We start from the raw sequence: 71,569 nt of genomic DNA, 5'->3' as shown, positions 1-71,569 counted from the left end.
GAAATACAAAGGATCATAAGAGACTACTACCAGCAGCTCTATGCCAATAAAATGGACAACTTGGATGAAATGGACAAATTCTTAGAAAAGTATAACTTTCCAAAACTGAACCAGGAAGAAATAGATCTTAACAGACCCATCACAAGCAAGGAAATCGAAACTGTAATCAAAAATCTTCCAGCAAACAAAAGCCCAGGACGAGATGGCTTCACAGCTGAATTCTACCAAAAATTTAGAGAAGAGCTAACACCCATCTTACTCAAACTCTTCCAGAAAATTGCAGAAGAAGGTAAACTTCCAAACTCATTCTATGAGGCCACCATCACCCTAATTCCAAAACCAGACAAAGATGCCACAAAAAAAGAAAACTACAGGCCAATATCACTGATGAACATAGATGCAAAAATCCTTAACAAAATTCTAGCAAACAGAATCCAACAACATATTAAAAAAATCATACACCACGACCAAGTGGGCTTTATCCCAGGAATGCAAGGATTCTTTAATATCCGCAAATCAATCAATGTAATACACCACATTAACAAATTGAAAGATAAAAACCATATGATTATCTCAATAGATGCAGAGAAAGCCTTTGACAAAATTCAACACCCATTTATGATTAAAACTCTCCAGAACGCAGGAATAGAAGGAACATACCTCAACATAATAAAAGCTATATATGACAAACCCACAGCAAGCATCACCCTCAATGGTGAAAAATTGAAAGCATTTCCCCTGAAATCAGGAACAAGACAAGGGTGCCCACTCTCACCACTACCATTCAACATAGTGTTGGAAGTTTTGACCACAGCAATCAGAGCAGAAAAAGAAGTAAAAGGAATCCAGATAGGAAAAGAAGAAGTGAAACTCTCGCTGTTTGCAGATGACATGATCCTCTACATAGAAAGCCCTAAAGACTCTACCAGAAAATTACTAGAGCTAATCAATGAATATAGTAAAGTTGCAGGATATAAAATTAACACACAGAAATCCCTTGCATTCCTATATACTAACAATGAAAAAACAGAAAGAGAAATTAAGGAAACAATACCATTCACCATTGCAACAAAAAGAATAAAATACTTAGGAGTATATCTACCTAAAGAAACAAAAGACCTATACATAGAAAACTATAAAACACTGATGAAAGAAATCAAAGAGGACACAAACAGATGGAGAAACATACCGTGTTCATGGATTGGAAGAATCAATATTGTCAAAATGACTATTCTACCCAAAGCAATCTATAGATTCAATGCAATCCCTATCAAGCTACCAAAGGTATTTTTCACAGAACTAGACCAAAGAATTTCACAATTTGTATGGAAATACAAAAAACCTCGAATAGCCAAAGTAATCTTGAGAAAGAAGAATGGAACTGGAGGAATCAACCTGCCTGACTTCAGACTCTACTACAAAGCCACAGTCATGAAGACAGTATGGTACTGGCACAAAGACAGAAATATAGATCAATGGAACAGAATAGAAAGCCCAGAGATAAATCCACGAACCTATGGACACCTTATCTTTGACAAAGGAGGCAAGGATATACAATGGAAAAAAGACAACCTCTTTAACAAGTGGTGCTGGGAAAACTGGTCAACCGCTTGTAGAGGAATGAAACTGGAACACTTTCTAACACCATACACAAAAATAAACTCAAAATGGATTAAAGATCTAAATGTAAGACCAGAAACTATAAAACTCCTAGAGGAGAACATAGGCAAAACACTCTCCGACATAAATCACAGCAAGATCCTCTATGACCCACCTCCCAGAATATTGGAAATAAAAGCAAAACTAAACAAATAGGACCTAATGAAACTTAAAAGCTTTTGCACTACAAAGGAAACTATAAGTAAGGTGAAAAGACAGCCCTCAGATTGGGAGAAAATAATAGCAAATGAAGAAACAAAGGATTAATCTCAAAAATATACAAGCAACTCCTGCAGCTCAATTCCAGAAAGATAAATGACCCAATCAAGGAATGGGCCAAGGAACTAAACAGACATTTCTCCAAAGAAGACATACAGATGGCTAACAAACACATGAAAAGATGCTCAACATCACTCATTATCAGAGAAATGCAGATCAAAACCACAATGAGGTACCATTACACGCCAGTCAGGATGGCTGCTATCCAAAAGTCTACAAGCAATAAATGCTGGAGAGGGTGTGGAGAAAAGGGAACCCTCTTACACTGTTGGTGGGAATGCAAAGTAGTACAGCCACTATGGAAAACAGTGTGGAGATTTCTTAAAAAACTGGAAATAGAACTGCCATATGACCCAGCAATACCACTTCTGGGCATACACACTAAGGAAACCAGATCTGAAAGAGACACGTGCACCCCAATGTTCATCGCAGCACTGTTTATAATAGCCAGGACATGGAAGCAACCTAGATGCCTATCAGCAGATGAATGGATAAGGAAGCTGTGGTACATATACACCATGGAATATTACTCAGCCGTTAAAAAGAATTCATTTGAATCAGTCCTAATGAGATGGATGAAACTGGAGCCCATTATACAGAGTGAAGTAAGCCAGAAAGATAAAGAACATTACAGCATACTAACACATATATATGGAATTTAGAAAGATGGTAACGATAACCCTATATGCAAAACGGAAAAAGAGACACAGAAATACAGAACAGACTTTTGAACTCTGTGGGAGAAGGTGAGGGTGGGATGTTTCGAAAGAACAGCATGTATATTACCTATGGTGAAACAGATCACCAGCCCAGGTGGGATGCATGAGACAAGTGCTCGGGCCTGGTGCAATGGGAAGACCCAGAGGAATCGGGTGGAGAGGGGGGTGGGAGGGGGGATCGGGATGGGGAATACGTGTAAATCTATGGCTGATTCATATCAATGTATGACAAAACCCACTGAAATGTTGTGAAGTAATTAGCCTCCAACTAAAAAAAAAAAAAAGTACGTTGTCATATAGAACATATACAGAAGAGCAGTCAAAGCAAATGTGAAGCTTTGAAACACATTTTCACAAGGCAAACATGCCATAGGGCCACCCCCAAACCAAGAGCTGGAGCAGATGAGGGCCCCAGAAGCCCCTTCCTCTCCTCTGTTACTACCCACCCTCCCCTACCCCCTCACCTAACTTCAAACCCTGCAGATAAACAGGTAAGTGGAATTTTCTTTGATTGCCTGGATGGTCTTTTCAAGGATGAATGCCCTCTGCCAGCTCTCAGCTAATCAGTTTACCCCAAAGTGTGCAAACACAATTCACTGTTCCCCGACCCATAAAGCTTATTGTCGCCTTTGTTCCCTGACTCGGCCCATCACCTGTCTGCTTAGATGTAAGCAAAGGATATGCAAAGTCACTGAACAGTAAGCCAAGGGATGAGGGACTCTGAGTGTGGGGTTTTTGTTTTTGTTTTTTTGTTTTGACAGATAACTGCTCCCAGATGGCTTAAGAAATGAGATCACATATTCAATGTAATAGTAAAGGCTCTAAAACATGATTACTCTTTATTTTTTTTATAGTAACTGTTTTTTATTTTATTTTATTTTTTTTCTTATTTTTTTATTAGTTGGAGGCTAATTACTTCACAACATTTCAGTGGGTTTTGTCATACATTGACATGAATCAGCCATGGAGTTACATGTATTCCCCATCCCGATCCCCCCTCCCACCTCCCTCTCCACCTGATATGATTACTTTTTAAATCATAATGATGAATAATTCTTAATGAATCTAGTGATCTAGAGTTTCTGATGTTTCTTTAAAATTCCCAAGCATTTCAGGAAATTTAATTCATTTCTTATGTAATAGGAGATCAATAAAACATTCCCTTATTTCCACTGCTCCCAGACATTGTGTTAAGCAGGAATTGCTAAATTCCTTTCAAATATCATAATCGGTTACATTAAAAATGGTCTGGTTTAGCAGGGATCTATGCTTAGTTTCAGGATGTTTTTAGGATTTTGCTAGAGAGGAACAGAGCATCAGCGGGACATCCACATTTGTGGCAGACATTGTTGGATTCATAGTTCCGTATCACTTTAAGAGCCATGTGAATGAAGCCAAGGTGGGCTCCTTAGCAGGGGTTCCCAAACTTTATGGCACCAGGGACTGGTTTCTTGGAAGACAATTTTTTCATGCACTGGGGGGCTGGGGGATGATTTAAGTGCATTACATCCCTTGTGCATTTTATTTCCATTATTATTGCATCAGCTCCACCTCAGATCATTAGGCATTAGATCCCAGGGGTTGGGGATCCCTGCTATATTGGAGCAGTGAGTAAGTCTAACAGTACTACCAAATAATTGAGTTTCCCCCCTCTTCCTCAAGGCCTGAGGGGATCTTTCTACAAACTCTATGTTGATTAGGGTACTACTAAGGGGAAGAAAACTATTATGTGGAGCCTTTGCTTGTATTAGTTGCTATTCTACAAGCTTTATCTTTCACTGGAGAATGATCCATGGTTTTTTTTTGGTTTGTTTTTATTTTTTATTTATTTATTTTTTCTTTTTTAATTTTTTTATTAGTTGGAGGCTAATTACTTCACAACATTTCAGTGGGTTTTGTCATACATTGATATGAATCAGCCATAGATTTACACGTATTCCCCATCCCGATCCCCCCTCCCACCTCCCTCTCCACCCGATTCCTCTGGGTCTTCCCATTGCACCAGGCCCGAGCACTTGTCTCATGCATCCCACCTGGGCTGGTGATCTGTTTCACCATAGATAGTATACATGCTGTTCTTTTGAAATATCCCACCCTCACCTTCTCCCACAGAGTTCAATAGTCTGGTCTGTATTTCTGTGTCTCTTTTTCTGTTTTGCATATAGGGTTATCGTTACCATCTTTCTAAATTCCATATATATGTGTTAGTATGCTGTAATGTTCTTTATCTTTCTGGCTTACTTCACTCTGTATAAGGGGCTCCAGTTTCATCCATCTCATTAGGACTGGTTCAAATGAATTCTTTTTGACGGCTGAGTAATATTCCATGGTGTATATGTACCACAGCTTCCTAATCTATTCATCTGCTGATGGGCATCTAGGTTGCTTCCATGTCCTGGCTATTATAAACAGTGCTGCGATGAACATTGGGGTGCACGTGTCTCTTTCAGATCTGGTTTCCTCAGTGTGTATGCCCAGAAGTGGTATTGCTGGGTCATATGGCAGTTCTATTTCCAGTTTTTTAAGGAATCTCCACACTGTTTTCCATAGTGGCTGTACTACTTTGCATTTCCACCAACAGTGTAAGAGGGTTCCCTTTTCTCCACACCCTCTCCAGCATTTATTGCTTGTAGACTTTTGGATAGCAGCCATCCTGACTGGTGTGTAATGGTACCTCATTGTGGTTTTGATTTGCATTTCTCTGATAATGAGTGATGTTGAGCACCTTTTCATGTGTTTGTTAGCCATCTGTATGTCTTCTTTGGAGAAATGTCTGTTTAGTTCTCTGGCCCATTTTTTGATTGAGTCATTTATTTTTCTGGAATTGAGCTGCAGGAGTTGCTTGTATATTTTTGAGATTAATCCTTTGTCTGTTTCTTCATTTGCTATTATTTTCTCCCAATCTGAGGGCTGTCTTTTCACCTTACTTATAGTTTCCTTTGTAGTGCAAAAGCTTTTAAGTTTCATTAGATCCCATTTGTTTACTTTTGCTTTTATTTCCAATATTCTGGGAGGTGGGTCATAGAGGATCTTGCTGTGATTTATGTCAGAGAGTGTTTTGCCTATGTTCTCCTCTAGGAGTTTTATAGTTTCTGGTCTTACATTTAGATCTTTAATCCATTTTGAGTTTATTTTTGTGTATGGTGTTAGAAAGTGTTCTAGTTTCATTCTTTTGCAAGTGGTTGACCAGCTTTCCCAGCACCACTTGTTAAAGAGGTTGTCTTTTTTCCATTGTATATCCTTGCCTCCTTTGTCAAAGATAAGGTGTCCATAGGTTTGTGGATTTATCTCTGGGCTTTCTATTCTGTTCCATTGGTCTATATTTCTGTCTTTGTGCCAGTACCATACTGTCTTCATGACTGTGGCTTTGTAGTAGAGTCTGAAGTCAGGCAGGTTGATTCCTCCAGTTCCATTCTTCTTTTTCAAGATTACTTTGGCTATTCGAGGTTTTTTGTATTTCCATACAAATTGTGAAATTCTTTGGTCTAGTTCTGTGAAAAATACCGTTGGTAGCTTGATAGGGATTGCATTGAATCTATAGATTGCTTTGGGTAGAATAGTCATTTTGACAATATTGATTCTTCCAATCCATGAACACGGTATGTTTCTCCATCTGTTTGTGTCCTCTTTGATTTCTTTCATCAGTGTTTTATAGTTTTCTATGTATAGGTCTTTTGTTTCTTTAGGTAGATATACTCCTAAGTATTTTATTCTTTTTGTTGCAATGGTGAATGGTATTGCTTCCTTAATTTCTCTTTCTGTTTTTTCATTGTTAGTATATAGGAATGCAAGGGATTTCTGTGTGTTAATTTTATATCCTGCAACTTTACTATATTCATTGATTAGCTCTAGTAATTTTCTGGTAGAGTCTCTAGGGTTTTCTATGTAGAGGATCATGTCATCTGCAAACAGCGAGAGTTTCACTTCTTCTTTTCCTATCTGGATTCCTTTTACTTCTTTTTCTGCTCTGATTGCTGTGGTCAAAACTTCCAACACTATGTTGAATAGTAGTGGTGAGAGTGGGCACCCTTGTCTTGTTCCTGATTTCAGGGGAAATGCTTTCAATTTTTCACCATTGAGGGTGATGCTTGCTGTGGGTTTGTCATATATAGCTTTTATTATGTTGAGGTATGTTCCTTCTATTCCTGCTTTTTGGAGAGTTTTAATCATAAATGGGTGTTGAATTTTGTCAAAGGCTTTCTCTGCATCTATTGAGATAATCATATGGTTTTTATCTTTCAATTTGTTAATGTGGTGTATTACATTGATTGATTTGCGGATATTAAAGAATCCTTGCATTCCTGGGATAAAGCCCACTTGGTCGTGGTGTATGATTTTTTTAATATGTTGTTGGATTCTGTTTGCTAGAATTTTGTTAAGGATTTTTGCATCTATGTTCATCAGTGATATTGGCCTGTAGTTTTCTTTTTTTGTGGCATCTTTGTCTGGTTTTGGAATTAGGGTGATGGTGGCCTCATAGAATGAGTTTGGAAGTTTACCTTCTTCTGCAATTTTCTGGAAGAGTTTGAGTAAGATGGGTGTTAGCTCTTCTCTAAATTTTTGGTAGAATTCAGCTGTGAAGCCATCTCGTCCTGGGCTTTTGTTTGCTGGAAGATTTTTGATTACAGTTTCGATTTCCTTGCTTGTGATGGGTCTGTTAAGATCTATTTCTTCCTGGTTCAGTTTTGGAAAGTTATACTTTTCTAAGAATTTGTCCATTTCATCCAAGTTGTCCATTTTATTGGCATAGAGCTGCTGGTAGTAGTCTCTTATGATCCTTTGTATTTCAGTGTTGTCTGTTGTGATCTCTCCATTTTCATTTCTAATTTTGTTAATTTGGTTCTTCTCTCTCTGTTTCTTAATGAGTCTTGCTAATGGTTTGTCTATTTTGTTTATTTTTTCAAAAAACCAGCTTTTAGCTTTGTTGATTTTTGCTATGGTCTCTTTACTTTCTATTGCATTTATTTCTGCCTTAATTTTTAAGATTTCTTTCCTTCTGCTAACCCTGGGGTTCTTCATTTCTTCCTTCTCTAATTGCTTTAGGTGTAGAGTTAGGTTATTTATTTGGCTTTTTTCTTGTTTCTTGATGTAAGCCTGTAATGCTATGAACCTTCCCCTTAGCACTGCTTTTACAGTGTCCCATAGGTTTTGGGTTGTTGTGTTTTCATTTTCATTCATTTCTATACATATTTTGATTTCTTTTTTGATTTCTTCTATGATTTGTTGGTTATTCAGAAGCGTGTTATTTAGCCTCCAGGTGTTTGAATTTTTAACAATTTTTTTCCTGTAATTGAGATCTAATCTTACTGCACTGTGGTCAGAAAAGATGACTGGAATGATTTCAATTTTTTTGAATTTTCCAAGACTAGATTTATGGCCCAGGATGTGATCTATTCTGGAGAAGGTTCCGTGTGCACTTGAGAAAAAGGTGAAGTTGATTGTTTTGGGGTGAAATGTCCTATAGATATTGATTAGGTCTAGCTGGTCCATTGTGTCATTTAAAGTTTGTGCTTCCTTGTTAATTTTCTGTTTAGTTGATCTATCCATAGTCGTGAGTGGGGTATTAAAGTCTCCCACTATTATTGTGTTACTATTAATTTCCTCTTTCATACTCGTTAGTGTTTGCCGTACATATTGCGGTGCTCCTATGTTGGGTGCATATATATTTATAATTGTTATATCTTCTTCTTGCATTGATCCTTTGATCATTATGTAGTGTCCTTCTTTGTCTCTTTTCACAGCTTTTATTTGAAAGTCTATTTTATCTGATATGAGTATTGCGACTCCTGCTTTCTTTTGGTCTCCGTTTGCATGAAATATTTTTTTCCAGCCCTTCACTTTTAGTCTGTATGTGTCTCTTGTTTTGAGGTGGGTCTCTTGTAGACAGCATATATGGGGGTCTTGTTTTTGTATCCATTCAGCCAATCTTTGTCTTTTGGTTGGGGCATTCAACCCATTTACATTTAAGGTAATTATTGATAGGTGTGGTCCCGTTGCCGTTTACTTTGTTGTTTTGGGTTCACGTTTATACAACCTTTCTGCATTTCCTGTCTAGAGAAGATCCTTTAGCATTTGTTGAAGAGCTGGTTTGGTGGTGCTGAATTCTCTCAGCTTTTGCTTATCTGTAAAGCTTTTGAGTTCTCCTTCATATCTGAATGAGATCCTTGCTGGATACAGTAATCTAGGTGGTAGGTTATTCTCTTTCATTACTTTCAGTACGTCCTGCCATTCCCTTCTGGCCTGGAGGGTTTCTATTGATAGGTCAGCTGTTATCCTTATGGGAATCCCTTTGTGTGTTATTTGTTGTTTCTCCCTTGCTGCTTTTAATATTTGTTCTTTGTGTTTGATCTTTGTTAGTTTGATTAATATGTGTCTTGGGGTGTTTCTCCTTGGGTTTATCCTGTTTGGGACTCTCTGGGTTTCTTGGACTTCGGTGGCTATTTCCTTCCCCATTTTAGGGAAGTTTTCAGCTATTATCTCCTCGAGTATTTTCTCATGGCCTTTCTTTTTGTCTTCTTCTTCTGGAACTCCTATGATTCGAATGTTGGGGCGTTTCACATTGTCCCAGAGGTCCCTGAGGTTGTCCTCATTTCTTTTGATCCTTTTTTCTTTTTTCCTCTCTGCTTCATTTATTTCCACCATTTTATCTTCTACCTCACTTATCCTATCTTCTGCCTCCGTTATTCTACTCTTGGTTCCCTCCAAAGTGTTTTTGATCTCATTCATTGCATTGTTCATTTTTAATTGACTCTTTTTTATTTCTTCTAGGTCTTTATTAAACAATTCTTGTATCTTTTCAATCTTTGTCTCCAGGCTATTTATCTGTAACTCCATTTTGTTTTCAAGATTTTGGATCATTTTTATTATCATTATTCTAAATTCCTTTTCAGGTAGCTTCCCTATCTCCTCCTCTTTTGTTTGACTTGGTGGGCATTTTTCATGTTCCTTTACCTGTTGGGTATTTCTTTGCCTTTTCATCTTGTTTAGATTGCTGTGTCTGGAGTGGGCTTTCTGTATTCTGGAGGTCTGTGGTTCCTTTTTATCGTGGAGGATTTACCCAGTTGGTGGGGTTAGACGATTGGCTTGTCAAGGTTTCCCGGTTAGGGAAGCTTGCGTCAGTGTACTGGTGCGTGGAACTTGATTTCTTCTTTTTGGAGAGCAATGGAGTGCCCAGTAATGAGTTTTGAGATGGGTCTATGTGTTAGGTGTGATCTTGGGCAGCCTGTATGTTGACATTCGGGGCTATGTTCCTGTGTTGCTGGAGAATTTGCGTGGTATGTCTTGCTCTAAAACTTATTGGCTCTTGGGTGGTGGTTGGTTTCAGTGTAGGTATGGAGGCTTTTGGACGGTCACTTATTGCTTAAAGTTCAATGTAGTCAGGAATTTTCTGGTGTTCTCAGGTTTTGGGCTTAAGTTTCCTGCCTCTGGATTTCAGTTTTATTCTTCCTGTAGTCTCGGGACTTCTCCAACTATACAGCACTGATAATAAAACTTCTAGGTTAATGGCGAAAAGATTCTCCCCCGTTAGGGACACCCAGAGAGGTTCACAGAGTTACATGAACAGGAGAAAAGGGAGGAGGGAGATAGAGATGAGCAGGAGGAGAAAAAGGGGGACTCAAGAGGAGAGAGACAGATCTACGCAGCTGTCTGTTCCCAGAGTGTTCTCCGTATCTCAGACACCTACAAGGATTCACAGAATTGGATTGGGAAGAGAAGGGGAAAGGAGGAAATAGAGGTGTTCTGAGGTAGAAAACAGAGAGTCAAGATTGGGAGAGAATAATCTTCGGTTTAAAGATAGGGCTTCTCTCTTTTTTTTTTTTGTAAGGTTATAGTGTAGTGAAAATGAAAATGAAGAGTAGTAGAGGAGTACTAGAGGACTTTAAAAGAAATAAGAGAAAAAGAAAAATAGAAAATAAAAGAGAAAACGGAAAGGAAAAAAAAAGAAGAAAAAAGAAAAAAAAAGAAAAAAGAAAAAAAAAACAAAAAAAAAAAAAAAGAAAGAAAGAAAAAAAAAATTTTTTCTTTTTCCCCTAATTAAAAAAATCGTAAAAATCTATGAAAATGAAAGTTAAGGAGTAATGGGGGAGTAATAGGGAATTTTAAAGGAAAATAAAAGAGAAAAAATAAAAAAGAAAAAATATAAAAAGAAAAAAAAATTTTTTTTTTCTCCTTACTTAGAAAAAAAAAAGTAAAAATATATCTAGGAGTTTCTCTGGAGCTGTTGCGGTCAGTGTGGGTTCGGCTCAGTTTCAGATAGCTCCTCGTTCCAGCTTACACTTCTCGATATCTACAGGGCCCTTCCGGTGAAGTCGGTGTTTCCTACAGGGATTTTAATCTGTTGCACCAGTCCCTTCTGAAGCGGTTCCCTTTGTTTATTTGGCTTCTGTTTGCCGGTCTCTTCAGAGCCTCATTTCCGCCCTGACACAGGCGGGCGGAGGTGGACTCTTATTCAGTTAGCTAGTTCCGTTGCGCTGCTGGGAGGGCTGACGCTGCGGGGATGGGCTGGCGCTGCGGGGCGGGGCTGACGCTGCGGGGAGGGGCTGGCCCTGCGGGGGCGGGCTGGCGCTGCCGGGAGGGGCTGACGCTGCTTTCTCCGTCTGCCGCTGCTCAGGCTCCCGGCTGTTCTATATGGAGCGCGCCCCGCGCTGCGCTAGGTTCCAGCCCTCGGGTGTTACACAAAAGCGCGGAAGGAAAAGCTGCGCCTGCTCTCTGTGCCTTCCCCGTCAGAGCGGTCCAGGCAGCGAGGGGCTTGGTGGGCGCGCTATCCCCAGGTGTGGCGCACTCACTCCCTTCCGCGGACCCAGTCTCAGTTTCCGCTGGCGCCAGTCAGCTGCGCGCGCCTTCCGCCCTCTGCGTCTCCAGCCCCAGTCCCCGCCCGCGGCGGTCGGGTGCCTGCGCCCTGTGTCTCGCCGCGACCTTCCCCTCCCCCCCGCCTCCTGCCTCCGGCGGGGCTGGGCGGGTCCGCAGCCTGCGACCTCTTCTCGGGACTTTCTCTGTCCCTTTGTTCTGCGAATGGCCGGCAGTGTGTTCCGGCCGGTTAATTTTCTCTCTCTCTTTCGGTCTCCCACAGTTCAAGTTGGCACCTCACAGAAGCTCCCTCCGATTGTCCTCAGGGCACTCAGGCCCGGACCCCAGCCCAAGCAAGGCCGCCTAAGACTCCCTTCCCGGGACGGGTCTCCGTCCTTAGCTCTTTTGTCTCACTTTTTATCTTTTATATTTTGTCCTACCTCCTTTCGAAGACAATGGTCTGCTTTTCTGGGCACCTGATGACCTCAGCTAGCGATCAGAAGTTGTTTTGTGAGGTTTGCTCTGCATTCAGTTATTCTTTTGATGAATTTGTAGGAGAGAAAGTGGTCTCCCCGTCCTACTCCTCCGCCATCTTGGCTCCTCCCCCCTGATCCATGTTTTTATTACCAACAAGATTTCTCAAATTTCTCTCAAGTCCCCACAGAAATACCGGGAAAGCCCCGAAGAAAGGCAACAGAGGCAAAAATTATTCTCCAAATCAGTTTATATGATTGATCAAAACCAATTCCTTGAAATACATGTAAACAGGAAACAGTGCTACCTCTACTATTTACACAAAATCTTTCTCACCAATAAAAAAGTATTATCATTTACTCTATTCTTAAGAACGAAAATAATGTATGTTTTCTCAGTCCAATAAATAGTCTCCCGTGTCAGCATTACTTTCCCTAAGATAAATATCCTCAGAGCTTTGGGATACATCTGATATGTGGATCACAAATTTTTGTCCGTCTGTCAGGGTTATGAGGGTCTCTTGTCCCAGAGGAAGGCTGAGTTTGATGGTGTTTTCTGTGGCTCTATCTTCCAACAACACCTGGATGAGCTGTGTGGGGTGGGTGGGGCGGGGAGGCGGTGTTTAGAAGAAAAATTGAAAAGAGACAGTTACACTTTTCCATTTCAGGACCCACCATTTGAATTCTTCTTCCACACGCTCATCTCACCCTGGACCTAGTGCAGGGGACCCCGACTTCCCAGGGGAGCACTCGGGCTGCTGAAGATTTGTGGGAGGAATCTCAAACCCAGGATGGCACAAGAGAGGGTGTTGAGTGTTGGTGCAAGAGTGGGAGCAGGTGGCTCCCTTGAGGAGAAGGATGTGGGCACTGCAGGTGTTTGTGAGGCCTGAGAGGGAAGCAACACTGCCATGAAAGGCATGGGGAGGGACTTCCCTGGCAGCCCAGGGGTTAAGATCCCATGCGGCCATGCAGGAGGCGGGGTGCGATCCCTGGTTGGGGAACTAGGATCCTTCATGCCACGAAGCTCAGCCAAAAAATTAAAAATTAAAACAGACTCAGAGAGCCTGGGTTGGTTGTGAAAGTCAGGAGGGAGCCTGTGAAGTGCCCACGGGTCTCCTTGCAGCTGTAATTCTCAGCACCTTGTCTGCTTTCCAGATGGATACTGGCCCTCTGAGCCGACACCGTTGGCTCAAGTTCCCACATAGACCCTCCCTCCACCACTGGTCAAATAGACCAGTATATAAAGGAGGAAGCCTGTGAAGACTCTCATGGGTTACATTAACACTCCATAGGGTAGTAATTGACATGAGACATTCACAGACTCTGATGTTGGCTCTCAGATAGTCATCAAGTTGCCTGAGCAAACCTTCCTATCGGAGAAACAAGAATAATACGCCACCCTCAGCTCCAAGGGTATTCGAAAGATGGGCAAATCCTCAGATATGATTACTTTCACACTGACAGAGATGTATTTTCTTGGTCTGATTTCTTCAACAGTGCCCCCCCACCTTCATCCCCATAAGCTAGCATATTTTGACCAAGATGTGCAAAAGATAACTTTGAATGCAAGGTTAATGAAAGTACATATCTCACTCATTCTCCATAAATTTAATGATAACCATCACCAACCAATGAAAAGATGTTTTTCTTCTGTCTCTCAAAACAAAAAACAAACAAAAAAACAAATACCACCTGTCTTCATCTTTACCTTGTGGCTGAAGTCACTTATTTTAAAATATTTTTGCCACGCTTTAATGCTTGAGTATATGACCCAAACTGAAAACTGTGTGTGTGTGTGTGTGTGTGTGTGTGTGTGTGTGTGTGTGTGTGTGTGTGTGTGTGTGTGTGTGTGTGTGTGTGTGTGTGTGTGTGTGTGCGTGTGCATGCTCAGTCGTGTCCGACTCTTTGCAGTTCCACGGATTATAGCCCACCAGACTCCTCTGTCCGTGGGATTTCCCAGGTAAGAATACTGGAACTGGTTGCCAGGTTAAGGAGAATGGCCTTTATTTAATATCAGTATAATTTTCCCTTTATTCTTAAGACATGCCTTGGCATCTTACTATTTTGAGCACGGGTACAATAGAGAGGAGCAACAGATGGAAGTGGTGGTGGGGCTTCTGACTTGAGTTGGGCGCAGGGACTGAGCTGAACTGTTCGGGTCGGGCAGCCCCAGAGGTGCCGCTGAGCAGGTGTTAACTTGTGGTAGATGAGAGCAGATGGGACCCTGAGCATGTGCTTTTTTGCTGAAGACAAGTGCACATGCTGACTAGTGAGTGCAGTGGAAATTAGATGAGCCTAACTTTTCAGTGTTAGAGTGTTTAAGTCATTATAGCTAATTTGGCAGGCTCACCCGAGCAGAAGCAGGTTTAATTAATCTCTAATGCATATTACCTTGGATTATCTGACATTTATCTGCTTGTATTGCTTTATTATGTTGTTCAATTATTTAATGTCCTCTCTACTGTTGCCACCAATTAAATATAGGTGGAATGCACCCATTGCAATAAACTTCAGAGTGGCTGGGGATTGGGTAGAGAATGTTCTGGAAAGGTGTTCAGATTAGGAGGTTTTGTTGGAGAAATAATAACAATAACTAGGGTTATGGGTACTTTTTATGCTTCTAAGAATTTTACAAATAAATAACTTATTTATACCTCATTATAGCCTATGGAATTAGATGTCTTTATCTCCATTTTGTAGAAGAGAAAGCTGAGGAGCAGAAAAATAAAGCAACTTGCCCAAGGTTCTCAGCTCCTCTGTCCATGGGATTTCCCAGACAAGGATACTGGAGTGGGTTGCCATTTCCTTCTCCAGGGCATCTTCCCGACCCAGGGATCGAGCCCACGTCTCCTGCACGGGCGGGGGGCGGGGGGGCGGTTACCACTGAGCCACCCAGGAAACCCGCTTAAGTGGAAGACGTGGAATTTGAACCCAGAAAGTTATGTACCAGAACTGCTCACAGTGGGCTACAGATATTTTCCCAAATCATCAGACTTGAACGTCCAGCTCAGACACGCGTCCTGTTAGCGCTCCCAAGCGACTGGGGTAAGCCCCCTGACGGGTCCTGTCACCAGGACAGGGTGTGTTCTCCAGAGGGTCAGGGGCCAGGAGAGGGCTCTCTAGGGCACAGTCTGGCCAACCCGTCCCTCCTCCAGACCGAGCTGGGCCTTCTCTCTGCCCACGGCCCTGGACCACCAGCTCAGTGAGAGGAGCCTGAACCGCCTCCATCGGCTCCTTCTCTTGGTGGCCCAGCACCCCTCACTGCCACCCCCCCAGTCCCTGATCGGGGCCACTGTTTTCCCGGCCCCAGTCTCTTCTGTCTTGTTGGCTTCATATACACACGCCCAGGGGAGATGAGTTTCCTATTTACAGACACACATTAGTGTCTCTAGCACCGAGAGTACGGAAGCATTGGGTGTTGAATTTACTATCTCAAGGTCAGCAAATGAACGCCTGATGGAGACAGAGGACTGCTGACTGTGAGAAGTGGCTCTTTTGCTCCTGTTTCATTTGTCCAGACCAGTGGGTGTCTCGTCCAGTCCGCTTAGTAACAGTCTGCCGAGGTTCTGTGGGCTTGGGATGGGGAAGGGCTGCAGGGCATGGACGGGCGTCCCAGGTGGTGCTAGTAGTAAGGAACCCAGCTGCCATGCAGGAGACACAGGTTTGATCCCTGGGTTGGGAAGATCCCCTGGAGAAGGAAATGGCAACCCACTCCAGTATTCTTGCCTGGAGAATCCCACGGACAGAGGAGCCTGGCGGGCTACAGTCTATGGGGTCACAAAGAGCTGGACACAACTGAAGTGACTTAGCATGCACGCAGGGCACAGACAGTTCCAGCTGTGACTCAGCCATGTGGTTCTGACCACGTTTCATCCAGGTTGAGGTCACGCCCCTGCCTTCAGTGGTCTCCTAAGCAGACTCATCTACTCAGAAGGGGAACTTGTGGATGTGAAAAGAATGCCACGTAAAGAGGCCAAGCTTCCAAACATGTGTGCAGGAGTTTTAGAAATTACTACTGACAGTTGTCAAGGTTTTTTTTCTCAACCAGCCCACTCCCCTGCCTCAAATCCAGCTGAACTTCCTGCTGAATGTGCCTCCCCTCCCTGGCATTCGAAACCCCATCTCAGATCTCTGCATCCTGCGTCCTACTCTTCTGGGGGCCTGGGCCATCCTCCTCCCATCTAGCATTGTAGAAGAATGATGAGATCAGGCAGGCCAGGGTGTCAGCCTCCGTTCTGCAGTTCACTTCCTATGGGCCTCTGGGCCTCACTTAGCTTTTCTGAGCATCTGTTTCCTCATCCATGGCATGAAAATGATAAGAACAGATACTGTGCAGGGTTGTATGGCTTTGAGACAACATATATCAAGTGTGCACAGTACATTCTTACTTTTATTATTTTTTTAATATATGTTTTTTAATTTACTTGGCTGCCCCAGGTCTGAGCTGCAGCCCGTGGGATCTAGTTCCCTGACCAGGGATCGAACCCAGCCCCCCTGCATTGGGAGTGTGGAGTCTTAGCTATTGGACCACCAGAGAAATCACCTTACTTTTCATTATTTTAATTTTTGGGGCCATGCTGCAAGGCTTTCAGAATCCTAATTTCCCAACCAGGGATCAAACCTCAGGCCCTGAAACTGAAAGTGAAGAGTCCTACCTACTGGACTACCAGGGAATTCCTGCAATCCTTATTTTTTAATCTTTCAAGATGGGCCCCAATTCCATCCTTTCAAAAATCCTTTGTACTCAGACTACTCAGCGTTTCCTTTCTTTAAACGCCCCCAGAGGCATTTTCAGTACATGTCACTCCCCTTGGGTGTAGTGATCTGCCGCTCAGCAAGCCTGTTCACACCTGGCAGGCTCTGGGAGGGCCAGGTGAGAGCTGTCCCCGTGTTCCTCGGCTCTCGTCAAGCCAGGCACGTTTCGGAGCTGAGCAGTGGTCAACAGACACACTGGCAAAATCGCTTAAAGCAGAGATGAATCTAGAATCCTGTGTCCTTGTTTGGACAATGTATAACCCCCTCGATTCTTAGGGCTTCCCTGGTGGCTCAGAGGGTAAAGAGTCTGCGTGCAATGCGAGAGACCTGGGTTCAGTCCCTAGGTTGGGAAGACCCCCTGGAGAAGGGAATGACAGCCCACTCCAGTACTCCTGCCTGAAGAATTCCATGGACAGAGGAGCCTGGCGGGCTAGAGTCCATGGGATTGCAGAGAGTCAGACACCACCGAGTGACTAAGCACAGCGCCTGGGTTTCCTAACCCCCGGGTTCTCACTCCCCTGAGGACTCTGCTGGACGGAAGGCGGGCCACGGTGTGCCTACCTTGCTGCCCGTGACGGTGTCCACCAGGAAGCCGGGCACCCTGACCACCACACTGCTCCCCGCCGTGGCACTGGGGCTCTGGCCCCTGCATCTGAGCACCACCCGGGGGGGATCCGCACTCAGGCTTTCACGCTCCTGAGCTGGGGGGCAGTCTGGAGGGTGGTGGGGCTCACGGTCTGGCTGGACAGGACACTGGCCATCTGGCAGTGTCTCCTTGAGACTTCCCACGTCGTCCTCCTCCTCTTCCTCCTCAATGCATGACTGAAGTATGTGAATCACATATTCCAAAAGCAGCAAATGAAACAGGTGCCAGGAGCCTACATTGAAATAACAACCCCCCAGTGAATAAGCAGACAGACAGATGGACAGATAAACAGATCCCAGTGGAACGAACAGCTTTTCCAGGGCGCTCAGCTCCTGTGCACTAGAGCCTCACTCCTCTTGGCAAAGTCCAAGAGCCCCTGCAGGATCCATCACCCTCGCAGCATCCCACACCCAGAGGACCCCAGAAGGTGACTTTAGCACCAGGCGCTCAGTGAGCTGAGTCATGACGGGGAACATCAACACAGCTGCTGTGAGATGGGGGGAGAGCCGCCCTGCAGAGAAACGGGCGCCCTTCCCAGAGGTGGAGAGCGAGCCCCTCAACCGCCCACTACCTGGCTGCATCTCCTGGGGGGTACCGGTGAGGGGCTCAGGGGCTGTCCTTAGGGAGTTAGCGGGCAGGGGCCAGCTGAGCGCTCTGAATCCCAAGGCTTCTGGCTCCAGAAAACAAAAGGATAATTAACATTCAGTTGAGAAATGGGGTAGGGGGAGATCTGGCCTAGAACACTTCTTAAAAGATAATTTTTAAAATTAGTCTTTAAAAATCTTTATTTTAAATTTACTTATTTTTTAATTGAGGGATAATTGTCTTACAGAATTGTGTTGGTTTCTGCCAAACATCAAAAGGTAATTTTTTAATGAAGATAAAACTGTGATTCTCTCACAGATGTAAAATGAATGCATTTCAAAGATTTTATAGGACTCAATTAATGAGAGAAATAGCAAGCTGCTGCAACTGATTATAGCACTGGGAACTCAGCCAGGTGCTCTGTGATGACTGACGGGGGAGGGATGGGGCAGTGGGAGGGAGGCCCAGGAGGAGGGAACATAAGTATACATGTAGCCAATTCATGTTGTTGTACGGCAGAAACCAACAGTATAATTGTAAAGCGATTATACTCCAATAAAAATTAAATTTAAAAAAGAGAGAATTCAAAGGACTAAACATACACAGACGTAAAGAATGCCGCTGACGTTAATGGCTGTCCTCAGCTGCACCCACCTGACATACTATAGTTTGCATTTCTGGGCAGGAGAATCATATTACCTGTTTGATACAATTTACAAGATTTGTAAAATAACTCAGACCATGAACATGGCACCAACCCCAAAAGGGTGTGTTGACTCTTTCTGTCCAAGTCAAAGCTTTGCACAAGGGCCACTTGTCTCTGCTAGGTCTTGGGTGAGAGAACCTGGTTCTGTGGCATGACATGGCCTGGTCTGGAATAAGTCTGACCCCGAAACAACTCTTTGCTTGTTTGACTTTGTGAAACCACGGTCCATGTGCAGAGGAAGGATGGGTGGTAGTGAGTACTCTGACTTCATATGAAGGTCCAAGAAGGTGCAGGGTGAGACCACAGTAGACCAAGAACGGCACCCACTCTATGAGTAAACAAAGGATGCTGCAGCCATCAAGCCATCACATTACAGCCCCCGACAGTGAGCCCTGGGGGAACTCAGGATAGAGGCAGGGTGTCCACCCCTCATCTAGTAATCAGCTGTTGCAGCCGCCCCAACAGCACCCCCTGAGGAGACTCAGGATGAGAAAACACAGGATACTGGTCCTGGAGAGCTGAGAAGCATATTGAAGGAAAGATTTCAGCGAGCCTAGACTCTTGCATCCTCCCATAGATAGAAGAGTACTAAATTCCTTAGGACTTCCCTGGTGGCTCAGATGGTAAAGAATCTGCCTGCAATGCAGGAGACCCAGGTTCGATCCCTAGGTCGGGAAGATACCCTGGAAGAGGGCATGGCAACCCACTCCTGTATTCTTGCCTGGAAAATCCCATGGACAGCGGAGCCTGGCAGGGTGCAGTCCACAGGGTCGCAAAGAATCGGGCATGATTGAGAGACTAATACACACACACACACAAATTCCTTAACTTGAGATGTCAGGTTTTCTTTAATCAACAGCAAACTTTTGATGTTCCCACTACTTGGTCTTTGTTGCAAAAACCTCATATACAGCCTGGCTCCGCCCCTCACCTCTTCAGTCCCTTAGAGCTACCTGAGATGCTGTGTCCTAGGCTTAAGTCCTCAGTTTTGTCCACTGAATAAAACGTTACTCTTAACTTTCAGGTTGTGCATTTTTTTCAGTCGGCAGTACCAACGACTGAAAGGGCTGGTTTTCCTTTTGTGGTTGTACCTGAACTCTGCCCTGGAAGAGCGTCAACGTTAAGCCTGTCATCCTGACCTTTGTAGGCAGAGCCTCACGAATGGGTGTCACCTGTGTGGCTGCTTACAGCCGAAACCCTCCACGGAGACCTGGAGTTTGCAGAATGGTCTAGAATAGGGTGTGTCTGCTCTCTGTCCGCTCTTCCTGACCCCCGTACCCGCTGCAGGGGCCTCTGGCTGCCCTGGGGCAGGGGTTCCTCCCCCTGACTGGTGTGCTAGCTCGTGCGGTGGAGGCTCTGTCTGTCTGTCCATGGCTGTGTGTCCAGTGTCCAGGAAGGTGCCTGGGACTTTGCAGGGATGCACAGGTGTCTGCTGAAACGAGTGATCCCCTCCATGGGGCCGCGGGCCTCAGGGGTGACGGTCCCTCCCCACGGCTCTCCTGTGCTGTGCGTCAGCCCCACAGCTGTGACAGGTGAGACCTCCCCTGGCATAGGAAGACCATCCACTTGACAAGAAAGTTTGCAAGACACGCTCTGCTTTATCCTTCTCCACACAGCGGCGTCAGTCACTCAATCGTGTCCAGCTCTTTGTGATGCCAGGCTCCTCTGTCTATGGAGTTCTCCAGGCAAGGATACTGGAGTGGGTAGCCATTCCCTTCTCCAGGGCATTGTCCCCATCCAGGCATTCAACCCAGGTCTCCTGCATGGGCAGGTGGATTCCTTACTGTCTGAGTCAGCAGGGAAGCCCACAGAGGCAGCTTTATCAATTGTTATTCCTGGAAGTTAAATCCAGGTGCCCCAAAGAACCCATTTTTCCCCTCCATTTCGGTTGGGAGTAAAAGAGGGTGCCTGGTTCTTTTCTCAGAATGTCCCAAAGCAGATAATTCAAAAGTCAGGGGAGGTTTCCTGCGTATCTGACAATGATGGCAGGGGAATGATAAAAGAAACTTCTACATATTGAACTCTAGAGGAGGCATCTGGCTTTATACATGAGTGAACTTGACTCTGATGCTAACGAAAATAGTATCAAACTTATGGCCTATCAACCCTACACAGGTCCTCTGCTTTGAATGTTAGAGAAAAGGACATATTGACCAGAAGTAAAGAACGTCCATGTTGAAAACAAAGATTAAATGCCTCCCTTCTGGGGACACCAGCACTGGTCCTCCTTCAATGATAAGACTCCCTTTCCAGGTGCCAAGGCCATGCTGACTTGCTGTGTGCGTGCTGGTCTCTTTTTTTTTTTTTTAAACCTTGAAGAAATGTAAGCCTGACTTGTTAATGTTCTTTGTTCTGACGAGATATGAAACTGTGCTGCTCTCCAGAGCAGCTTCTCAGGGTCATCTGGGGAGCAGGCTTGTGGGCTAGTCCTAATGTGTGTGTGTTAAGTCATGTCATGTCTGACTCTTGTGACCCCATGGACTGTAGCCCGCCAGGCTCCTCTGTCTATGGGATTCTCCAGGCAAGAATACTGCAGTGTGTTGCCATGCCCTCCCCCAGGGGATCTTCCTGACCCAGGGATCGAACCCACAACTCCGGCATTGACAGGAGGATTGTTTACCACTAGTGCTACCTGGGAGGGCGAGTCTTCAGTCTGGCTCAAGTAAAACTTTGTTCTTATTTTTTATTGTTTACTGATTATTTTCAGGGACAGGAGAGTGAGGCAGGGCCCAACCATTTGATGAATTATCGTGTTGTCATCATAAAAAGATTAGCGTGGTTTTGTGTGATTCTGTGTGTCCGTGTTGTATTTTACATAAAAAGGCGAGAAGGCAGTGAGTGGGTTTCACGTGGCCGTGTGGAAAGCCCTGAGGCTGTGACCACAGCTGTGACAGGCAGGCTTCGCAACACCGCGTGTTCTCGGACTTACCGAAGCTGTCTCTGTGACAGAGGGTCATGGCTCTGCTCACCGCCGTGAGGAGGAAATTCCACCTCAGCTGGAAGCTGGCGGCCAACTGGATAAACTCCTCTTTGCTTCTGCTTGGCTGTTACATTTTAGAGAGAGGGAAAAAACAAATGCTGGGGTTTATGATAAAAATTGAGGAGAGCATGTTGTCAGAGTCGCCCACGGAGGGTGCAGACACTGACGTGGCCTGAGGGGGAGAGGAGGCAGGAAGGGCCGGGTGAGAGGAGGCCCAGGCCTGGTCTCTCGCCATCCCCGGTCGAGGGTGATTCCTGGCAAGACCTTTTGAAGTGGGGGAGAGAAGGCAGGAGGTGGGAGAGGGGCCCACTTCTTTTTTTAATCCCTCACAAGTTTTTAAAAAGAGGTCACTTGTGAGGACCCCTTCAGGGTCCCCTGCCCCTGCAGGGCAGTCTTGCTGAGGCCCCCTTGGCAGTTGCCGTCGGGGACATCGGGGGCTAATTTATACTTGGCAAATCTGATGCTGTGGTAAGGGGGCCCAGAATCCCACAGTGATGGGAGGAAGGGGGCTGATTTTGGAAAGCACCACGCTGGCTGCTGCACTGGGTGAGTTATCGAGGCCCGGAAGGTCCACCCGTGTGGTCATCCGATGGCCTGAGTGGCACTAAACCAGGGGATGCTGTATGTATGTGCAGACCAAGGCACTCCCCCGCCAGACCGACAGCAGCCTTGGGTTGCAGTTCTGGTGAATTACAAACGGGCAGCGCCACAGGAGTCCCCCAGCACAGGCTGGGGTGAACCCCCTGAACCTCCCCTGCGTGGGGACCACCCACAGTCTCAACCACAGTCTCCAAGGAAGAGTTGCGGTGACTGGCCAGGAATGAAGAGGTGCCCTTCCATCTCTGCTTATCTTCAGCCCCCACTGAGAACACCCAAAGGACCACTCGGGACTCTGGGTAGGTGTGGACCTGTAACCAAGCAAGACCCTATGGGGGGGCCTCCCTGGGACAGACACCCCCCACCCCCACCCTCTGCTGGGGCTCCTTGCTGAAGTACCCAGATGATAGCATCTTCTGTATTTTTCCCGAGTTTTTCCAATGCTAAACATCACTAACAAGTGGAAGACACTAACTACTCGATGATGAGGAGCACACAGCCCACAGGCCTTCTAGTGTCTAAGGACCAGTAAGGTTAACTGCCCTGTTATCTCAACATCAGCCAATCAGAGAACCGTGCAAAAGCTAATCACACACCCGAGACCCGCCCCCCTGACCCGGCCCTTGGGAATGCTTTGCTGAAGGCCTCTGGGGAGTTTTGAGCATAAGCCACCCATTCTCCTTGCATGGCCCTGCAATAAACCTTTCTCTGCCCCAGCCTCTGACCTTCCAGTCTGTTCGGCTTCACAGTGCATCCTGAACATGAACCTGGGTTTGGTAACAGACTCCCCTTAGCAGCGGCATCCTCTCCCCATGCCTCTAGACCTCCTGGACAGGGGGGCTCTTGGGAGGACCCCTGCTGGGGTTCAGGACACACAAAGATGTCCCTAAAGCACCCAGAGAAGGCGCAGTGGGCAACCTCAGCCCAATCTCCGAGCCTTCCTCCTCTTTGCCAGTAGCATGACGCCTTGGGTTTCCACGTTTAGAAATTCCTCTTTGGCCCAAACTGCACGAGAACTGGGGGAACCAAATGAAACACAACACGGCTGAGTGTCTCCATGTGTCCCAGATGCTGACAACTTGAGATGATTAGTCTGGGACATGTCTGAAGCTTCACATCTTAACAGTCTGAGCATTTTACTGACAATAGTCTTTTTTTTTTTTTAATCAGACAAGCTATTTTGGAAAAACAAGCCCATCAAATGCAGGCGGTCACAAAACCACCGCTTTCCTAAGATGTCTCCTTCATGAGGGCTGTGGGGGTGAGGGTGGACACACCACGTCACGTGGGCTCGGACGCAGGATGGGCCTGTGCCGCTGTGGGCAGGACTGGTGCCCATGATCTCAGTGGGTTTAGCTGGGGTACAGCTGAGGCCGCGTGGGTGCCCAAAACAAGGACCAGAGGACAGGGAGCTTCACCCTACTGAACAAATCGAAGCCTCCACAGCTATGCAACTGCACACGTGACCTCTGGTACAAGTGAGCTTTGCCAAGGACCAAGGAGGAGGGAAATCAAAACCACATGGCGGAGCTTCCCTGACAGCTCACTGGTAAAGCGCCCACCTGCCAACCTGGATGCTGGTTCGATTCCTGATCTGGGAAGACCCCACATGCTGTGGAGCAGCTAAGCCCATGTGCCACAACTACGGAACCAGAGTTCTAGAATCTGGGAGCCACAGCTACTGAGCCCATGTGCTGCAACCACCAAAGCCTGTGCACCCCAGAGCCAGTGCTCTGCCCGAGGAGAAGCCAATGCAACTAGAGAGTCACCCCCTCTCACTGCAACTAGAGAGAAGCCCATGGAGCAAGGAGACCCAGCCAAAAATAAACAGACAAGTAAAATTATTAAGGAAAACACACAGAATCTGGAAAGATTATTTCTAAGAAGCAAAGAATAAGAATAGACGCCTGCCAAGTCTTAGAACCCAGCTGTCAAGCTCCTCCCTGGGCTTTCTGGGGGAGGGATGGGTTGGGAAGACCTGTTGTTGGAGACTTCTGGAGAAAACTCGAGTCACATTCTGGTTCCAGGCCCTCCAGGTCCTTGCTCTCTGCTGCAGAGATGTCTCCCCTCTTCCCTAGACTGGTCCCCCGCTTTCCCTATGCCCACTCTGCTCCTGCCGACCTCTCTCAGGAAGGCTGTCTCCCTTTCTCAGCTGATTTTACTCTTACCTGCCCTTTACCTCCCAGTCATTCCCATTCCCAGATGCCTTAGCTTTCAGAGGGTGGTGTCTTCATAGGCAGAAGGCCCGCTGTTTGGGGTCCACTGGGGCCTGGTGCTGGGGTTCCCCCAATAGCATCATCAGCTCCGACAGAGTGACTAGAAGCAGCCTTTGGCAGGAGGTGCTCTCTGGAGGAGGCCCCTTCCATCCTGTCTTTAACCTCGAACCAGGCACCAACCCCCACCACCTCCCTGGCCCTGCTCTGCTCATTTCCTGCCCAAGCACACCTTTCAGACCTTTTGATCATGCAATGCTCTGCCTGAACTATTGCTTCTTTCTGCAGATTAAAGATGTAGAAATGAAGAGTAAGGGTCAACAGATGACCGGATCTCTTCCCCAGCTTCCCCTTCAGTAATCTCCTGAACAAACTGTGTGAAGAAGAGCGCATCTAAAGAGAAGGAAAACGGTAACCCACTCCAGTATTCCTGCCTGGAGAATCCCATGGACAGAGGAGTCTGGCGGCCTACAGTCCATGGGATTGCAAAGAGTCGGACACAGCGGAAGCACACATGCATGCATGACAAAAAAATAAAAAGAGAGAGAGAAACCGCAAGGAGTAGACGAGCCTGGACACAAGCCTGGATGCAGTGGAGGACGGCGAGGACCCTTCCCTCCTCTTCTCAGCAATTAACTGAGATCACCTCCCCGTTTCCCTTTAAAGATGTTCAGAGCCACGCAGAGTCTCCAGAGGTGGATTTGAGGACACTGAGTTTCATCATCTCTCCAGGCTGCAAGCATTCTGATCAAAAGCAATTTTCTTCTCTACCAACATTTGCTTCACTCCAGTACCGATTTCTGAGCAGTGAGCGGCCGAACCTGATTCAGTAATGTGACTGCTGGTACCACTCATGATGACAATCAAGCCAAAGCACGTACTGAACCCAAGTGACGTGTCTGTCAGAAGGACCAAACCCACTCACATCCAAAACCAATTCATCCTGGCTTTCATGAACCCAAGCCTGACACTTTACTGAGACTGCATATAAAACCCCCATATGAGCACCGTTCTCCCTGAGAAATGGAGCATCTCCTGCCATATCAGTCAACAAGGATGTCACAGTCATCAGTGATTCCAGCCCTCCAAAAGTGAATTCCTGAGCCCTAAGGGCACACCGAGGAATGAAAAGAATACCTGCAATCTGGCATCCATAAGGCTGCAGCCACTCCCTACGGTGAGCCCTGAGGAACTCTGGGTGTGAAAAACACAGGATTCTGGCCCCAGATAGCTGAGATGCATATGAAAGGAATGATTTAAGAGAGCCCAGACTCTTGCATCTTCTTGCATCTTCCATACACAGAAAAGCACTAAATTGCTTAACTTGGGATATCTGGTTTTCTTTAATTCACAAAATACTTTTGATGTTCAGACTACCTGCCCTCTGTTGCAAATTTCTATATAACCTGACTCCTCCCTCTGCCTCCTTGCAGCAGTTCTCTCAGGACCATTTGAGATGTTGTCTCCCACGCTTGAAGTCCTAAAAATTTCCACTGAGTTAAACATAAAACTCTCAACTTTTAGGTTGTGACTTTATTTTTAAGTTGATATCCCTCCATAGACAAACCCATCTCCCTCCTAAACACTCCTGCTTGGTGTTCACACACTCACAAGGGCAACACACTCACACTTACCTGCCTACACCCACCCACACACATGCTCACCCATGCACACATGTGCCACTTGCAAGCAGACACACACACACACTTGTATGAGGCACAAGCCTCCGAGACACCACTTCCGCATCCCGAAGTGCCATCCCGGCCATAACACACTGTTGTCAGAGCCCCAGAGAAAACGCTTTCCCTCTGCATAGGTCCTCTGAGCGCTCAGTCCCATAACGTAGCCAGAATGACCAACACTTGCTTCTTCTCTTAAAAAAAAAAAAAGTATATATGATTTTGTACCTGGAAGACAAATTCTTGGAGATTTGAAGACAGACAATTCATGAATACACTGAGATCTGTTGACGTCCCCAGCAAAGAAATTAAACTGCTCAAACCTATCAACAGACAAAACAAACCAAAAGATGGTGAGCCATGCGGCAGAATTTCCCGGTAGGTATTTGTATACCAGGTAACCTAGGGGACCATATCCTCACAGCGGGTTCAAAGGCATCCCCTGGGGCCTCACACTCATTGTGAACACAAAGGCTGCCTTCTTGGGTCAGATGTGTCAGCCCAGGTCGTCTGGTTCAGAGCTCTGTGCTCTTGCCTTCCAGCGACCCCCTCTGCTCCTTGTTGAAATGGGAAAAAAGATTTTGAAATCATAACTACACCTTGTAATTACGCAGAACCTGGCTCCAAGTGAGCTCACTGCATGATACAGACATGACCTCACCCATCCCCGCTGTTTTTATAAAGGGGATGAAGGACATCAAAGCCGCTGAGGGATGTTAGGTGCCTTGCCGGGGGCTGTGGACTCTGGCAGCACAGACCTGAGGGGTGGAGGCTGGGAAGTGATGGAGGGACTAGGGCCCCCCACCTGTGCAGGCAGCAGTGAGGGAGACAGGGTGGAAGGACAGCCTTTGGCCCCCCCACCTGAGGACCACCACATGCCAGGAAGATTTGGAAAACCCAGTGGACTGCCTCGGCCCTGGAAGAGGCCCCACCAGGCTCTGTCTGGAAGTATTTCCAGGCACACCTCGAGCATTTACCTGTCACATGTCATGCTGTCTCCCTGCCGGATCTGTGCTCCCTTGGAGAGACACACAAGGAAGCCATCAGGAGCCCGGGAGCCCCTGGAAGGCTGGCAGGCACCTGGGGGAGAGGCCTCAGGCCTCCCAGGCCCCCCTGAGCTTGGGCTGAGGGTGAGAGCAAGCTTTGGGGAGTCACCTGGGGTTTCCAGCGGAGTCAGCGGCCTGGGAGGGGGGTTTCCATAGCCCTGAGGTCTACTGGGTTTGGTGTACACTTTTCAGATGCTGGCTTGGTTGGAGGGGAGTCTCCTGGGGGAGGATCTGTGATTTGGGACAGCCAGGTAGTAGGGAGTGGGGAGATCTTCAAGGGACAGTTGAGTGGTGGGGGAGGGGCTACTTATCAAGAACTGTTGTTGTTTAGTTGCTGGGTCACGTCCGACTCTTTGCAACCCCATGAACTCTAAACCTGCCAGGCTCCTCTGTCCATGGGATTTCCCAGCCAAGATTCCTGGAGTGGGTTGCCATTTCCTTCTCCAGGAGATATTCCTGATCCAGGAATTGAACCCATGTCTCCTGCATTGGCGGAGGGATTCTCTACCACTGAGCCACCAGCGAAGCCCCGAGTTATTTCAGTAGTTTCATATATTAGGGATGGCCATGCCAGCCCCGATCATATACCAAACACTGAGTTATTTCAGTAGTTTCATATATTAGGGATGGCCATGCCAGCCCCGATCATATACCAAACACTGCACAAAGAGGCGGCTGAAGGAGGATTACATTTCATCTCTGTGTTCTCTTCCAGGACATCGGCACCGCTCAGGTCCCTAGGCAGGACTTTATGGGAAATATCCAAAACGCCCTGATGTAAGATGGTGCATAGATCCGTCTTCAGGACGCTGACCCTCCTGCTGTTTCTCAGCACCATCCTCATGGTCTGAAGACAAAGGGCACACACAACACTTACTGAAGTCTCATCATCCTACTGTAGCCTGATGCCCCCCTCTCCAAATTACCATGGTTTTGTAGTTATCAAAGAGAAAGAACAGTGGATTGAGGGTATTGCCCATTAAAATGGAATCCCAGCAGACAATGAAAATGTCTGAATTTCCCACATTCTAGAACTGCCTTTCTGAAATGCAGCATTTAGAACACTTCTGCCTGGGGGCAGGTGGGTGCGGGGTCTCAGGGCCTGTGGTGCCTCCTCTCCCAGCCCCTGATCCTCTGTGCCCCCAGCAAGGAGCCTGAATGCTCCAGAGAGACAACCAGTGGCTGACTCGGGGTCTGCAAGGCAAGTGTGTTTCTGGAAAAGCAAAAAAGGTGGGCGGACTCTACAGGGTGGCCGACGGGACACAGAAGTCGTGTCTTTTCTTCCTCTGGGAGCCCTGGGCAGTGAATTTGGCCTCCAATGTCCAAAGGGATGCTTCCCTGGTGGCTCAGCAGTAAAGAGTCAGCCTGCCGATGCAGGAGACGCAGGAGATATGGGTTCAATCCCTGGGTTAGGAAGATCTCCTTGGAGAAGCGAATGGAAACCCACTCCAGTATTCTTGCCTGGAGCAACCCATGGACAGAGGAGCCTGGCGGGCTACAGTCCATGCAGACACAAAGAGTTGGACACGACTGAGCACGCACATGCACGTCCAAGGGGACGATCCAATTCCTGCCACATTCAGGGTGGGTCACCCGTATCCCAGCCCCGGGAGCAGGCGCCACAGCCACTTCAGTTTTATGGAGAGGAAACGGGCCCTTGGGCGCTAAGTAAACCCCCTGGGCAACACTGAAGGGCCGGTTCTGGAGCCTGAGGTGGCTGCTCCAGACGGGTTGGGATGGAGGTTGTGTTGCAAAGTCGCGGCCATCGGCCCTCGAACACAGAAGGGGGAACCAGCTAGAGGGGCTGGGTCTGGGGGAGAAGTTCTGTGCTGGGAGGATGGAGACTGTCAAAGGCGGGCTTGGCTGGATGCCTCCCTGGCTGGGGCTGCTTTAGGGCAGAGGGCTGGTCCCCGGCTCTGTCCCCATCTGCTGCCATGGGATTTCAGAACAGATTCCAGAACCTTTTCTCTGGCCCCTCTCCCCGCGCCTCTAACACTGAAGCTGCGTGGTCACACAAGACAGAGAAGGTCAGAGCCCAGAACCTGGCGGCCCCAACACGCATCGGGGTGGGTGGGTGCGCAGCCAGGACAGGGCCTGCTGTCTGCTCCGGGGGACACTCAGGAAACCTACCTTCGCCATGTTGGAAAGGTATGTCTTTCTTCTTAGCCTTTTGACAAACACAGTAACCTCTGTCAAGAACAATACACACGGCCATTACTGATCCTGTAACTTCACGTTGACGTGAATGACTGGGGGTGGGGGCAGGGAGCAGGCTGGGAGAGAAGGCACACACGGGTGGTGCCCAGAGCTGGCACACCTGTCTGCCCAGAATGGCCAGCCGCCTCCCTGCCCCACACAGCCAGGCCCCCAGTACCCTTGCTCCCGTGCCTTTCCCCGCATGGCTCTAGATCCTCTGGGGGCAAGGTGATAACCCCCTACCCCTCACCCAGTGCTGGAAAAGTGATGTCAGCAGCACCTGCCTCGGGGGCTCTGTGGACTTGAGCTTTTTGCCCAGGAACTCTGAGTTCCTCCAACTTCCACATCCTTGCATGCTCTCCTTGGGAAATGACCAGAAATGAGAAAATGAGAGAGGGGATGCCCTCCTGGATGGACTCATTCACTCATTTTATTCATGCGTTCGTTCACAGGGATACTCCCTCCAGCGCCTTCACGGCTGGAGGAAGGAGAGGGACCTCCATTCTCCAGGGGCTCCCGGCTAAGGACAGGTGACCAATGCACAGTCTCCCACCAGCAGGGCAAGCGCTCCCGCCAACACAAGCCACAGGGAGAAAGAGCGAGAAGGCTTCTTGGGGTAGAAAGTGCCGGGAGCAGCTCCACCTGGAAGTGGATCTTCAGTCTGGGTAGGAGTTGGCCAGGCAAGGGGTTGGAGGAGGCTGATGGGGTACAAACAGCAGCAGGAACAGGGCTTCTTGGGCACCACCAGTCAGGAGTCTCTGGGGAGCACCAGTGGGTGCTGGAGGTTCCTGGGGGCAGGGGGGCAGGGATGGGTCAGAGGTCAAGCAGTGGTGGAGAGTGGCCCACCCACAACGGGGACATGGTGATCACACAAGCTGGGCCTGTGAGTTTCCCAGCGGGTCAAACAGGGATCAATGCAGCCAGGGGTGCTGGGGGTGATGGGAGGGGAGGGCCGTGTGACCAAGGAGAGTGAGGCTGGAGGCAGGACCATCAGTGTGGAAGCTATTGAAGAGCCTGGGCGGCAGGGATGAGAGCTGGGGGGCAGGAAGAGGGCAGGTGGGGAAGGGGCCACCGGAAAACTGGACCCCTGTCCTGGGCGTCCAGCACACACCAGACCTCACTGTTCTCTTTGGGGGACCCTTCCTGCCATATTCCTGACTGCCGATCACACGCCCTGGGCCTGTGAGTTTCCAAGTGGGTCAAACAGGGATGAATGCAGCCAGGGGTGCTGGGAGCGCCAGGGGGTGAAGATAAGTCATGGTCTGTTCTGTGGGCCCTCGGGGGAGATGGCACACACAGGGTGCCAGGGAGGCGGACTCGCAGGGCGGAGGGGAATAGGTGGGGAGGGCTGGGCGCCGGGAGAGGCCTGAGCTGCCCAGGAAGGGTGGGGCTGGGCGGGGAGAGCTAGAGGCGATGATGGAGAACCTCACAAAGGCAGGAGGGAGAAACAAGGGTATTTCCAGGACCATAAAAGACACTGTCCGTCCAGTGGGCGTGTGCTGGAGTTTACGAGGGCCACGGTGTCGGAGAGACACTAACGGTCAGCTTCAGGAAGGCCTGGAGCAGCCGCTGCAGGCTTGAGCAGACCAATAGCCTCCTGCGTTCACACTCCACGGGGGCGTGACCGTCCGGGGGTCTGGAGTGTGGGCAAGCTGGGCCTTGGGAAGAATTTCTAAGGAGGGAGCGATACTCTTGGAGCCTCATGGGGCCTGAGCAGAGCACAGGGAGGGGGGGGTACGCTAGGCCAGGACCCTCGTTGGCCCTGCTTGGGTGGGCAGTGAGTCAAGGATGGCAGCTGCCTCCCGGAGTTGGCTGGAGATGGCCAGAGGCACAACTGGCCTCCCCCTTGCCCTTTGCTACCTCTCCAGCCCCTTGGCCCTGCTTGGGGAATCGGCAAGAGGGTGTGGATGGATCAACACACGCCTCCCTTATGGGCATTAAAGGAAAAGCTGAGAAAGCCGAAGCGCAGGACATGTGGACTGCAGTTCAGCTCATGAGGGCAAAGCGACCCCAGAGGGGAGAGCGGGACTTCCCCGGCAGTCCAGTGGTTACAACTTCATGCTTCCATTGCAGGGGGTGCAGGTTTGGCTCCTGGCTGGGCAACTAAGATCCTATATACCCCAGGCTGCAGTAAAGAGGAGACGACCTACCCCATGTGGAAAGCTAGATGCCTCACTTGCATTCACAGGATCCACGTTCTCCATGGAAACCCACCTTTGAATTTGGAGATCTGTAAGAGGGCTGGAAAGCCCTCCAGAGCAGAGAGGAGCCACAGCTTGAATTTCTTACTAAACAACCGGACAGATTTCAAATACTGAATAGAAACATCTTCCAAAAAGTCATGGAGGAGAATGTCCTCAATTCCCTACAACAGAAGTGACAAGACATGTGGACGCCAGCCCGCGCTGGCAGCCTCTGGTCACAAGAGGCCAAGGGTCATGCGAGCCACAGGCCAAGAGAGGGGCCCCCACCCAGCTAAGGACGCAGCCACCACGGAGCCTTGGCTGCTGCCCACTGGGTAAGGACATCAGGCTGGAGAGGCTTGAATCAGAACTCTTTCAAAGATTTCAAAATATTGAGGACTGATTCACAAACGTACACAACATGAATGTTGGCTAAGACTGGTTTTGGTTTTGAGGTCAAACCAAAATCTTTAAGGGCTGAACCCAGCCTCAAGTTTTCAACCTTTGGGTTAAAAATTTAGAAGCCCTGGATTTTTTCCCCCCTAAAAACAAATATAAAATAAAAGGTAAAAGTTCATGACAAGCTTAAGGAAAGCACATTTTCACTCCAGAAATTATATATAATTGATGCCCAAACCACAGTTCATCATTCTAGACACAGAGTTGAAAAAACAAACCTACAAACCCCAGGAGTTGTGTACAATCGAAAGCAACGACTCCAATTGCCTATTTTAAAAAGTCCTCTTTTGTTAAAATATCACAGTAAGGACTCTGACTCAATTCGGGGTTCACTGAAATGAATGATTCACTGGACCCACCAGTCACCCTGTGTCCTTCCCTCTTTCTCTCTGATGTCATCGGATCCCTCAGTCCAACCTTCTTCCCGTGTCACCTTGACTGTGGCAAAGCCTCCCCCCAACCCTCTGCTCCAATAATACGGCATCCAATGCCGCTGCCAACCCACTGTCTCCTCGGTAACTCCAAGTCTCCCACAGGGCAAGTGAGGTAAGTCCGGTCACAGCGACCTTCCTGCCTTGTGATGCCTATGACCACCCTCTGCCTCTGCCGGCACCACGTGCTCCTCCCAGAATCCACGTGCTCCACCAGGCGTTTTCTCTTCCATTTTGAGTCTGCAGAATTTCTCCTTTCCTACGAGACTTGCCAGCAACACAGGCTCCTCTGGGAAGCCCTCTGAGGCATCTCTGCTCTTCCTTTGGGTGTCCAGAACAGCCCAATCACACTGTGTTGTAGAACCTCCCATACTGTAGCACACTCACTGGCTTTTTCTCTACACGAGGTCACTCGGACTCTCAGTGAATTCAGAAAGGAAAACTGAGTCTTAGGGAAAGATCTAAGGCACGTGGTCCATTGGCCCCACCACTGATTCCTCAGAGGATCTGAGATCCATGGACACCCCAGAGCGTGAGGGCTGTGGCTCTAACCCCAGTGTGTGAATGCCAAGTCGCTTCAGTCGTGTCTGACTTTCCTGCAACCCCATGGACTGTAGCCCACCAGGCTTCCCTGTCCACGGAATTTTTCAGGCAAGAGTATTGGAGTGGGTTGCTATTTTCTTCTCTAGGAGATCTTCCTGAACCCAGGGATCAACCCCACCTCTCCTGTGTCTCCCACACTGGCAGGCGGGTTTGTTACCACCAGCGCCACCTGGGAAGCCCCCAGCACTGGGTACCAGTTTCTGGACAGGACAGAAGCCGGCACCCGGAAGGAACCGCCTACCTTGTACAGCTGCGCGTCGTAGCACTTAAGGAGCTGGCACACGTCAGGGAGCGACAGGAGCATCACTGCGTCTTGCTGCAGAGACTTCCAGAAGGACATCAGCAAGTCCTCCACCTGACGCAAGGGACAGAACATAGCTTTGAACCCTGCTTTTGTGCCTGGCGAGACCAGTCCTCCACAGGCAGCTCATCAAACCTGAATGGTAACTGGATTAATTTCATTCCAACTGATGTTAAGCTTTGCCTGTCGGCTTTTCCAAGCTGTATTTAATGTATCATATTTTATTTTAAAAAATGTTTATCTAAGTAAATAAATCTCATTAATAAATAAATACTTTATAAATAATATTTATTTATTAATAAATATTAAATTTATTTGTAATATAATTAAGACCCGTTCCAGGTCTCAATTGTGGCACACAGGATCTTTTAGCAGCAACAATCGAACTCTTAGGGCTTCCTGGTGGCTCAGATGTTAGAGAATCTGCCTGCAATGCCGGAGACCTAAGTTTGATCCCTGGGTGGGGAAGATCCCCTGGAGAAGGGAATGACAACCCACTCCAGTATTCTTGCTTGGAGAATCCCACAGACAGAGGAGCCTGGTGGGCCACAGTCCACAGGGTCGCAAAGAGTCAGACACAACTGAGAGACTAACACTTCCAGTTTCATGAGAACTCTTAGTTGTGCCTTGTGGGATCTAGTTCCCTGACCAGGGATGGAACCCAGGCCCCTGGCCTTGGGAGCACACAGTCTTAGCCACTGGAGCACTAAGGAAGTCTCCCAAGCTGCATTTTAGAAGGGATTTTACATCCATCAGAGAGCACCTGCTGGGTGGGTGGAAGACTGGTCCTGAGGCAGTTTTCTAGAAGGAAGGCTGATTATGATAACAAGGGGGCTCTCCTGATTACAGTAGGACAAAGATCGGACCCTGAGGGTACAAACCAGAGTTCAGAATGCATTTTCAGTGACTGACTGACCCCATCAATTATTTTCAGCTCAGAAAGATGTGTAACCATATATAACCAAAGATATACTGCCTCCTCCTTGACATGTTGGAATTCACCTACAACAGTTCAGTTCAGTTCAGTCACTCAGTCATGTCCAACTCTTTGCGGACTGCAGCACACCAGGCCTCCCTGTCCATCACCAACTCCTGGAGCTTACTCAAACTCATGTCCATTGAGTCGGTGATGCCATCCAACCATCTCATCCTCTGTTGTCCCCTTCTCCTCCCGCCTTCAATCTTTCCCAGCATCAGGGTCTTTTCAAATGAGTCAGTTCTTCGCATCAGGTGGCCAAAGTATTGAGTTTCAGCTTCAGTATCAGTCCTTCCAATGAATACGCAGGACTGATTTCCTTCAGGATGGACTGGTTGGATCTTCTTGCAGTCCAAAAGACTCTCAAGAGTCTTCTCCAACACCACAGTTCAAAAGCATCAATTCTTCAGTGCTCAGCTTTCTTTATAGTCCAGCTCTCACATCCATACACGACCACTGGAAAAACCATAGCTTTGACTAAAGACGCTGCCGGCTAAAGGGAGCCAGTGTGATGCTACAAAAGGCATTTCTTTTTTTTTAGTATTATTAGCAAAATATTTATTCATTTGAAAGTGAAACAGCATTTTATGACGATCTGAGTTAATGCTATAAACCTTGGTAAAAGAGCCTATAATTCCATAAGTAGTGTATTTGCCACTTTATTCTGAGTGTACCTCCTAAAAGCCAGCTACACCTTTTTAACTTTTTATTCTGTATTGGCGTCTAGTCAATTAACAATGCTGTGATAGTTTCAGGTGGGCAGCAAAGGGACTCAGCCACGTACACATGTGTCCATTCTTCCCCGAGCCTAAGGAGCCTTCTTTAAAGACTTCTGTTGAGGAGCAAAATGGCAGGGTCCTTTCTTTATTTCCTCCCATGTGGACCTGGTGGCCCATCCGAGCTGTCAGCTCAGGAAGACTCCAGCCTTCTGAGATTTCTGCAGCTCAGATATCCTGAGCCAACACAGTCCCACCCCAGGTCCTCCACGCACCCCAGACTTGTAAGCTGTTTCTTCTGTGTAGGTTGTGAGCGCTGACCCGGAGTACCTGATTTGAAAATCTCTTCTAGAGAAGACATCTCCAAAGAGACTCAGGTATTTAATGAGACAGCCAAGAACGCTGAGCAGGGTGGAGTAATCCTTGGACCCCCAGGCTGGAGGCTTCTGGGGCTCATGGGTCTGGATGAGACAGCACTGTCTCAGCCCACCCCTCGCCCCACCTCCCACGTTCCGAGTCATCCGTCCCGATTCGCCTGCTACAGAAATATTTCTCTGATTTGTCCCTCTTTCTCTCTGGTGTCATTGTCACTGTTCCCGACCCAGCCCTCCTTCCTTGTCACCTGGACTGTGGCAGAGCCTCCTCCCCACCCTCGGCTCCCATAATATGGCATCTGATGTCACTGCCAACCCACCATCTTCTCAATAAGTCAGAGTTTCCCAAGGGGCCGTGAGATAATAAATCCGGTCCCAGCAACCTTCCTGTGCTGTGATGCCTGTGACCACCCTCTGCCTCTGCCTACACCATGCGGTCCTCAGGGAATCCTTCTTCTCCCCCATTTAGCATCTGCTGGACTTCTGCTTTTCTATGAGACTCACCAACAACATGGCCTCTTCCGGGGAAACTTCTCCAGGCGTCTCTGTTTTTCTTCCCTTGGAAGTCCAGAACAGTCCAATCACACTGTGTTCTAGAACGTTCCATACTGTATCACACTCATTGGCTTACACTGTTCCTTTCAGTACCAGACTATCAGCTTCTCAAGCCTCCAGGGGAATACCCTCTTTGTTCTGGAAACGGTGCTGGTCACAGGGTAAGAATTCAGTTAGTACTTGATGAAGCATTGTAGACAAGGAGTGGATTGGATATTCAACTTGGGGAGTGTTTATAACATGGTGTTAATAGGCCAGGGGTCACTCTGAAGACAGTCTGGTCCCTCCCTCAGGCCAGTGCTTTCTACAAAGCAAGAAATGACTTCAAGCTGAGTAAACATTATCTCGCAAAGCGGAAGTGCTTAGAACACTGAATCTTCAGAAGACTCTTCATTTAAATGTGTACTTCTCTGGATTTTCATTTTATATGGTAAAAGACAGGATTCAGAATGGTTAAAGGATTTCTTCATGCCTTTCACGGCCAATTCTAGAATACAATCCACTCTTGATGATTCCCATGTGTCAGAGCACCCTGCTTCGAACTGCTTCTAGTGCATTAGCATGTATCAATAACAGCTCTGAAAACCATCACTGAGAATCCCAGGGTAAATAAATTTGTTGTTGTTCAGTCGCTAAATTGTGCCCAACTCTTTGGGAACCCATGGGCTGTAGCCCACCAGGCTCCTCTGTCCATGGGATTTCCCAGGCAAAAATACTGGAGTGGGTTGCCATTTCCTCTTCCAGGGGATCTTCCCGACCCAGGAATAGAACCCATGTTTCCTGCACCTCCTGCATTGGCAGGCAGATTCTTTACCACTGAGCCATCAGTACTTTATTTCAGATCAGCTGGAATTAGGATCTAAAAATAGCTGAGTTTATATTTAAAGTGTAAAATTATCCATATGGGCACCTTGGAAAATTTCCAGATGATTAAACTGAATAAAAATATCACCTTCAAGAGCTTACTGACTATAAAACAGCTGCATTCTAAGCACTTTAGTGCGATGAATTCCTAGTCCACATCCCTTGAGGGGTCTTTTCAAGCCGAAAGGTTAAGAACAAGTCATAAATGCTTGCGTTTTGTAGATAAAACCCTACCCTCTCGAGTTCTTGGTTTCTCACATGTTGCAAAATGTCTTGACAGCAGTTGCAGTATTCATCAGCAAGAAAGGCCACCTAGGAGAATAAAGAGAGTCATTTCAGCTTGCAGCCCACTTCTAGAATTACCTGCTTCTCACAGACCTTGCCGAAGCCCTAGGGTGTGTCAGTCGCTCAGCTGTCTCCGACTCTTTGCAACCCCATGGACTGTAGGCCACCAGGCTCCTCTGTCCATGGAATTCTCCAGGCAAGAATACTGGAGTGGGTTGCCATGTTCTTCTCCAGAGGATCTTCCTGACCCCAGGATTGAACCCAGGTCTCCTGCATTGCCGGCCCTACAATAATACTATCTGGCTGTGACATCAGCCAAACTCTTTCCTGGGGCTGTGTGTTTTTACTGAGAGTTACGTGAAGTGGTACCCCACTCCAGTATTCTTGCCTGGAGAGTCCCATGGACAGAGGAGCCTGGTGGGGTACAGTCCATGAGGTCACAAGAGTCGGACACGACTGAGTGACATTTTCATTTCATGTGGAGTAATGAATAACTTCAACTAAAATTGAAGTCACTTCATTTTTGATGCCATAACTCATTTATTTCCGGGTCTGTACCACCCACTCTGAAGACTACCGATCTTTGCCACCTTTCCCTCTAAAGCCCAATTTCCCCTTCCACATGCCCCCAGACCCAGTTGCTAAAAAATGCACAGACCTGTTTCTTGCTCTGTGATGGGGACCCTCATTCTAGAATGTGACATGATCCCAGGGGGAGTCTTTCTATAGCGCGTGAGGAAAAGCCCTGAATTTCCTGACCATCACCCAGCCCGAGAGGGAATGACAGTCCTCACGGGCCTGGCAGAAGGCAAATCTTACTCCATCTTGTACAACTGTGACCACTGGCAGACTAAGAAGCCATTTACTGCTCTAGGCAGCCAAGGCACGGAGCATTAGTCTTCCTGATGTGTGCAAACTTACCATTAAAAAACAATTTTTCCCCCACACTGCAGTATGTGCAACTTCCCAACCAGGGATCAAATTCATGTCCCCTGCAGTGGAAGCACAGAATCTCAACCACTAGACCACCAGGGAAGTCCCAAGCCTACCATTTGATAGGAGTATTTCTTTGCCAGTTCCTGCTCCCAGAATGGACATCTCCTGAATTCAGACAAAGGGGATCCAATGGGTTCTGTCTTGATCGGTGAATGATTGTCACCCTAAAACCATTTTCACACGGATTATTTCTTTAAGTCAGATAATAATTATTCATTGCTACTATAGGTTAATATTTTATCCACACCCCTGGGCAGTTTTCTTGATTCCAGCAACTATTCCCTCTTATTTCATTGCAAATGATACTAACCTTCCTCTATAAGGCTATACTCTCTAGTCATCAGGGAGTAATTAGGATTTAATATTTCACATATTTAATATTTCAAGGTGGCTATGCATTACAAATGCTGTATGCGTGTGTGCATGCTAAGTCGCTTAAGTAGTGTCCAACTGCCTGGGACCCTATGGACTGTAGTCCACCAGGCTCTTCTGTCCATGGGGTTCTCCAGGCAAGAACACTGGAGCGGGTTGCCGTGCCCTCCTGCAGGGGACCTTCCTGACCCAGGGATCAAACCCATGCCTGTCTCTTGCACGGACAGGTGGGTTCTTCACTAGTGCCACCTGGGAAGCCCACAAATGCTGTGTAGTAACAAACGATAAAAAGACGACCTATGAAAAATCCGGTGCCATAAACACATTCTGCAATGCTTGTCTACGTGGTTGTCCACCCTTGAACTAAAACCATCTCCTGTCTGGGTCACCGTCCCTGGACTACAGAAATGGTCAGCCATATATAAAAATCTCAGGGCCGAACGAACCAGGGAAGTAAGGGGCACTGACTTTCCTTTAGAAGAATAGATTACAGAATGTAAAACATTTTCATTAAGGATGGAAAAAGGCAACATGGCAAAAAGTGAATTCAATATTCCTGCCTTGTGTCAGCCACACTGCTGTTTTTACCTCCCCACCCTACTCCTACCCCCGGAACAAGGGGAGGCATTTTTGCTCCTGATTTGCATGAAGGACTGTATTGAAATGATTTCTTCAGGATTTCCCTGACGTCTTTTGAATAATTTCCATTTTAATAGAGTAGGTGAGAGCATTCCTGGGAAGTTGGAAGTTGAGCCCCACAGCCTGCCCTGTTGGACTGCACCTGGGTCAGGGGAGTCCCCTTCATCCTCTCCAACCTAATGGCCTGCTCTGGGTCAGCTTCAGGGTCAGGATATCCTCCTTGGCTTTCTCAGTTCTGCACTCTGCCGCGCCCATTGAGAACAGCCACGGGCTTCCTCCTCACCAGATGCTCCCTCATTATCAGCCAGCATCATTTTGAGGATCAGGGGGTGAGTGGCTAAGGGCTGCCCATAATAACGTTATACACAGGAAAACAATTGCATCTAATTCAACAATTACTGAATATTTCAGGGTCTATCATAGCAAATCTATTTTATTCAACACTCACTGCTCCTTCTTCTTGGAGAATGCGGTTATAATTAGTAGACTTTTCAAAGGCAACAATGTCTCCACTGTGACATAACAGATAAGAGAGAAATAATTTTAGTTAGACCCTTATTTCTGAGCTCAGGCATAAACCTTTTGCAGTGAGGTTATTTGTATGGGGGGAATACCGTCCATAGGGTTGCAAAGAATCGACTGAGCACACAGCACACACACACACCTTTGATTTCTAAACCCTCCTCCAAGTTTCTCTCCACAACTGCTGATTATCACCTGCTTAAAGTTTTTGTTTTTAAATTCATTTGTATAACTATGACAACCACGTATTTATTTTTTTAAAGTTTATTCCCTTCATAAAAATAAATGAAAAAAAAAAGTTTATTCCCTTCAGAAGCAAGAATATGATGTCCTCATGGGTAGAACTTGCTCTGGTGAGAAAAGAAAAATCATCATGCCAATGAAGTCTTCTATTTCCTGATTTGGGGCTTTGAAAATGATCAGCTCAGAAATGATAACATTCTCTGAGTCAATGGATGGGGCAGGGCACTTTCACAGAACAAGGAAACTGAGAAGGAATAATATGTAAGGTCCATGTCCCCGCACTGCGTGGGTTCACATGTCATATTGGAGAAAAGATTCTCTACGTCATGGAGAACAGATTCAGTTCTGTGTATGTGGTATGAGGTAGCAGGCCAACACTCTGCTTCTGCTTCTGGACTCAAGTGCACGGTCTTCAAGGCAGGGATGGCCTGGGATGGGTGGTAGTTAGAAGGAAGTGGAGGAAAACGGCTTTCATCCTTCATCCCCTCCAAGCCTCTCTAAAGTCCCAGGAGCTCTCCCTTGACCTTAGGTTTGGGTCAGTCCATTCTCCAGCAGTCATGTATGGCTGTGAGAATTGGATCATAAAGAAGGCTGAGCACTGGAGAACTGATGCTTTCGAACTGTGGTGCTGGAGAAGACTCTTGAGAGTCCCTTGGACAGCAAAGAGATCAAGCCAGTCCATCCTAAAGGAAATCAACCCTGAATATTCATTGGAAGGACTGATACTGAAGCCGAAGCTTCAATACTTTGGCCACCTGCGGCAAAGAGCTAACTCACCGGCAGGAGGAGGGGGGCCACAGAGGATGAGATGGTTGGATGGCATCACCGACTCAATGGACATGAATTTGAGCAAACTCCAGGAGATACTGAAGGACAGGGAAGCCTGGTGAGCTACAGTCTATGGGGTTGCAAGGAGTCAGATACGACTTAGTGACTGAACAACAACAAAAAAGATGCCAAATCACCACAGCAGAAAGCCAGGGCGCAGGAGTTACCTGGAGGTGAGTCGGCTGGGAGAGGTCACTTGGCTTCCTTGCGGGCTGTCCCCTTGGCCCCTGCCACACAGGCAGGGCCCAGGCGGTTAAGATTTAACTGCTGGGGGACAGGCAAGGGCCAGCTGGGGAAGGAGGTGGCAGCTAACTCCACAACAGAACGGGCATCCTTGGCTGCTCTTCCTTCTGTCACTTGAGCTCTGAGAGCCTCAATTTTACACCAGATGAAGGAGAAGGATGGGGTAGGTTCCATCCTTTAGTTGGGAAGATCCCCTGGAGAAGGGAATGGCAACCCACTCCAGCATTCTTGCCTGGAGAATTCCATGGATAGAGCAGCATGGCAGGCTATGGTCCATGGGGTTGTAAAGAGCTGGATACCAACCAGCGTGTAAACAATAACAATCTCCCACCACTAAAAGAACTTTTCCAACCCCCAGAGCCTGTAACCTTCGCTCAGAGTCTCCAGGGCATGCATGAAGGTTAGCGGATTCTCCCAGCCTCACAAAGGGGGTCAGAGGAAGGTCAGGGTCCGTTCTGGGTCCTGCAGACTGTCTGCTTCACTTAGCACAGTGTAGACGCATGAAAAACACATTTCACTTTAATTAGCTTTTACAATCAATTTGGCTAAAAAGGGTCCAGTGTAAAGAGGGCTGGGACATGATTATATGCCACACGACTCAGCCTTTTTATTTTTCCTTTTCCCATAAAATCTCAAGTGTTGTGTTAGCTTAATACACTTTCTGGCATGTAGCTTTCTTCTAGCCTAACTACAATTTGCATCCACATTCTCAGGTTCTGACATCATTTGTCATTAATCTAGACTTTCATTTGAATCATTTTGGCATCATCATTTGCCCCTGCAAATCATCCTAACAGCAGTGAAACAACAATGTGAAGCAATTGCACAGGTAAGAAGATAAAAATGTAATAAAACCGAATTCACGTCCCAGACTTGTTCGGCCTCAGACAGCGGAGGGAAGGTGTTTTCATCTTCTCATCGTTGAAGGACTTCATTTCCATTTTTACTCAAAGAACATGAATCAACGACTCTGTTTTTGGTTAGGAGTGTGTGTTAGTTACTCATTCGGGTCTGACTGAGGACCAGGCTCCTCAGTCCATGGGATTTTCCAGGCAAGAATCCTGGACTGGGTTGCCATTTCCTCCTCCAGGGGATCTTCCTGACCCAGGGAATGAACCTGGGTAAGACACCCTTAACTTGGTTTTTAAATTTTAGGCCATGCCGTGCGGCATGTGGGGTCTCAGTTCCCCAACCAGGAACTGAACTTGTGCCCCCTGCATTGGGAGCTCAGAGTCTTAACCACTGGACTACCAGGGAAGTCTCTCAACTTGATATATTTTTTTCCCCACTTTATTTTTTTTTATCAACTTGATACTTTTATATCTCAAGTTAAATAGTCAATGTATGTATTCATATCACAGTAGGTCTTATGATTGCAAAAAGCTCTATTTAATATAATTTTGATTACACATACAATGACACTAATGACTAAAATATACTGAGCATTTACCCATTGCTAAGGGCCTTATTAACTCCCCCTTACTCCTCACAACAATCCATTAGGTAGTGGATAATAATTCATTATTTTCCCCAGTTATGTACAGGAAACAAGAAGCAACTCACAGAGCCAGAAATCCAGCTCTGACTTCACATCTTAATCACTATTACCTCTTCCACTCTTCCTGTCTTTTAAGACAGGGGTCCCCCAACTTCCAGGAGCTAATGCTGAATGACCTGAGGTGGAACTGATGCAGTAATAATAGAAATAAAGTGCACGGGAAATGTAGTGCACTTGAACCATCTCGGAACCATCCCCCACCCGTGGTCCGTGGAAAAACTGTCTTCCATGAAACTGGTCCCTGGTACCAAAAAGGTTGGGGACCACTGCTGTAAGACACACGTATGTGTGATATAAGTGATGTACACAAGGAGGGCAAAGGAAGATGCGAGGGTTTTGAAACAAAGTGGAAAAGAAGAACTGTCTTTTTAAAAATTCTACTTTATGTTGGAGTATAGCTGATTAACAATGTTGTGTTAGTTTCAAGTATACAGCAAAGTGATTCAGATATATATATACATATATATATACATATACATGTGTCTGCTGTTTTTCAAATTCTTTTCCCATTTAGCTTATTACAGAATGTTGGGCAGAGTTCCCTGTGCTATACAGTGGTCCTTGCTGGTTATGTGTTTTATTTTATATTGGCGCAGAGTTGATTAACAATGCTGTGTTAGTTTCGGGTGTGTAGCCAAGTGATTCAGTTACACACATACACGTATCTATTCTTTTCCATTCTTTTCCCATTTAGGAAGAACAGCCTTCTTTTTTAAACTGGATTGGCTGAGTGTGGCTAAGTGGTGTGGATTCCTCATTTTCTGTGCTGGGGGCTGTTGCTTTTACATTGCTTAAGTCTATTCCCATTAGATTTTTATGAGCAACTTAACTGCAAAATGATGATCTAACGGGACACCTTTGAAACTGCTGAAAGTCTAAGTCGTTCACAAGGGAAAACAGCAACCGGAAGCCAGGCCTCCTCAGCAGACGGCACGCTGCCTTGTCTGGGCGTCTGGGCTGGAGAGGAGGATGTGAGGGGTGCTTTGAACAGGTGAGATGTTTTGGGAGCTTCACCTGCTTTCAAACCTCCCCCCAGCAAGGGTGCAGTCCAGGGCGGGATCTTCCACACCTATGTTTTGAGAGCTGCTAGACAACAGCCAGGTAATGCCTATGTTTTTAAAAAAAAAAAAACCTTAACAAGTTCTAACCAGCCTTGCAAAGCACGGGGTGGACATGGCCCAAGTGCGGGTTGCAACTTGGACCCCTGATTATACCTGAGAAGGAGGCCGCCCGGGACTCGGCAGAGCTCTGCTGTGTGGGGAGGGCTGGCCCCAGGAGGGTTCACCTCCTGCAGGTGCTGGGGCACGTGGGCTCCACGGGAAAGGCTCCATGGGAGTCACCGTGATGTTCTGGGTCTGCGGTGCCCACAATCGCTTGGCTGACGGCTCCCTTGAACGCACCCTCCCAGGGTGATGAATGTGAGAGATAAACCCAAGCCCTCTGCTCCCTTGGGCACCACCAGCCAGCCATGGACCCAAGGACCTGGGTTCTGCAGGCTGCCGGGCAGCCCCCTGAGCGCATGAACTGGCAGAGGAACAAAGGCTCAGAGAACAAAGGCAGGCGCAACTCAGGAAGGCCCAGTGTTAGAAGCTTCTTACAGGCTTTTAATATGCTAAGTTGGAAAAGCTGAGTGAGTGAGTGAGTGTGTGTGTGTGTGTTTGTGGGTGTGCACGCGTGTGGACTGAGGACAGATGAGGGCAAGGGCTAGTTTTCATATGTCCTGAGAGAAACCTGGGCCTCCGTCCCACTAATCTCAGAAGTCACAATAGACAGACCAGGGACTCATCTATTTGGAAAATGACAAAGTTTTCCTTGTGACATGTCAGCCAGGAATGTTGCTTACGAGGTGGAGAATAAACATGTTAAGCAGAGCCGGTCCTCTAGATGTGACAACCACTCACACGCTCTCTCTCCATTTCCCTCCCCTTCCCCTGACGATAACAGAGCATTTTGTACTTTGGCCTCCATTCTCCAAGAATTTCTAGGTCAGCGCTTAGACCCTGGTCCAGGGCTCAGTCCAGCTGCCAGCTAAACAAGACTGGGATCTGGGGAGGTCTGTTCCCTGTATAGAGATGTTACCCTGGAGAGGGGAGCAGGGCAGGGAGTACCCTGGAGTTGGGAAAGGACTCCTTCGCATCTGGCACACGCTGCATATTTATAGTCATTTTCCTTAAAAAAAAAAAAAAGCCTCAAGCTGCTCGTTGGTTTTGCAAATCAAGTCTTGGTCTCTTCTTGGAAACGCTGCCTCAGCAGTTTTCAGTGGGATCCACCACAACACGGTCGTCCACCCCCTGCCCGCCCCTCCCTCACCTCCGGGGAAAACAAACGCTGTTTTGACACCGGGACTCCCGGTCTGCTTGCTCCTGGACCCCCTGTGAGGAGTCCGGTGAAAGAGGTCCCTGGCTAGGGATCCTGTCCTCCTGCTAAGCCGCTGGCATGGGGGAGAGGGAGGGGTGGATGGTGGCAGAGAGCTGACGGTAGAATTTCTCCTCTGAAGGGGCTCGGAGGGACAATATGGGGAGACAGGGAGGAGACAGGGGCTTATCTCAAGACTAAACTGATTTTAATTAGATCACCTGCTTTTTCTGCAGTGCCTGGTGGTGGCAGTGATGAGAAAGCAAAAAAACCCCAGAGTCCCTTAAGGGACTCCGGCCGGCCACCAGCCTGGCTCCCAGCCAAATCTCTATGCTGATGCTCTCATCCGTGGTTTCCATTTCTTTCCTTAACATGAGGTCCAGAAAAAAAAAAAAAAAAAAAAGATGCCCTTGAAAAATCCAGATGCCTCTTCCTTCCTGAGGCAAATATTAGCAGGAAAGTGTAAATCAGACCTCAGTTGGCTGCACCCTCAGAGAAGCGCCTGGCTCACTGGAGCTGTCACTCTGGGGTACAAGGAAGATGCTGGTCTGTGGTTGGCTGGGGGATCCCCTCCGGGTTCTGAATGCTAGCGAGCTCTTAACAGCGGGACCTGAGGGTGTGCCCTGGGCGGACATAGCAACCTGCCCGAGGGGCAGCCTACTTCCAGGTGTGCAAGGATAGAGGGGCAGGTGCTTGGTTAGGGCACCGTGCGAACACCTGTGCTACCTGTCCAACCCCCCGCCCCCCACACCGGCCCCTCAACACACACACACACAGCACGCGTGCGTGCACACACACACACAGAGGCCAGAGTGAGGAGGGCTCTGAGACTCAGGGACATTCCAGACCCTAACTGCCGATGGGGGAATGGATGTCAGCAGGAGACGTCGGCAGGGTAAGACTCGCCACTCCCTAGGACCTGTCATCACATGTTTTCCTGGACTGAAGGGTCAGGCCTGATGCATGATTTGTAATGTAGGTAGCAGTAGTAAGAAATCATTCAGGGTACCACGCAGAGCTCCCTGCTGACAGCAGGCCCCAGCTATCTATTTCACACACGGTAGTATATACATGTCAATTCTACTCTCTCAATTCACCCCACCATCCCCTCCCCTGCTGTGTCCACATGTCTGTTCTGTATGTCTGTGTCTCTACTCCTGCCCTGCAAACAGGTTCATCACCACCATTTTTCTAGATTCCACATATATGCGTTAATATACGATATTTGTTTTTCTTTTTCTGACTTACTCCACTCTGTGATGACCTAGAGGGGTGCAGATGGGGCGAGGGGAAAGGAGGGAGGTCCAAGAGGGAGGGGATGTATGAATACTTATGGCTGACTCATTTCATTGTACAGCAGAACCTAACACAACATTATAAGGTAATTATGCTCCAAACAAAAATAAAACAATCATTCAGAGAGCTCAATTTTACCCCCGGCCTGATCGCCCCCAGTGGTGACATCCTGCCAAACTCTAGTACAATATCACAACCTGGGTTTTGACACTGATACAAACTCACTGATCTTACTCGGATTTCCCAAGTTTTACTTAAACTCATTTCTGCATGTGGGCATGTAGCTCGCCTATGGAAATGCTTGCACCCAACACCACGGATGAGACGCAGTGCGTGTGCTCCATCACAAGGTGACCAGGGCTCTGCCCTGAAACCCCACCCCGCTCCCTCAGCCCGATGTCCCTGACTCCCGGCAAGGAGGAAGCTGTCGTCCAATTAGGAAATTTTGTCTTTTCACAAATACCACATGAGATCACTTATTTGTGGAACCTGAAATATGACACAAAGAAACTACTCTACAAGACACGAACAGGGACACAGACATAGAGAACAGATGAGGTAGTCAAAGGCAAGTGGGGTCGGGGAAGCATGGATTTGGGAGTGTGGGATTAGCAGATGCAAACTATTATATAGGATGGATAAAGAAGGTCCTACTGTAGAACACAGGGAGCTGTATTCAATATTCTGTGATAAACCACAGTGGAAAAGAATATGAAAGAGAATAATACATGTGTGTGTGTAACTGAATCATTGCTCTACACTTGAAAACTAACACAACATTGTAAATCAACTACCCTTCAAACAGAAAAGAAAAAAAAACTTTGTCATTTCAATATGTTTTATAAATGAAATCACACAGCATGGAACCCTTTGAGATGGTTTTCTCCACTCTGTAATTCCCTGGGGATTCATCCAAGCGGTTGGATTGATAGTTGGATTGAGAGAGACGGTATGACGTCTTGCAAGGACGGGATGATGGGAGCCAAGACAGACACGCATTTGATGTCCCCAGAGCAAAGCCAGCATGGCTGAAACCAAGGCTGTGCATTAGGGAGAAACTGGCAACGTGCATAAGTGCCTACAGAAGGAGCTGGGGACGGACACCAGTCTGGGAAGAGCGGGCTGTAGGCTCTACGCAGGAGGTAAGAGCAAGCTCCTGAGATTTCTGAGCAAGAAAGAGAAAAACTGAAGAACGGGGGGCAGGTTAGTCTCATGGCTGTGTTCAGATAGTGGTGAGGTGAAGAGAGGGAGTTTATACAGGACCCATGCAAATAATCTTGATGTAAGATGATGAGGACATACAGGAAATAACTAACCAGAAATAGCCATCAGGAGACCCAGAAGGGGGGACAATTAACAGGACTTGTGACCCGAGGGAGTCAGGGAGGGCTTTGGGGTGACCCTCTACATAGGTTCCATCTCTTGGGATCATAGATGGAAATGAGGACGTCAAGAGGCTGAGGTGACGGGAGGGAGAGAATTAAGTTAAATTTCTCCACCTTCAGTGGGAGGTACCAGTGGGTCCTCTGGATGGAAACATCCAGGAGACGGCCAAACAGAACATCTCCAGGGGTGGGTGAGATGAGGAGCAGGAGAAGTGATTCAGAAGGAGGACTCGTCCATGGAGGGAGCGGTAGGTGAAAGACAGAAAAGAATGCGGTGCCCTGTGGCCAACGTGTACGAAAAACATCATTAATGATGAAGCTTCGGGTCTCTGGGAGATGCCTGCCCTGGTGGGGAGGGGAGAGGTCAGGAGACCAAGAAGGGCTCATTCTAGGGAAGGGACTGGATGACGCAGAGTCCTGAGGGCTAAAGGAAATTTCAAGAAGGACGTGGCCAATTCTGTCAAACGTGACAGAGGAGAAGAACAAAGACAGTGCAAAATGGCCCTGGCTGTTGAGATGATGGTGAAAATGAACCGTAACTGAGGAAGTGAAGGCGGTAGACATTTCTCTGGCAGATGACATTGGCAGAGATTGGCGCTGCCCATGTCAGGGGCATGCTGATGTGATGGGCACGTTTCCAGCCTTAAGAAGGATGACTGGCACAACAGCCAAACAGCCAGTTTGAGTCAACTCAAGTACAAATGGTCCTAATACGAATCAGGCTGTGACCTATGACCGAAATACCTAAGTGACAGTTACTAACCTGGGACACCTTTTTTCACCCAGAAGGTAGCAATATTGGGCATAGAAGAAAGAACTTCTCTTGATACAGATTCCGTCGTAATGATACCTGAAAAATAAACATGGTCTTAAACACCATCTTAATAAAGCATCTTAAAGATGGTGTCCAACCACTAAGTGGGCTTTAGAGAAGAGACAGGACAGACTAGCCAAGGAAGACTTAGAGCTGTCCTCTGGGTTTCATCACTGACCCCATTTATCAAGGAAAAGCTAATCAGCCATTCAGCCTGCCCGGGCTCTGGTAGGTGGACCATTTCATACTATCTCACACGCACCGGATTTGAAACAAGCTCACGTATGTCCTCCTCTGCTTTCCCGACTTATGACACTTGAATCTGAGAGATGACACAGGGAAAGCCTCCTGTTGTCTCTGCCATCGACCTTCTCAAAGAAATGCAGACCAACGCCAGTGTTCCCTCTGCTGAATGGAGTCAGGTTCTCAAACCCCCAGAAGGAAGTTTGGTTCTTCCTCTGCTAAGCCCAGGAAAGGCAGCAGCTTGTATGGGCTCATGGCAGCCCAACAAAACTTTTTTTCAAATTAACTATTGCCCAATGCTTAACTTGGCAAACACTTCCCAAGCCTTCAACTCCTTCATGGGTGGCAAGCCCTTCCCTTAATTTGGCTTCTGTCCCTTCTTAGTGATTTCTTGCTCTCACTGATTTCTCCTGATTTTTCTTGATTTAAAACAAACAACAAGTAACAATGACAACTGAGTGATAATTATAACAGGATGCACCCGATAATGCTGGAATTTCCTTTTGTGTTAAAAATATCACCTGGGTACCTTAGTCTCGAATATAATTCAAATATGCGAATTAGATGGAACACTTAGCAATTTTAGTTCAAAGAGTAATTAAAATAGTTTTATTGTTCTAGGGATATCATTACTTAACTATCAGACATTTACATGTCTAAACACTGAGAGTGTTGAAACAGAAAAATACACTGTGACTTTTGTACTTGAACACAATCTCTTGAGATGGTAGAGACTCAAATTCGGTTCTGGCATCACCTGAATTGTATCAGGCACCGGGAATTTAATCTAATTATGGGAATTCTTTGGGAAGAGTTGATATTTATAGTTTGTTTAGTTTTGCACTTTTTGGTCATCCATTTTGTGATTTTTCAGGATGTATGTTTTTAACATTTAGAATAAAACCCAAATGATCAACCTACCTGGCACTGCCTCTCGTTCCCAGCCTCCGGGTGCCAAGATCAGGGAAAACCAAGCGTACGAGCTAAAAGAATAAGTTAGACTTGAAGTTGCAATTTGAAAATTTAGAAATAGAACTTTCAGCTTCATCTCTTGCCATGTTTAAACTGTATTCCCTCTTTTCTAATCATCAAGAAAATATAAATAAATGAAATTTGGAATAACCAGACAAGTATAAAGAAGGAAACACACCACTCCAAGGAAACCACCACGTAAACCCCAATGCAGCTCACGCCTGACTTTTTCCCAAAGCCTCACTGTGCAAGTGGTTTCTGCAAGTCTACACTGGAAACACAGGCATCATCACAATTCCCGTGTTAACAGCCCTGCTTCCCACTTTCTTCCTCTACCTTGTACTGTAAACATTTCCCCTTGTCATTAAAAATCCTCTAAAAACAGGGAATTACGAACACTGCAGAACAGTCCATCATGCTAGTTACCTTTTTCCAATGTGATTGGCATTTTCATTTTAAAGTTTATTCATTTACTTTTCATTTGAAAGATTTTGCTAGCAAATGTTACAAAATATTAAATGAGAGCTATTTCTGACTCAATGTTTCCTCCCCCCATCATTTATTTATTTTTGGCCATGCCAAGTGACTTGTGGAATCTTAGTTTTCTGACCAGGGATCAAACCTGCATTGGGAGGGCAGAGTCCTAACCACTGCACCACCAGGGAAGTCCCCATCCCCACTATCTTTAAAAAAAAAAATTATTTATTTTTAATTGAAAGATGCTTGCTTTACAGCATTCTGTTGGTTTCTGTGAAACATCAGCATGAATCAGCCCTCAGTATACGTATGTCTCCTTCCTCCTGAGCCTCCCTCCCACCTCCCTCCCTACCCACTATCTTTCTCATGTACATTCTGTTAGCACTGATATGATATCTATGACCAATTACATTTTTTAAAAACCAGAAGTCTGTTCTGTCTAAAGGTCCGTGACAAACATAGTATCCAAGTGCATGACTGTTAAAAAGGGAAATCCCGTATCCTGGTAAAATTACAAAACGACAGAGCAGGAAGGCAGGATGTTCCAGGCGGCCATGTGATGATTTCATCCATATTCTCTATGTCTCTGGGTCTGCCTCCCTCTCTCTTTTATTCTCAGCTTCCAAGTGGGAGGATTGGCGTGTCATGAAACATTTCTCCTGCCTGCCTCAGACCCTACCTCTTCCTACGGGAAGGCTTCCTCACTTTCCCCCGCCCACGCCAGACCAGGTGTGGAGGCTCAGAAAGGGAGGGGAGGGCAGGTCTGGAACATTATTTTTTTCCATAGTTACTTTACATATATTTTAATTGGAGTATAATTGCTTTAGGTCTGGCACAATTAACACCAAAGTCATGAGGCCAAATCAAGGAAGAAGAACCTAAACTGACACGAAACACAAGTGACAGGAGAGAGCTCCTCAGAGCCTCAGGGCTTCCCTCCCTCACAGCTGCCTCAGACCCACCCTCACTCCGAGCTCCCTCAGACCCTCTCTTCCTCAGAGCTAACTCAGAGCAGCAAACCTCCAGAGCTCCCTCACCCTCGCACCCTTTTCCACTCAGAGCTCCCGAGGACCCTTCCTCACTCAGCGCTCCCTCAGACCCACCATCACTCAGCGCTCCCTTGGAGCCTCTTCATCACAGCTCCCTCAGAGCTTCCCTCACTCAGAGCTGCCTCAAAAACACCCCTCATCAAGAGATCCTATAGAGTCTCTCTCTTTCACAGCTCCCTCAGACCCTCAGACCCGCTGTCCCTCAGCGCTCCCTCAGGGCCTCTCTTCACCACAGCTCCCTTGGACCACCAGACCCTCCCTCACCCCAGCTCCCCCAGAGCCGTGCTCCCCCAGACTCTCCCTCCCCCAGCCCTCCCTCCCTCAGAGCCTTGCTCGCTCAGGGCTCCTTCAGGCCTTATCTTGCTCACAGCTCCCTCAGAGCCTCTCCCCCTCGGGGCTCCCTCAGATCACCCCTCAACCTGTGAAGAGTGGGTAGGATGGGGTGGTCCAATCACCTCAGACCCTGGGGAAGAAGACTCAAGAATTAGCGTCAAGGACTGATGTTGAGGCCCCTGCGTTCAATGTCTGGCTTGGGCACAGGACTCCAAGTCAACGAGAGACAGCTGGCCAGTGGCCTTGGGGGCAGGCTGAGGCGTGTGGTCGCTGCCCTGGCTCCAACACACCTGCAGCCTGTTCAAGACAACTATGGCTGAGAAGCTTCCACAGCCAGACGCTGGCCACAAGTGATAAAGAACTGACAGGTAGGGGACATCCCGGGCAGTCCTGTGGTTAAGAGTTTGCCTTCCAATGCAGAGGGTGCGGGTTTGATTCCTGGTCAGGAAGCTAAGATCCCACATGCTTCACTGCCAAAAAACCAAAACATGTAACAGAAGCACTAGTGTAACAAGTTCAATATAAACTTAAAAAAAAAAAAAAAAGGTCCTCATTAAAAAAAAGAGCTGACAGGTGAGAGGCCCCAGATTCTGCCTAGCAAGGACCCAGGATGGGCAGTCAGGCTTTGGAATGAGTCATTCACTAAAGCCAGGGATGCATTCTAGAATATTCTCAAGGGTTGCCCTGCAGAAGCCACCAGGGGAACCAGGAGACAAGGGTCTGCTTAGCCCCCAAATGTGAAGATGTGTGGTAGAAATTTTCCATCCACTTTTACTTCTCCCAAAACCCAGAGAGGTGGCGGGAGAGGGGAGGGAGGAAAAGGAGGTCCCCATTCCTAGTAGTCTGCTCATGAGAAGCCTTGCTGGAGGATTGGGGAAACCATTCCACTTTAACCTCAGCTCAGAGTGTGGATGTCACATGGGGCTGGACCTTGTTAGACAGGTACCCTCTGGCAAACTAGCATGACAACGGGGCTTTGTATTGCCCAAGGATTTCTAGGGAGGTCAGGCTCCATCTCTGGACAATGAGGCCATGGCCAACATTTGCCTTCTTTAGTACATGTTTCTCAAATCTCCACATTTTCTATTAAGGGAATGTATTATTTCATAATCAGAAAAGCATCAGGAAATGTTACTTCAAAAAAAAGGAAGTCAGCGTTTGGGAAGTTTCCTCATCCACGTAAGCCTGTTACTTGCACTGGGAGTGAGATGACCCGTCATGTACCCGGGACTGTGGAGCAGAGCGAGAAACACCCCAACATCTGCACAGGAACTTATGTGGAACCTGGAATCAATTCCATTCCCAGGGGAGGAGGCAGGAAGTGAGAAGTGGGTATTTTGTTGTTTCTCTTGTAAACAAGCTTTGGGATCACATCCTTTTCCCCTTCCTCTCCCTTCTTTGAGTCACATATTCAGCAACTCAGAGTCCCTTTCCAAGACCAGCACCACCGAACTGGCTCATTCTCTGGGCAAATTCCCAACAGGAACTGAAAGCCAGGACCCCAGTGTCTTGGGGGATGGATTTGAAGGGAAGTCGGAAGATCAAAAACGCTGGACAAATGCCCTCCATCACATACCAGAGGCTCTTTTTTACACTTCCTTCAGAACACTGCAGTGGGACCACCCTGGAGGAAAAATGACTGAGAAGAAAATCGAAGACAGGTTTTGAACAGGAGCCTTAGGTTTCTTAAAAAAGGAGGCAGGGATGATCCAGAGCCCAAATGTGTCAAGCTCAAGTCACCCCACTCCCATCTGATAAGGCTGCCAGATAAGGAAAATACTGTAGTGCCAGGATGCCCAGACTCAAAAGCCTTAGAGGAAACGTCCCAGTGTGTTGAGTGAGGAAAGGGCAAAATGTGGGCTGAGTGATAAGACAGCTGGGGAGTTCCTGGTGGGTTGGAAAACCTCACCCAGAGACATCCAGGGAGCTCCAGAGCCTAACACCTCGTTCGTGCCCACATCACTTTTGATTTATCGAGGGAGGGATATGTGTGAGCTTCAGCAGCTGACACGGCTGGATGACTCTGAGTCTAGAAGATTCAGCAGGTCAGAACTAAGAAGCTACAGCTTGGAATAAGGAAGCAACCACTCTTGGGTTCCAACACCCATCTGCATGGACAACAATCGGATAACAAGGACAAAATATTTATCTGGAGTGTTTTACAGTTTACAAAACAGTTTTGGGAGGCCTGTGCCCAGTCTCTCAGTGTTGTCCGACTCTTTTGTGACCCCCAGGACTGTAGCCCACCAGGCTTCTCTGTCCATGAGATTTCCCAGCAAGAATACTGGAGTGGGTTGCCATTTCCTACTCCAGGGGATCTTCCCAACCCAGGAATTGAACCCGCATCTCCTGTGTCTCCTGCATTGGCAGGTGGATTCTTCATCACTGAGCCACCTTACTTCTAATTCGTGTGGAAAAAAAATAGTGAAGGGTTACTTTTGCTGACCACAAGCTTTAAACCAACATAATGGCAGGGAAGGATAAAAAGGTTAGTACCCAAAAAAGTAAAAAAAAACAGCATAAAAATAAAAGCTTCATCCTGAGCCCTCCTGAGACAGAGTTGTACCCTTGGGGAACCTATCTTTGAAGAGAAACACCAATACATTGAAGTCATAATGAAACAAATGGGCAGGGAAGTTAAAAGTTGGGAGCCAAGAATATTCAGTGGAGAAGTGAATATCAGTGCTTTGGAAACATCACTGGAATTCACAGAATTGCCCGTGGGAGCCCAGTGGGAGCCATCATTTCAGAAAATGATGTCAAAGAACCCATCAGCTTGCAAATTCACCCCCAGGCACACACCCAAGAGAACAGCTCCACGTGTAAAGTAGCAGACACATGTGAATGTTCACAACAGCAAAACTGGAACCAACCCAAATGCTCATCAATAGGAGAGCGAACGAGTCAACTGAAATATTACACAGCCATCAAATGAATGCAGAGGAGTCTTGATGTAAGAGTAAGTGGAACAAGTCCCCAAGGATGATACATAACATGATCTTCCTTCTAAAAAAAGTTCAAGCCACAAAAATTAAAACTGGGCTTTTTAAAAGAAATGCAATCTATAAAAAGTCAGATAGAGAACGCCAAAGATTTTATGATCTTGCTTATACGTGGAATCTAAAAAACAGTGACAAAACAAAAGCAAAACTGAAAACAAACAAACAAAAAAACTCACTGATCACAGAGAACAGACTGGTTGTTGCCAGAGGTCACAGGAGGGGTAGGGCATGGGTTAGGATCAAAAGTTTAAAAAAAAAGAAATGATATAAATGTACTAAGCTTCTTTTTTAAAAGGCAAGAAAGGGACTTCCCTGGTGGTCCAGGTTAAGACTCCACGCTGCCCATGCAGGGCCACGGGTTCCATCCCTGGTTGGAAAACTAAGCTCCCACATGTTGCACAATGCAGCCAAAAAAATTAAAAAAAAAAAATTAAGGCAAGATAATGATGAAGGGGTTCCCAGGAGCTGGGGAAGTCAGGGAGAGGGATTTCTGGCCACATGGTTCCTACAGGGTGGTGAATTCACAGATGCTTATCATGTTGTTTAAAAGAACAGAAGAACCACAGAGAATCAGGCCGTGAGTGGATGGAAGGTGAGGGCATGTCAGGAGCCAGTTCCACTCTGTCCACTGAGGAACACTGAGAAAGGCGGCAGACAGGAAGGGAAGAAAGACAGGAAACCGGAGGGAAGCTGGACTGACACCTCTGTGGCCCAGGAGCAGGCTCCTCATCCTAAGGTCATTTCAGCACCAGCTAGGGGGCTCCTGTGGGGGTCTGATCCTGCAGGCTGTGAGCTGCCCCAAGGCCTGCAAGGAGCCAGGCAGCCTTCCATCTGCCTGTGCTCTGCTTGCCAAGCACGGATCCTGGGGGAGGACTGTTTGCCCAGGGGAAGAGTCACTTCCTTGTAACGGACACATAGGAACACGCTGCCCCCTCACAGCTGAGTCCCAGGCCTGCCTCTGCCCCAAGAGGGCATTCTGTTCTCATATAAAGCTCCCAGCTGGAGGTGACTTTGAAGGGCTTGTCATTGGATATGGAGTTGGACCAGTGACCTCCAAGGTCTTTTGGAAGTACAAGGATAATTTTGAGGGAATAACAGGTGGAAAGAGGTCTGAATGAAGTCAACTGAATGAAGTCCATAATGAAGTCAACTGCCCAAGCGTTGTAGTAGGCTGTGGGAACCTTGCCCTTGGTCATTTGTGGTTTGTTCTTTGACTTCTAATGCTACCTGCCTTGGCTGATGGCTGTCACAAGACCAAGCATTAAAGATGCCGACTGTTTCCTCCCACCCACCCATCCTTCCTGCAGGCCTCTCTTGCCTGCAGATTAAGAGTCGGGCCCTGGGGCAGAAGGTCAAGTAAAGCATCTTGGGAAGCAAGCACCATACAAGCAGCCATCATGGGAAATCGTGACACCGGGGGAGGAAGCTGACTTCTGGGATGGGGCCTGGAGCAGGTCTGGAAGGAGAAGCGGCATCATTGTGGTTTACAGACACCCCAGAGGGAGAGAGGAGATGCCTGGTGACTTAGAATCTAGTCTAGGTTGTCTGAGAGGGGACCCACCAGCCACATGTGGCCACTGAGCACTTGAAATGGGCTGATCTGATTGATGGGCTGTACATGGGAAGGGTCCATAAGGTCAAGGCTATGGTCTTCCCAGTAGTCATGTGCGGTTGTGAGAGCTGGACGGTAAAGAAGGCAGAACACCGAAGAATTAACACCTTTGAACTGTGGTGCTGGAGGAGACTCCTGGAAGTACCCTAGAGAGCAAAGAGATCAAACCAGCCAATCTTCAGGGAGATGGACTCTGAATACTCACTGGAAGGACTGACACTGAAGCTGAAGCTCCAGTATTTTGGTCATCTGATGCGAACAGACGACTCACTGGAAAAGTCCCTGATGCTGGGAGAGATTGAGGGCAGAAGAAGAGGGCGTCAGAGGATGAGATGGCTGGACGGCATACTGATGCAATGAGCATGAACTTGGGCAAATTACGGGAGATGGTGAGGGACAGGGAGGCCTGGTGTGCTGCAGTCCACGGGGTTGCAAAGAGTCGGACATGACTAGGTGACTGAACAACAACAACGTGTAAAATAACGCATCTGATTTTTGAGATCGAGCATGAAGAATGGACAAAACAACTCAGGGAGTTTTAAATACTGATTCCATCTTGAAACAATAGTATTTTGAATATTTGGGATGAAATTTAAAATTTATAAAATTAATTTCACCTTAAAAACTTTTAAAAGGAGGATCTAGAATATTTAAAAATTATATATCTGGCTCCTATTACATTTCTATTGGGCAGCACTAGATTCCATGAGGTCTGGTCAAACTTCTTGCAATTGGATTAAATGAGATATCCCTCTAAAAAAATTCTCCTTTTGAGACCTTTGGTGGTCCAGTGGTTAAGAATCCACCTTCCAATGCAGGGGATGAAGGTTCAATCCCTGCTCAGGAACTAAGATCCCACATGCCATAGGGCAATGAATCCCAAGTGCTGCAATCAGAGAAGCCCACATGCCACCATGAGGACCCAGTGCAGCCAAAATAAAATTTAAAAAATGATAATAATCAAAATTCTCCTCTTAACTTGTTTTGAGTGGATTCTGTCTATTCTTGAAAGCCAGATTGAAAGTAAATGTGATGCAATGTGAAAGTTATTATTGTTATTTTAATAACAATTAAGCTCTGTGATTCTATTAATTCTTTCCATCAGCAAATCCTACTGGCTGTCTTCCAAATACACCCAGGATTTGACCCCTACACCCCTGGGCTTCTCCCTCCTCCCAGAGTTGAGCCTCTGATCCTCTCTCCCTGGTCTCTGCCCTCCAACCACTGCAGCCTCCTTGCTGTGTCAGCCCCCTCCTGCCTCGCGTCTTTCACATTGGCTCTGCCTGCTCTGCTCTTTGCTCATATAGCGTCATACTCACTGCTTCACCTTCTGGAAGTCTGGACTCAAATGTTACTTCTTGCCTCCCCTCAAATTACAGGCCTTCCCCTAACACACACCCCCGTATACACACGCACACAGACACACACACGGACCCTTTACTCCTTCTACTCTACTTAGCATTCACACAATCTAATAGACGGTATATTCTATATCCTTTATCTGTCTCCATCAACTATAATATATTGATAATAAACGCAGGACTTCCCCAGCGGTCTAGTGGTTAAGAATCTGCCTGCCAAGGTAGGGGACATGGGTTTGACCCTTGGTCCGTCCGGGAAGATTCCACATGCCACAGACCAACTAAACCCATGTGCCACAATGACTGACCTGCGCTCTAGAGGCCGTGCTCTGCAACAAGAGAAGCCACTGCATTGAGAAACCCGAGCATCACAAGCAGAGAGTAACCCTGGTTGCTGCAAGTACAGAATGCCCACATGCAAACAAAATAAATACATAAATAGAGTAAACTTAAATTAAAAAATAATAAGTGCAGTGAAGGCAGGAACGTCTCTCTGTTCTCTGTTAACCGCTGTACCCTCGGCATCTAAAACAGTGCTTGCCGTAGCAGTTGCTCAGTGAATATTTGTTGGATGTAGAGGGTCTCAGATGGGCCATCCTTGCGCTAACGTTAGATGCGTACTGTGTGGTCTGAACAAAGCCCCTGATAGAGCTCTTCACCTCCAGAGGAAACCTTTGGGAACCCAAGAGTTCTCTAGATATGAGCAAATTGTGGGAAGGATCAGCTGTTTGACCTCACAAGGCAGCTCTTAGCGCTTGTGGGGTCCTGAGCTGTGGCATGTCCGCGCAGCGAACAGTGACCCGGCAAGCCTGGCTGGGCGCTGGGGGTGTCTGGGGCTGCCAGAGCTGTATTCTCTCTGGTGAATGTAACCCAACCCCTTCCGTTTCCTGGCTCCTCACTATGAAGTGTGGACAAAGGATGGGACGGCTTTGGGAAGGTGTGAGGAAGTAGGCTAACCATCTGGCTGGTTTCCAGGGTGAAGCCGGTTATATCCACTTAGACCCAAATAAATCCCAGCATTTCCTCATCGATTATTAATAACTTGCATACTTTTTCACTCAGTGGACACTGTATTTTTATCTTCACAACATACCTTCCCAAACATGGCTGGGTTGACTTGGTTCTGAGCATTCTGCCCACAGGTCTCCACATATATCTCATACATGAGGCAGCGAGGCACACTGTATCCTTCGCAGATGCAGAAATTGTCAACCAACCTGGGGGTGGGGTGGGGAGTAAGAGCAGGAAGAGGAGGTTGGCATCAGTGTTTCTAGAGCGGGACGCTTTGATAAGGGTCAGAGACAAGGGTGGATCTAACTAAATGAAATATGCTTATTGAATGAATGCAATGGCTCATCTGTCAGTATCTGCAATGTACCCTTTTGTGCTTAGCCCAGAGTTAAGTATCAATATGTTGATTGTGATTTTGGACTTCCCACATGGTGCAGTATTGTTGCTTTTATATCTTTTTTCTGTGCAGGCATATTAAAAAGAAGCCCAAATTATTGCGTTCAGCAGACACTGCTTCATGTAACTTTACAAAGGTGGCAGCCAAGATCTCTGTAACTATGATATAGAGGTTTATTTACTCACCAGGACACAAAACAAGGCCACTCCCCCTCCCCCATAGAGTCAACACCTCTGGGGGTGACAGCTGGAGCCCATGTGGCTTCCCAGTGCCCATGTGCCTGTGACCTGGGACATGTGTGCACAGCCCTCCCCTCCCCTCTTTCTCTGAAACCGTTGTTTACATAACTTTTAAACCCAAGTGACTTAGGGCAGCCACTATATTTTGATTCATTTTTAAAAATTAATTTGTATTGAAGTGTAGTTGATTTACAGTTACATAAGTTTCTGTTGTACAGCAAAGTGAACTGGCCATGAAGTGTTAGTTGCGACCCATGGACTGTGGCCCACCAGGCTCTTCTGTCCCTGGGGTTTTCCAGGCAAGAACACTGGAGTGGGTAGCCATTTCCTTCTCCAGGGGATCTTCCTGACCTAGGGATCGAAACTAGATGGCTCAGAGGCTAAAGAACTAGCTATACATATACCTATATCCCTTCTTTCTTGGATTTCTTTCCCATTTAGGTCATCACAGACCCCTGAATAGAGTTCCCTCTGCTATACAGTAGGTTCTCATTAGCTATCGATTTTATACATAGTATCAGTAATGTATATGGGTCAATTCCAATCTCCCAATTCATCCCACTGACCTTCCCTCCTTGGCGAAGCCAGCACAGTTCTTAAAACACAGAAGCATTTTTTAGCAGGGAATTTACCAACAATGTGAGTTTCCTTTGTAGCTTAGTTGGTAAAGAATCTGCCTGCAGTGCAGGAGAACTGGGTTCGATCCCTGGGTCGGGAAGATCCCCTGGAGAAGGAAATGGCAACCCACTCCAGTCTCCTTGCCTGGAAAAATCCCATGGACAGAGGAGCCTGGTGGGTGGCAGTTCATGGGGTCGCAAAGAGTCAGGCATGACTGAGCAACTAACACTTTACCAACAATGCATCTCCTTTCTTACTGATGACCTATGGCTTATTTTCTGGGATGAGGCACACTGAGGCCTAAACTGACTTTCCTTGCAAGCTAAAGGCCACAGTTGTTAATCCCATCTGCTTCGTGGAAGGAGGAAAAGTCAACATATGGGGATGGAGGGGAGCTTTGACCCTGTCTTGATTTCCTTAGGTAACAAATCACCATAGGCCAGGTGGCTTTAAGCAACAGAAATATATGCTGTCACAGTTGGGGAAGCTGAAAGCCCAGAAACCAGGTGTCAGCTGAGTCGGTTCCTCCTGAGGCTTTGAGGAGCATGTGCTCTGTCCTTCCCTCCTCACTGCTGCAGACGCCAGGAACCCTTGGCCTTCCTTGGCTTGTGGATGCTCCCCTCCGTGCCCCCAAGTCCAGTGAGATCTCCTCTTAACTGGCTACATCTGCAAAGACCATCTTCTAACATCCTCCAGGACACCAGGCTGGCTCTGTTACAAATGGAGGGGTTCTGTTTTGTTTGCTTTTTAACTGTTCATTGTTAAAAATTCTGATAAAATATATATAACATAAAGCGTATTTTAAACTGCAGGGTTCAGTGCCATTAAGTATCTTCTCATTACTGTGAAATTGTTGATGCCTTGTTGTACATCACCATCCATCCAGAGAATTCTGGCTGTCTCACAAAACTAAAACTCTGTACCAGCCAGAAACACTCTCCATTCCCTCCCCTTGCCCGTGTGTGCGTGTGCATACTAAGTCACTTCAGTCATGTCTGACTCTTTGGGACCCCTACGGACTGTTGCCCATCAGGCTACACTGTCTATGGGATTCTCCAGGCAAGCTGGAATGGGTTGCTGTGCCCTCCTTCAGGGGACCTTCTTGATCCAGGGATCGAATTCTCATCTCTCCAAGTTTCTTGCATTGGCAGGCAGGTTCTTTACAGCTAGCACTTCCTGGGAAGCCCCCCAGCCCCTGCCAACCACCATTTTTCTTTTTGTCTCAACGAATTTGACTCCTCTCGGTGCCTCATATACGTGAAATCATACAGTGTTTATCCTTTTGGGACTGGCTTATTTCATTTAGCATAATGTCTTCAAGGTTCATCCATGTTGCTGTCTGTGTCAGAATTTCCTTCCTTTCTATATCTGAAAAACAGTGCATTGTTATGTACAGACCACATTTTGTTTATCCATCCATCCATTGATGGGACACTTGGGTTACATCCATCTCTGACTATTGTGCATAATGCTGCCATGAACATGGGGGTACAAATATCTGTTCTAATCCTTGCTTTCAAGGGGAATTGCTGGATAACACAGTGGTTCTCTTTTCAATGTTTTGAGGAATCGCTATAATTTTCCATAGTGGCTGCACCAATTTACATTCCACCGACAGTGCACAAGGGTTCTAATTTCTTCACGCCATCCAACCATCTCATCCTCTGTCATCCCCTTCTCTTTCTGCCCTCAATCCTTCCCAGCATCAGGGTCTTTTGCAGTGAGTCGGCTCTTTGCATCAGGTGGTCAAAGTATGGGAGCTTCAGCATCAGTCCTTCCACTGAATATTCAGGGTTGATTTTCTTTAGGATTGACTGGTTGGATCTCCTTCCAGTCCAAGGGACTCTCAAGAGTCTTCTCTAGCACCTCATAGACTGGATGCCTAAAGAGCAGTCCTCCTGGGAAAATTCTGCCCCTCCTCACCTCCTGCCCTCCCAAGCTTGAAGAGCACAACCCCCTGGGATCCCAGGCCTGCAGGGGAAGAACTGGTGACATAGGACTTGAACACCATCCTGCTTTTAGGGCACCAGCTTTGTGGGCATCCTGCATCCCACCAGTTTACAAATGACCTGAGGAGAAGGTCCAGGTATTTTTTTGAATCTCTAATCATTCTTTCTAGTCTCTAGACTTTTTCCAGTCCTAGAAAGTCTAGTTGACTAAAGGGTGACCTGAAAATTGACAACGGCCTCCTCAGAGCCCTTTTTTGTGAGGAGGTTGCTGATATGATGAGGGGTCTGAGTAAGTGTGAAAGAAGCAGAGTCCTGTGGTGTAACACTTTGAAAATACTGTGTGTACTGTGGTTATTGTTTTCAATATTTTTAAATTATTTTAAAACATTAAAAAATATTTACTCTCTTGATTTTCTTTCTTATGCCAGAGAAAAGACATCAAGAATCTCCTTTTGGAGAAAAGGGGTGACCAATTAAGACTTTTTGGGTTCCAATCACAAACACACTGTTCATTTTTCTATCTCACCCACTGAAACTTTTCAGAAAGTCCTTCTTGAGAAATACGCCTTAAAACTTAAAAAGAGAAGTAATCAGCTGTCTACTCATTGTTCACCTTCTAAAGGGAAGGTTTTAGGGCTGGTTTCAATTATTTTATTACTTAGGAAGAGCTACAAACCCCCGAGTTCATCAGTCCCAAGGGTTTGCGGTGCTTTTCTTCAGGTTTCTTCTTCCTCTATTTAAATAGCCAGAAGTGAACCTCACAAGCAAATGTGGAGCGCATTGTCAGTGCTAAAAAAACAGCTTTGCCTTAAATTAGAGAACTTCCCAGGCGGAATGGCACATTCAGAAAACATACTTCCTCTCCTGGCCTAGCAGGGTGCTCTCCATGTACAGGAAGCCCAGACCCACCAACAAGCCCCTCCAGGGCGGGCTGGATTACTTCCTGCAGGGACCAACGAGGGGAGCGCCCAGGTGGGAGACCCCCATGGCCCATGGTGTGCCTGTGTGTGACAGAGGCCAACAAGGGAGCCCCCAGGTGGGAAAACCAAATGACCGATAGTGTGTGTGTGTGTAGTCCCATCCCACCAGCAGTAAGTGGGAAAACCACATGGCCCATCGTGTGTGTGTGTCTGACAGAGACCAACAAGGGAGCCCCCAGGTGGGAAAACCACAAGGCCCATCGTGTGTGTGTGTGTGTGTGTGTGTGTGTGTGTGTGCCCCCAGGTGGGAAAACCACAAGGCCCATCGTGTGTGTGTGTGTGTGTGTGTGTGTGCCCCCAGGTGGGAAAACCACAAGGCCCATCGTGTGTGTGTGTGTGTGTGTGTGCCCCCAGGTGGGAAAACCACAAGGCCCATCGTGTGTGTGTGTGTGTGTGTGTGTGCCCCCAGGTGGGAAAACCACAAGGCCCATCGTGTGTGTGTGTGTGTGTGTGTGTGTGTGCCCCCAGGTGGGAAAACCACAAGGCCCATCGTGTGTGTGTGTGTGTGTGTGTGTGTGTGTGTGCCCCCAGGTGGGAAAACCACAAGGCCCATCGTGTGTGTGTGTGTGTGTGTGTGTGTGTGTGTGCCCCCAGGTGGGAAAACCACAAGGCCCATCGTGTGTGTGTGTGTGTGTGTGTGTGTGTGTGTCTAGACCCATCCCGCCAGCGTTAGAAAGCGCTGCGCTGGGCCTTCCTGCGTGTGAACGGCTGTCCTTTCCAGCCTTTTATCTGCCCCAGGCGCAGGCAGTGGCCCCCGGCACTTGGCCGGAGGTCCCGGGGCAGCAGCGGAGGGAGCTGAGCCCCCTTTCCTCGCCCGGCTCTCCCCTCCCATCCGCCGGCCGCCCCCGCCCCCCGCCGCCGGGCCACTCACCACTGGATGATGCCGCTGTGTAGGCCCCGGCCGCCCGCGCCGCCCACCGGGGAGGCCGGTACGCCCTCGGCCATGGCTAGACCCGCCCGCGGCTCCGAGGAGGCGTCCGCAGCGGCACCGTCGGGCCGCCGCCGCTCCTTGGTGTTTACTTTAGAGCCGGCCGCGCGGGGGTCGGGAAGAGGCGCGCGGGGGCGCGGGGGCAGCGAGGGGCTGGGGACCTCGGGGGTCCGCAGGGCGCGCGTGGAGGTCGGGGCAGGGGCGGGGGACCTCGGGGGCGGGGCGCGCATGGGGGGCGCGTGGTTGGAGGAGGGCTGGAGAGCGCGGGGTGGGGGGTTGCTGCGGGCCGTGGGGGGACTCGTAGGGAGCTGGGCTGGAGGCCTGCGGGGGTCTGGGGACCCCCGGGCCAGTGGTGGCGTTGGGCCACGCCCCGCGCCTGCTGGGAAGGTTTGAGGGGCGGTGTTCTCGCCTCTCCCAGGATCCAAAGACGGTAGAACAGAAATACACTTGGCGCTCTCCCGCTTCCAACCAATCAGACAAAACCCAGTGCACGCAAGTCAGGTCAGGGCATCTGATGAACGGTGCTCCTCAACCTTGACTGCGCTTTGGAGTTACTTCCGCACGTTTCAAAGATGCAGCCTCCCAAGGGTCTGGGGTTTGAGGGGAAGGCCTGCTCAAGTCCGCTTTTATAAGCTCCTCAGAGGTTAGTGATGCTAACCTGCGACCTGGGGTGAGAACCTCTGGTGCTGGGAATTGGAGGGAGGGGAGGTGGGGGTGACTCCAACTGGAGCCTAATGAGACCCCCTGCCCTAGACGAGCCCCTGGACCTGCAGCCCTGCCTTGGCGGTCCTTCCCTCAAGAACTATTTAATTACTGCCTTTCGGTGAAACCAGTTGTTTGCTCTCTCCTAACCCCGCTTCTCTACCTGGCATGTGTGTTTAAGTATTAAGCAGCCCATAAATGTAGGGCATGTGGCAGGGACACAGGCCCAGTCAGGCCACTGTTACTTGGGCAACTGACAGTTCCAAAGTCCCAGGAAGGACTTCTTTGTCTAGATTAAAAACACATTGGACAGCTGAATGATAAGAACAGTCATGTCTGACTCTTTGTGACCTCCATGGACTGTAGCCCACCAGGTTCCTCTGTCCATGGGATTCTCCAGGCAAGAAAACTGCAGTTAGTTGCCATTCCCTTCTGCAGGGAATATTCCTGACCCAGGGATCAAACCCAAGTCTCTTGCATTGCAGGCAGACTCTTTACCTTCTGGGAAGTGAAGCCATAAGAACAATAGAATAGCCCGGTTAAAAAATGAGCAAAGAATTTTGTTCTCCCAAAGAAGATATCCAGATGGCCAATAAGCACAAGATGTTCAACATCATTAGTCATTAGGGAAATGCAAATCAAAACCCATGCTGATTTACCATGCCATACTCATTGAGACCGCTATTATTTTTTTTAAAAAGAGTAAAGATAAAGAGTATATATTAAATATAAACAATTGTATCAGTTCAGTCACTGAGTTGTGCCATCCCATGGACTGCAGCATGCCAGGCTTCCCTGTTCATCACCAAAGAATTATATATAAAGTATATAAACACTGGGGCTGGGGAAGAGAGATGGAGAGTTGTGTAGTGGATACAAAGTTTCAGTTTGTGATGATGAAAAAGTTCTGGAGATTAATAGTGGCAATAGTTGCATCACAAGTAAAAGTACTTAATGCCACTGAATTGTACACTTTAAAATGGTTAAATGGTAAATTTTATGTTCTATGTGTATTTTCCAGTAGTAGTGTATGGGTGTGAGAGTTGGACTATAAAGAAAGTTGAGCACCGAAGAATTGATGCTTTTGAACTGTGGTGTTGGAGAAAACTCTTGAGAGTCCCTTGGACTGCAAGGAGGTCCAACCAGTCCATCCTAAAGGAGATCAGTCCTGGGTGTTCATTGGAAGAACTGATGTTGAAGCTGAATGTGAAGAGCTGACTCATTGGAAAAGACCCTGAGGCTGGGAAAGATTGAGGGCAGGAGGAGAAGGGGACGACAGAGGATGAGATGGTTGGATGGCATCACCGACTTGATGGACATGAGCGAGAGTTGGTGATGGACAGGGAGGCCTGGAGTGCTGCAGTCCAAGGGGTCACAAAGAGTCAGACACGACTGAGTGACTGAACTGAACTGATGTGTATTCTACCAAAATTTCTAAAAATGTCAAAAACAGATCAAAACAAGAAACCAGGCGCCAGCAATAACAGCACATGTACATTTGACAACCATTTCTGGAAGCAGAGCAAAGACTCAGTCCACAGAGAGTGCCTTCCATGTGACAGCACTGTGATGCAGTTGTCAGGGGGACCCCATCATCAGGGGGTCAGGGGAAGGTTCCAGGGCAGTCCAGGAGGGACTGGAGGATGTGGAGGCATCACAGGATGTTCATTGCAGAGCCTGAGCCTTGAGTTTTGACCAGGTCAGTGGAGCCGACCGGATGATACCCACTCTCCTTTGCTGAGCTATGCCAGGGATCACCCTGGTTCTGAAACTTGGGGAGGTTTTTTGGGAGGAAGGTAATAGTAGGATGGGCGGACATGTGGGAAGAATTTGAAATTAAGTGATGGGGCTGCTGTCTGCCCTATTTCTCTTCTCAGCTGAAGGTCCTTTTTTAAGGACTGGCTGCTTTGAAACAGGAAACAGCTGACCCCACGTCGTGCGTGCACGCTGAGTCCTTTCAGTCACATCCGACTCTTTGGGACCCCGTGGACTGTAGCCCACCAGGCTCCTCTGTCCATGGAATTCTCTAGGCAAGAACACTGGAGTGGGTTGCTGTTCCCTTCTCCAGGAGATCTTCCTCACCCAGGGATTGAACCTGGGTCTCCTGCATTGACTGGAAGGCTCTTCACCACTCTACCACCTGGAAAGCCTGACCCCACGTCAGCCCCTCTCAAGACAGGAACTGAGGAGAACAGTGTCTGTAGAGGCCCCTTCATGGAGCAAGCATGGGAGGCCAGCCGTGTGGGCGAGGAACATGTTGGGGCAGGTTTCAGGCGGTGCCAGGAAGCACCGCTGATGGAGAAAGCGGAAAGGCAGAGGTGAGGGAGGACCCGCAGGAGAGAGGAAGCCACAAGGTAAAATGACATGGCCCGCTCCTCCAAGGTAACTTGAGGGCAGCCCTTCTTCTCTGGTTGTCTTGAGAAGAGGTAGCACCCACTTGGGTGGGGGCCCTGTGAGGCCCCCATGGGCTTTGCTTTGGCCTGAGTGCTCAGATCCTGGGTCCCCCGCGGTGGGCATCCTTTTTGGTGGCTGGTGAGAGCTGAGAGCATGTCCGCCTCCATCCTGTAGTAGCTCTCTGCCACCCAAGAAGCTCCCCAAGATGCCCACCCATTTCCACAGAGATTGGAAATAACCAAGAAATGAGCTCACTGTTATTCAAGGCCAACTTGTGATCCTACTGTGTCATTGCTGATTATGTAACACTGGCATATTTACTGAGCCCCGGCAAGCACCAGGCACTGAGACAGGCCCTGGAATTACAGTAGGATACTAGGATTCTCTGGTTGACTGTTGGTCTCTCTGCTGTTTACCGCATCAAATATGAGATGCTGCAAAGTGCACACATTACCTCGTTTTACTCCCAGTTATTGAGATCTGGTGGTGAGAGAACGTTACTAATGAGGCCCTTGGGTCAATTTCACACCCTCCACCCAAAGGACCGGTTAATTTCACCCACCGCAGGTAACAGCTGGTGTCCCTAGTTCAACCAGTCCCTTACAGATGAAGCATTTGCATAGATACATGTTAGTGCTCAGGTTTTTTCACGGTTCCTGCCTTCCTTATGTGCTGGATGTGGAAAGGACACTTAGCTCTGTACATGATCCTTCCACTCCAGCGTAATTACGGCTTTCATTTGAGTTGACCATATAGCCACATAGACTGCTAAACAGAATTAGGTATAAAATCCATTTTCTTTTCAAAGAATGTGGCCTTGCAAGGGACATAACAAAATTTTTCATGAGGCAGTCAGACCTAGTTATAGGCTCTCTTGCACCTGAAAAGTCCAACCTCTCTCTAATTCAGGTTCAGCATCTGCCCTCAAAATGTCCCCTGCCATCACAAGGGAAAGGAAACCTTAAAGCTTATATCCACAGAATTCCAACTCCTGATGCCACATTCTGTGCACACAAAGCTCTTTCTCCCCTCTGCCAGAGAATGTATCTCTTTTAGCCAAACAGCGATATCTTTTGCCTACTTCAGTCTAATTGGTTTCCAGATGATCCAGTTAGTCTCATTTCACCTTTTAAAAGGGCAACAGCTGTGCCTTTTCCTTGCACAAAACCTTCTCTGATCCGGGGTGTTAATTTCATTCTGCTGCTGCTGCTGCTAATTCGCTTCAGTCATGTCTGACTCTGTGCGACCCCATAGACGGCAGCCCACCAGGCTCCCCGTCCCTGGGATTCTCCAGGTAAGAACACCCGAGTGGGTTGCCATTTCCTTCTCCGTAATTTCATTCAATCCTCACAATTATTCACTTTCTGTGGATGTACCAGGTATCTCTGGGCAATAGATGTAGTGTTAAATACTGCTAATGAGTCGGATGCACTCGGTCAAGAATGTAGAATGTATTTGGCATCTGCACGGACAGAGCATTATAAACAGACAGCTGGATGTTCTGTTTTTGCCTGGAAGGGGGCTTTGTTAATCATTTATTTCTTTGTTTTTGGCTGTGCTGGGTCTTCACTGCTGCGTGGGCTTTCTCTGGTTGCAGCGAGCGAGGCTACTCTCTAGTTGCCGTGTCCGGGCTTCTGGGTGTGGTTTCTTCCCTTTTTGCAGAGCACGGGCTCTTGGGCGCGAGGGCTTCAGCAGCTGCAGAGTTCAATGGTTGCGGCTGCCGGGCTCTAGGGCACAGGCTCAGTAGCTGTGGTTCCTGGGCTCAGCTGTTCCAGGCCATGTAGAATCTTCCCAGATCAGGGATGGAACCTGTGTCTCCTGCATTGGCAGGCGGATTCTTTACCACCAAGCCACCAGGGAAGCCCCTGGAAGGGACCTTTTAAGATCACTGGGCCCTAAAGCCATACGCCATGGTGACTTTCAAACTGTGCTGGAGCAAGACAATCTCATTGGAGAGATTCCAGATCACTACCGTATGTTGAAATTTTCCTTGGTCTGGATTCACCTTCTGAGTGTGTGGCTCAAGCTCTAGTTGAAATTGCTGGGGGCATGACAGTCCCAGGCATGTGGGTGATGGGCAGCTCCAGGTTCACACCAAGTACGTCTCTGCCATTTCCTGATCTGAAGCCCATGATCTGGAGCCTCGCAGGGGCATGCCATTTCTGCATAGCTTGTTTTCCACTAACCCGTGGTCTCCCTTCCTCTCGGTTCACAGAGGTCACGTGAAAGGTGGGCCACGTGCAGTGTGATCAACAGTATTATCTGCCGGGAACTCTCAGACTGTGTGGAAAGAGAAGGAATGGCCTTCATTCCTCACTGACTGCTTGTAAAGTGTAATTTGTAGAGTAACACATTTGAACTCTTTTGTTACATTCAAAGGGGGATTTTTCTGGAAGCCTGATAGAACACAAAGCAAAAACAAAAGGAAAAGTGGTTTCCTTGTGCGCAAAGGAACATAGGAATTAAAGAAGTCATCTTTTTAGATGTCACATAACCTCAAAAGGCACTTGTTCAAATCATGATTGTGTGCAAAACATAAATTATACCTTGCCTCATTTAATAATTTCCCAAGAGAATGGACAAAAGCATATTAAGCAATTACCATGCTTGTGCAGCCATGTCCAATTCTTTGTGACCTGGTGGACTGTAGCCTGTCAGGGATTTCTGTCCAAGGGATTTCCCAGGCAAGAATATTGGAGTGGGTTGCCATTTCCTCCTCCAGGGGATCTTCCTGACTCAGGGATCAGACCTGAGTCTCCTGCATTTCAGGTGGACTCTTTATTGCTTGAGCCACTGGGGATGGCCCAGCAATTACTTTATACTTCCATAAATACTCTTTTCTTTTTAAGTTTTCATGAGTGTGGAGGAATTATTTTCTAAGCAGTTTTAAAATGGTAGCATGAGCTGACTTTCTGGTATGATAAGCCTTCGTCTCGCTTCATAGTTCATATTATTCTTTGGTAAAAGAGTATGCTCTGACAGCTGTTTGTTCCCTGCTGTCTGCATGGAATTATCTCATGATGCTCACCATGAAATAACTTTCACTGAAGCATCCCCAAAGTCATTGTTTGCCACATCTCTCTGAAAGCAACTGAAGGACAGTAGAAGCCTTTCAGTTGGTTGTGTGACCCCCTCCTGCTAATTAGCAAACAGAATTCCCCAGCTGGGAGAGGCGAGAAGCCTGCTTTATCAGACGGAGCTCGGCTCAGTGCTCTGTGATGGGCTAGAGAGGTGGGATGGGGTGGCTGTGGGAGGGAGGGAGGGTCAAGAGGGAGGGGATATATGTACACATATAGCTGTATATAGGGGCTTCCCTGCTGATTCAGATGGTAAAGAATCCACCTGCCAATGCAGGAGACCTGGGATCTATCCCTGGGTCAGGAAGATCCCCTGGAGAAGGGAATGGCAACCCACTCTATTGTTCTTGCCTGGAGAATCCCATGGACAGAGGAGCTTGACGGGCTACAGTCCATGGGGTTGCAAAGAGTTGTACAGAACTGAGCAACTAACACTCTCACTTTCGTAGCTGTGTCTTGGTATACATATAGCTGATGCATACAGCAGAAACGAACACAACGTTGTAGAGTGATTATACTCCAAATAAATAATTAATTTATAATTACAAAATAAATCTAAAAACAGAGGCTTGTCTTATAAAGAGCATCTGCCTGGATGCTTTGTTTCCAGACCAAAGTACTCATCCAAATAGGTGCCTAAAGATTGTTAAAGTCTGTTTGATGAAAAGAAGCATGTCTCCACTTGGGTTAAAAATTGCTCACATTAAGACCCCAAAGAGGGGACTTCTTTGGTGGTACAGTGGTTAGGACTCTGTGCTTATCCTTTCAGGGAGCTAAGATCACAAAAGCAGCACAGTGCAGCCAAAAAAAAAAAAAAAAAAAACCCATAGAGCAAATCCAAGATGCAAACAGTTTGTCAAGATCGTCATTCTCAAATATCATTTTCATGTGCCATCACTGTGCCGGAAGCCTAGAAGCTTATATAACCCCTCCTATCCATGTTTACATGCCCTTGAGCAGTCAAGGGAGATCCATCTCCCACCCGGACCACTTAGCTTGGCCACACTTCTTAGGACCTTGCCCAGGAGGTAGATGAGCTGAGGGAAGCTCTCTGCAGTGAGGGGCCACAGATACAGGTGGGGAGAGCTGGAGAGGGCTGATGCCTGAGAACTTTCTATTCCCCAGGTGGCTCAGCTGTCCCTCCTGAAGCTGAGTTCTGCAGGATTCCTCTGTGTTTTCCAGCAAACTGCCTTTGCACTTGAGCTAGTTAAAGAAGTTAAAGATCATCCTTATGATGAGTGGATGCGGTTTTAATACTTGTATCTTCTCAGGGAGGATTCTGGGAGAAGCAGGTTGCTCCCACCCCACGCTGGAGGAGACCACTTTGAAGTGTTCTTGGTGGTCATGGCTTAGCATAGGGATGGCTAGGTTTGAGCCATTGCTCAGTGAATAATTATGAAGCACGTGCATAAGATATGCATGCTCGGGGGTGCAGAGGCCTCAGTAAGAACACACTATGATGACACCTGACCTGGTGGTACCCACAGTCATCACGGTCACTAACCTGGCCTAGGAATGAAAACAGGGCTACCCCCAAATATTCTGTACAGTAGAACACATCAGGCAGTGGTTGATAGGGATCTCATCAGAAAGGTCATGTAACTCAGGGTCCCAGGGTGGGTCTCTTGGCATGGAGCCACCTTGGGGGAGGCACATCCAGACCTCCTTGGTCCTCAGAGCCCTTGGGAGGGAGAGAGGGCAAGTCTCCAGGGAGGGTGACCGAGGTTCAGCCATGCCCAGCCTCAGACACTGGCCTTCCTTCCGCCAGAGGACAAGGCCATGGCCTCTGAGTCCCAGCAGCCAGAGAAGAGGGCAAGACGTGCCAGGGGCCCACGTGGGTGGGTTTGCTGGGGACAGTGCAGTTCATGCCTGAGGCCCTTGGGCTGTCTCTGTCATGCTCCAGAGTG

The 71,569-nt window shown here is 47.6% G+C and overlaps 1 protein-coding gene across 1 annotated transcript; it reads right to left on the bottom strand.

The window, feature by feature from the left end:
* Window positions 1-12,286: 12,286 nt before the first annotated feature.
* On the bottom strand, window positions 12,287-63,495 carry RFX8 (regulatory factor X8). The gene is made up of 12 exons (XM_043917723.1): window positions 63,433-63,495; window positions 58,461-58,584; window positions 38,117-38,227; window positions 37,041-37,094; window positions 33,238-33,351; window positions 31,535-31,685; window positions 29,255-29,313; window positions 27,815-27,971; window positions 26,307-26,401; window positions 21,539-21,653; window positions 17,234-17,550; window positions 12,287-12,507 (listed from the first exon to the last, which is right to left on the bottom strand). Exons 2-12 carry the CDS (start codon window positions 58,530-58,532, stop codon window positions 12,313-12,315), a joined length of 1,440 nt encoding a protein of 479 aa, XP_043773658.1. The 5' UTR covers window positions 58,533-58,584; window positions 63,433-63,495; the 3' UTR covers window positions 12,287-12,312.
* Window positions 63,496-71,569: the final 8,074 nt, after the last annotated feature.

The sequence above is a fragment of the Cervus elaphus genome, chromosome 11 (genome assembly GCF_910594005.1).
Source record: "Cervus elaphus chromosome 11, mCerEla1.1, whole genome shotgun sequence".
Lineage (NCBI taxonomy): Eukaryota > Metazoa > Chordata > Mammalia > Artiodactyla > Cervidae > Cervus > Cervus elaphus.
The sequence above is the reverse complement of the archived record's forward strand: the minus strand, read 5'-3'. Positions and strand labels throughout refer to the sequence as shown.

Excerpts from the sequence above, each read along its gene's own strand:
- RFX8 (XM_043917723.1), bottom strand. The coding sequence starts at position 58,532 with ATGTATGAGATATATGTGGAGACCTGTGGGCAGAATGCTCAGAACCAA. Across the intron at positions 37,095-38,116 it reads AGAAATACTCCTATCAAATG|GTGGCCTTTCTTGCTGATGA; the intron begins GTAGGCTTGGGA and ends TTATTCTCCTAG. Across the intron at positions 33,352-37,040 it reads GTCAAGACATTTTGCAACAT|GTGGAGGACTTGCTGATGTC; the intron begins GTGAGAAACCAA and ends CCCTTGCGTCAG.